Source organism: Schistocerca cancellata, chromosome 2 (assembly GCF_023864275.1).
Source record: "Schistocerca cancellata isolate TAMUIC-IGC-003103 chromosome 2, iqSchCanc2.1, whole genome shotgun sequence".
NCBI classification, from domain to species: domain Eukaryota; kingdom Metazoa; phylum Arthropoda; class Insecta; order Orthoptera; family Acrididae; genus Schistocerca; species Schistocerca cancellata.
Genome location: NC_064627.1, coordinates 726,246,412 through 726,318,500, shown reverse-complemented (window position 1 = coordinate 726,318,500; position 72,089 = coordinate 726,246,412). Strand labels below are relative to the sequence as shown.

At 42.8% G+C, this 72,089-nt stretch overlaps 1 protein-coding gene across 1 annotated transcript; it reads left to right on the top strand.

Moving 5' to 3' along the window:
* The first annotated feature begins 19,024 nt into the window (after positions 1-19,024).
* Positions 19,025-60,762, top strand: LOC126158090 (uncharacterized). The gene is made up of 4 exons (XM_049916419.1): positions 19,025-19,096; positions 26,472-26,645; positions 26,859-26,889; positions 60,587-60,762. Exons 1-4 carry the CDS (start codon positions 19,025-19,027, stop codon positions 60,760-60,762), a joined length of 453 nt encoding a protein of 150 aa, XP_049772376.1.
* Positions 60,763-72,089: the final 11,327 nt, after the last annotated feature.

Sequence of the window (72,089 nt, the reverse complement as noted above, 5' to 3'; positions counted from 1 at the left end):
CCGTTCACGTCTTCCCCAAGTGCCCGGAGAGCTTGAATACGTCGCTAGCATTCAATGAATGTTGAATAAGTTCCTCTGGGGTGGACAGCTGAATTGGTTTTATGGCCTCGAGTTAATCTAAGTGGGCTTGAATTATTCGATCCTTGTTGCCATAACGCGCTCGGAGAATCCTCTTCGTTTCTGCGTACGTCTCGGCCGTCACCGCAATACCGTCCACTAAATGCTTTGGTTCTCCCGAGAGATAGCCGCGAAGAAAGATGTGTTTATTAATTGTAGGTACCGTCGGATCGTTGTCAACCGACTGCTCAAACTGCTCCCAGAATCGCGCCCATGTCTCGATATCGCCTGAAAAAGGCTCAAGCTTGAACGGCGGAAGTTTTACTGAAGCTGTGGGAACACTCATTGTTACAGATTGTACCGGCGGATTATTTGGAATCTTTATGTCTGCTATCGATTTCGCAAGCTGTTTCTCTATTCCGTGAGACAATCGAGAAATTGTGAGTTTCGCGGTGTCTATATAATATTCGCATTTAATAACATCTTCTTCGTATTCGTCATCGTCTAACAACACGATAATATCCTCATCTAATTTAACGAGGCGGTTCAGAACGCATCCCAATCTGTCATTGTAGTATTTATAATCCGCGATTTCCGATGTGTCTGACAACCTTGCAACTTCCGCTACGAGTCGCGTAATGTTTGCTCTTACTCTCATACGTTTTCTCCTTAGAGAGTGTAATTGTGCTTCTGGTTTGTGGTCTGGCATGTCCATTCCGTCCGATTACTCCAAAGTTTAAAGCAGTGTCGGCTAGCGATCAGCTGGTCCTAGTAAGGAGTTATCTTTAGATCGCTAGCCGAAGTAGTTCAATTGATGGTCGCTAGATGGCAGCACTAGTCATAAACAATCTACAGGCGTAGCGTAGGATCTGATAATTCGTTAAAGCGCTAATCGAAAAGCTACAATAGCAGTACACAGCGGCAATAATGTAATCAGTTGCCTTTACAAATGGCACTACAAAACATGTTGTTTGATAATTCAATTGAACTTAGCTGTGTATGCAGGCGGTTGTCGTCGGAGAGCTTGTTGCGTGGTGTGACAAATCGCTGCAGTAAGACCCCTCGTACTATTGCCGCGTGACGTGCGTCCAGAATTCGGGGTTCACAACGGCAATCGTGGAAATTGTCTCGGGCAAAGTCTATCCCGAGTTTCGGCACCAAATTCTTACGTCGTGAATCACAGTAGAGCAGCGATTAGCAGTCTAACAACACTTTATTACATAGTCACAGAACATACAATACAACAGGTCAAAGATACATTGTCCTAAGAGTAAACAAATAGTGTCTCACTTGCCCAAAGTGCATCACTCTGTGACAATAGCTGTATTAACATCATGTAGATTTATTCAATTGAAACGGTAAATGTTAACAGAATTGAGTCGGTTGCTACAATTTAAACATTAAAAATTACCAATACGTTGTGCATTTGGACATCACATTTATCCAGGAAGTGGTGACTCGTAAGGTCACCGATATCGCAAGGAACAATGCAGTTTTAAACACAGGACCAGAAAGTGGCACAGCTGTTTAATTCAAGCGGGGGAAAAGAAAGCAGTTTTTTCCAGAGGAATCTCAGAGGTTCTCTTGGATATTTTATTAATGAACGGCACCAACAGCAAGTAGTGGACGAAGAAAAAACAGAACATTTTTTCGGGACGAAAGTGGTCTGAACGATGGCGAAACTGACGGTTTCGTCGACTTTTGCAGTACTGAGATACAAGTTGCACATTATCTAGAGTAATATACAAATCGAATTAATTTGATTTGAAAATAGTGCACTCCATTATTTTATTTAAGGTTATCCGATAGTGATAGCCAATATATGAAGTTCTTGTAGGCGTTTTGATTCTTGATATTTACGTTTGGCTGGGCTGGCAGTTTCACAGACAGACAGTAGATCAAAGCGGGCTGGTAGGCAACATTAACTTAACGCAGGTTGTAAAGGTGACGTCGACGCCATGTAGGACAGCGTTCGGCGACGGCTGTTGTGTGCACTGGTCATTGCGAGTGGACGCTCCACGCAACCCGACACAGTAGTGATAGCACGTAACGCCGTAATTGGAATTTTGCACAAGAACTCCGCTCCAATTCTGCACGAGACGACGGCCGCTCACACGTTCCTAAGGCGTTTTTCTGCGGTGGTGTCATGTTCTAAAGTACATCGAAGGTCCCGGGAAGCGACAACAATGAGCCTTGTGCGGAGAATGCAGGGCAGACGGCGCCGGTAGGAGAGCAATACACCATGTCTACGCAGCCCCTGTGGAGGCTACAGGTATGTATGGCTCTATGCTCTCAGCAGTGCAGTAAGAGTTATACGTGGTGTGAACTCAAGAACATCCTGCAGAGGCCTGTTTAGGGAACTAGGGATACTAACTACTGCTTCCCAATATATTTATTCTTTAATGAAATTTGTCATTAAAAATATATCACTTTTTCAAATCAACAGCTCAATTCATGGAATCAATACTAGAAATAAGAATAATCTTCACATTATTCAGGGACACACATTTTCAATACCCTGCCAGCAGCCATAAAAGCTTAACAACCAATGAAATTCAGTTTAAGAGAAGCCTAAAGGATTTATTGTTTACTGGTGGCCAACTCCTTCTACTCCATTGATGAATTTCTCAGTAGAGCCAACTGATTTGTGTTTGCATATATATAAGTACAATATAACTTCTGCACAATTTCAATGCAGTAATGTGTTCATTGTAAATAAGTGTGTGTGTATGTGTATGTTTATGTGTGTCTGTGTGTGTGTGTGTGTGTGTGTGTGTGTGTGTGTGTGTGTGTGTGTGTAAGTACAATCTAACGTCTGCACCATTTCAGTGCAGTAATGTGTTCATTGTAAATAAGTATTATAGTAGTTGTATTACACGTTTATTGCCTTATAAATAAATTTTAAAAAAATATTTTAAATCCAGTGCATTAGTATTTGTAAAATGATTCTTTCATATAATGACGATCATTCCACATGGTACCTGCAGAATGGTACATTAGCTTATTTGTTTGAGTTGTAAATATTTGTCATGTATTGTTGTTTTTCTGACATGTTCTACATCCTGGAGGACCTCCTCACTTCGGATCAATTGGAATGAAAGTAAATCTAATCTAATCTAGAACACGGCAAGCAAGGTATGAGCATTCTATAAGTCCCAAAAAATACCTGTATGTGGGTCCCACATGTAGATAGGAATCTTAGAAGGATCGTAGAAAATAACAAGTTCACACGCCCCTTTGAGGCACCGACAAGACAGAGCAAAAACACATTCCTTTCTTTTGCTGTAGCCCTCTGGTTGCCTGGTCCGACATAGTAGTTTTGTCAGATTATTGATAGTTGGGTGACGCTTCCCGAGAATTGAGTCTTATGATTGGATGTCTGCTCGTTTCAGGCTAGGACTGGATCTCGAAGAAGGAGCGCATGTTACGAGGGAACACAGGAGGTCTTGATACGCTACAAGTGAGAGAATCACTTCGCATTCTGCTCGCGGAATTCGGTGTGAGAAGTAGTCATTTCACTTTGCATCTGCGACTGGAGAAGGATGTAAAGTTTGCGGTAGGCAGCTTTTCGGGAGTCACAGGGATCGTCCAACACAGTGGCCGCCGACTGCAGCGCTGGCAGACAACACAACGACGCTGTTTAAATCAAATGGCTCTGAGCACTATGGGACTCAACATCTTAGGTCATAAGTCCCCTAGAACTTAGAACTGCTTAAACCTAACTAACCTAAGGACATCACACACACCCATGCCCGAGGAAGGATTCGAACCTGCGACCGTAGCAGTCCTGCGGTTCCGGACTGCAGCGCCAGAACCGCTAGACCACCGCGGCCGGCTCGCTGTTTAAAAATTGTAAGATCTCTAATCGGCTTCCGCGTGTATAATTCGCGAAGTTCTCAGTAAACGTTAAGAGTGTTAATGAGTATAAGGAAGACGCCCTTCTGTCACGCATAATTCTACAAACTCAAATTTTAGCAATCTCTATCGTCAGATCGCGGAAACGGATCAGTGTGCTAATAATGTACTAAGCTACCTATCGGTGGCTTGTCTTGAATCTCCGCTAACCTTGTGTACTTGTAACTGTTTCATGTTCTTGCGATAATTTGTCAGTGAACAGCATGTTATGAAACATGTTTGTGATATAATTCATTGCAACTACTGCATTCGTTTCATGTGAGGATTTATAATAAACAATAGAACTTCACGTAACTTTGACTTACATAACATACGTATCTCACTTGATCAGAAAAATAAATTACTGTGTCTCTACTGCACCCCCCTTATGAAGACATTAGTACCATAATTTACCGTTGGTAAAAATGCTTGTGCAACAAATGATAGATTAGAGTGTTCATTGGCCATTTACATGCTGACACGTATTAATTACCTAAAGCCCTAGGCTATGGGGTAGTACAGCCCATTTGTTTATTTCACCTTACACTATCATAAAAATTGGGGGTGATTTTGTGTGCTGAATAAACTGGATCAAATACCCAATTTTAATTACCCCCGTGAGTTACAAAAGACTCTTGGACGCACTCCTGTTCAAATACAAACGGTTTTATGTGTGCCAGTAATCTATTCGTAAGCAAACTCAGCAGGTTCCGTGTACATATGGGCTTCAGAAGTGACGTTACCAGATGCGATATACGACAAACCATTCAGATCACAGCGCATAATAATATTTCTGAGGCTCGCACGACGAATATCATTCCTGGGAAGGGCGTGTGGCAAATGAAAATCTCCTTGTTAAAAGCTAATGCACTGGCTCGGGTAGTCGAAGAAACGTGGAATAGCTGTATTAAAGGTTACCAACAAACAGTAATGCGTAAGGACTCTTAAATTATTCTGTTTATTACATTTCCTTTGACAACACTTAATATAAAAAGGTTCAGTTTACAAATTCAAATACTCTTAATATAACGTTTAGGGCTCAGTCTTCCTGCTTCTTTTCTAACACAATGTTTAACATTTTGCCATGCAAGTTACGTTTCGTTCAGTCCTGGGACATATACTAAATATGCTTAAGGTATGATTCGTTGTTGAATCCTGTAGAGATGTATAATGTTTCGAATACTGCTGTTAAAATGTTGAAAACATTTCAAAACTTTAATAATTAATCTCCCTTTTACGAAACAGCTGTCAAGTTTTGACTCTTGTTTTTCACATGATCCTGTGTTATTGAATGGGGAAAATTAGAATTCAAAATTCTCCCAAAGATCGAGATTCTTTCCCTAGAATTTTTTGGCGAGAATCTTTAGGAGTGAAATACGATGGATAGATGCGATTGGTATATGATACTGCGTTGCGCTCATTGGTTCACCAACGTTACTCTACCTTCTCCCACAACTTGTTGTCAGATGTGACAAGAGCGGTGCTAGAGGAGAAATCCTATGCTTTACTATAGTACTCACTGTTCAGGCACCACGTGAGAGTAACCTCAGGCTAAGGCTTTGCCCAGTTACGCGACTTTATCGGGTGACCCGGGAGAAGTGACGCACCTGCAAACAGAAAGGAAATCATTCATTTCACAGTGTCTGCTACATGGAAATTTATATGCGTGAAAATTAAACTTTTATTTTCACACTACATTAAAGTACTCAGGTGCCAAAAATTGTAAGCTTAATTATTTCGGAGCATCGAGAAAAAGCCACACATCGTGCATTCCTGCATCGTCACCATCTTATGATAGCAATATTTTTCGTTTATATTGCCACATTATACACAATTACTATGGATAATTTGACACTTTTTCACAATACTAAATACAAGGCTCAGGAATTACGCAAATCGAAACATTTATAAAACCAAAAGAATGACTTCTCCAATCAAACAAACATCCGATATTCTTGTAATCTCGTGCGCAGCTCCGGGTTAATGGTTAACGTTGTTGTCTCTGGATCATGGTGCTCTGAGTCTGAGTTGTCCCTATCATTTCACCATCATTCGGGAAAATGGCGGGACTGTACTGTGGAAAGAATTCGTAAGGGCTCTGATAATCGGTTAGCTGATGGCCCTGCAAACCAAACAACATCATCATTGAGTCGCATGACAACATATTGCAAGTGCTTTCTATTTTCCTTCTATAGGAATTTCCAAGTCAGTAACTTTTTTTTTCGGTCATCAGTCTACTGACTGGTTTGATGCGGCCCGCCACTAATTCCTTTCCTGTGCTAACCTCTTCATCTCAGAGTAGCACTTGCACCCTACGTCCTCAATTATTTGCTTGACGTATTCCAATCTCTGTCTTCCTCTACAGTTTTTGCCCTCTACAGCTCCCTCTAGTACCATGGAAGTCATTCCCTCATGTCTTAGCAGATGTCCTATCATCCTGTCCATTCTCCTTATCAGTGTTTTCCACATATTCCTGTCCTCTCCGATACTGCGGAGAACCTCCTCATTCCTTACCTTATCAGTCAACCTAATTTTCAACATTCGTCTATAGCATCACATCTGAAATGCTTCGATTCTCTTCTGTTCCGGTTTTCCCACAGTCCATGATTCACTACCATACAATGCTGTACTCCAGACGTACATCCTCAGAAATTTCTTCCTCTAATTAAGGCCGGTATTTGATATTAGTAGACTTCTCTTGGCCAGAAATGCCTTTTTTGCCATAGAGAGTCTGCTTTTGATGTCGTTGCTCCGTCCTTCATTGGTTATTTTACTGCCTAGGTAGCAGAATTCCTTAACTTCATTGACTTCGTGACCATCAATCCAGATGTTAAGTTTCTCGCTGTTCTCATTTCTACTACTTCTCATTACCTTCGTCTTTCTCCGATTTACTCTCAAACCATACTGTGTACTCATTAGACTGTTCATTCCGTTCAGCAGATCATTTAATTCTTCTTCACTTTCACTCAGGATAGCAATATCATCAGCGAATCGTATCATTGATATCCTTTCACCTTGTATTTTAATTCCACTCCTGAACCTTTCTTTTATTTCCATCATTGCTTCCTCGATGTACAGATTGAAGAGTAGGGGCGAAAGGCTACAGCCTTGTCTTACACCCTTCTTAATACGAGCACTTCGTTCTTGATCGTCCACTCTTATTATTCCCTCTTGGTTGTTGTACATATTGTATATGACCCGTCTCTCCCTATAGCTTACCCCTACTTTTTTCAGAATCTCGAACAGCTTGCACCATTTTATATTGTCGAACGCTTTTTCCAGGTCGACAAATCCTATGGAAGTGTCGGTACCTACAACCTTCGTTTTACACATATACCTTGTGTAGTCTACCAAGAAATGATCATAAATGAAAAGTGAAGCCAGACTGTTGTACAAATGTTAACAAGTCATGCTGAAAAAAAGATCTTTATACTTCGATATCAACATTAACTGAAAGAATAAGAGACAATCTGTATTTTTGGTGGAGAGCAATCTATCAGCCTACTATTTTGACAAAATTCTTCTTACGATGAATTCCCTTATTTGCGTATTTCATACCTTAAGAAATACGTTGCTTAGGTACCAGCAGCCGAAATTCCGCATTTACTCACGTGAAAGCGTCAGCGGCTGCGTCACTCCCAAACTGTAACATGCGCCCGTTGTGAAACGGTACCAAGTCAGGAAGGAGAATATAGCCATTATTTCGTAACCATTAAAGTCACTTGCGACCTGCATCCAGACATTTGCGTCTGAAATCGCCCGTTGAAATTCAGCTAGACGCTGTTAACACACTTACAGCAGTAGTTGTGCAATTACAAGAGATGCTGAGTTCGCACTAGGTAAAGATCGTGTGAGCTCCCGCTATCATCAAGTTGTTTAGACAGAAATGAGTGAATTATCTGGTTTATGCACATAGGCACCGCTTATGATGTAGTATACACAGGTCTCGTCCTCGTTGAGCGGCTATTATTATTTCGTTGCGATGAGTAGTTCAACAAAAATTTTTTCATCATTTTTCTCTAATTATTATGATGTTTATGTCAGTATGTGGACATCACTTAACATATGCCACTATTTATCGTAACAGAAAACCACATAAAGGCCGCAAAATTGTAGAAACCGCGAGCACGCGAATAGACGAACATACGCCGACTAAAGTAATCAGATGTTAGCTACGTCTCCATGTGATATGTCCTTTTCCCAATAGACTGACTTACGCAAGAAGCAGAACATAAACTGTAAATGAAATGCAACACACAGAGTGCACTAAATAATTTACTTGTACAACATTTTCAAAGCTTTGGAAAAGGATGATCACAACAGACGAGTTTCAAGCTACGAAATAAATTATAGAACAGAGCAAAGAATATCCCTGTTTCGAGAAAGCTTTTGACTTAGTTTAGAACAAATCCGTACTACGAACCAACGCTTGGGAACTAAGGTACTGGTTCACCTGATGTTAATAAGTCGACGAATATGTTGAACAACGCCACTGATTCAATTAGAATTCGTCAGGATAATAAAAGACGAGAGATAGATCGACGAAAATATTCTCAGCGAAGTTACGTAAAGCTTACGTAAGGTTTTCACGTTCTTAAACTGAGAAACCAAGGAAGAAATACAGGCTAATAAAATGTATGTGATACATATTAGTACTGCTTTTTACGTCGTAAGGTTAAATATTCTCTAAAATAAGAATCAAAGACTTAATAACAGAACGATCGAAAGGTTTTGCATTTAGGACTGTTGAACTGATGAATGGGTCTACAGAAAAAGAAATAAACAGAATCTCGTAAGAAATGGAAAGCACGTAACCAATTTTGACTTGTTGCACTGAGACATGGACGAATAATACGAAAATTTTTCAAGAGCTAACGAGAAGACCGCGCCAACTTGTAATTACTCATTTCGTTCAAATTTATAGTATATGCAGGTCTTTGCCACAAATGAAAGTGAAAGAAACGGGAGTTTCAGACGGACAAGCATTTAGAAGAAACAGCAATTTTGGCTCGCGTCGGTCGAGATAGAAGCCATTTATGTTGGCGAGGCCTCCAGGTACCGGATGGCGCAGTGGAAGAAGTAAAAAAGGCCGGTAATTTTAATGTCGTGTGTTCAAGCTCTACGCGGGAACGTATTTCTCTTTTCAATTTTTACGTTACTTACACTTCAAATAAACCTAAATGTTACTTGTATTTACCAATATTTTAATAAAGGGTAAGATAAGTGAAAGCCAACGAAAATTTGAGACTGCAGATAAATTTCCAGGAAAGGGCTGTAAGGAGTATACGAGAAATTCTAAAATCAAATTTTAGATACTTTTAGCATTTCACAGTCGATGATTTGCAAGTACTAGTGTGACATTCAGCGTAAAAACAGGGTAACCAATAATTGTCTTGGCATCTGTAACACTTTATAAACAACTCATTTTTACAATTACACGGTAGTTTTAAAGTTTGTATGTATAAAGAAAGTTCGTTTACATTCATAACAAATTCCTCTCATCATACAGTGCGGTAGGAAATTACACGTAAAAAATGGTTCAAATGGCTTTGAGCACTATGGGACTCAACTGCTGTGGTCATCAGTCCCCTAGAACTTAGAACGAATTAAACCTAACTAACCTAAGGACATCACACACATCCATGACTGAGGCAGGATTCGAACCTGCGACCGTAGCAGCAGCGCGGCTCCGGACTGGAGCGCCTAGAACAGCACGGCCACCGCGGCCGGCAATTACACGTAACTCATCATCTCACCAAACATTGTCAGCGGGACCCATTTTGATTCAGTCTCTTTGGGATGTGATTCCTTTTCCTCTCTCGTTGAGATACGAGCAGCTTTGAAACCTTTTTTAAAAAATTTCTTTACCTGAAGATTAAAATACACACCGGAGAGTTCCGTTCGAGAGTGCATTTCGGGGTTCGGGTGGGGGTGGGGAATTACTTTAATACTACATGAAGGTAGTCCTTATTCATCCTGAAAAACCTGATCGCATGAGAATGTGAATTTGTCTGTCCTCCGCAAGAGTCATTTAAAAGAAGAAATTTGTTCTGCTCCACGTAAGGCTTGAACACATCGTCAAAAAATATCTGTATAAAGTTGTTGCAAGTTTCCCAGATATTTATTAAGTAATGATGACGTACCTATATTTTGCACGTATTCATCAACCAAATTTCATTTTGCCTTCCCCTTTCATGCCATTTATGAAAATATTAATAAATAATTAATTTCAGTTTATCTGCCGTGTAAGTAACTTAAAAATTGTTGCTAAGAAAAGAAAAGGTTTCCACATAATTACTCGCCCCAACGTTCTGTGGTCTTTTGTTTTCGCTGCCTGGGACCTAACACAATAGGGTAATGCCTAGCCTGACTCGCGCCAAAAAGAGATACGTTTTCTAAACACTTGGACGTCGTGAGTTCCCGATTCCGTCATTTTCATTTGTGGCCAAGTCCTGCATTTGCGCTAAATTTGGACGAAACTGTTGATGACGAGAAGGCCTTGTAATAGACGCTGGAGGTGTATTGGAGGGAAGCAAGTTGGGCTGTTAGCACAGAAAGGAAAAGAAACAAAAGTCCAGCGAACAGACGGGGACGGAAGATGCAATTATGAATCGAATGAAGATGAAGGAAAGCGGACTGCTAGGAGAACAGAAGGAAATTATCTAAGGACATTATCTTCACAGTCGGCATAAAATTAGGATCAAACAAGGGAGTTCTTTGTAGGATTCCAAGAGCTAAGAAAAGACGAGGCTCTAACGGAAGGTTCATAGATGATCTTCAGAGATACAACTGGTCAACATGGGGCATATCGATAAAGAAGACAACGTATGGAAAACTCTAGATAAGGCAGTGGATGTGGAATGCCTTGTTATGATGCATTGTTTCTCTATACAATAAAATTCGATGCACTTGTCGAGAAAACTACATAAGATTGTGTTACGTCTGAGGCAATATTCCTGCATCCGTGGAGAAGCTTATCCAAGTACTCGCTGTGTGTGTGTGCTAGTTCTTCAGACGCCTTAGAACTCTCTCTGCAGACGTTTATTGCACTGGACAGTTTCTTAAATTACGTTAAATTTGACGCACCTAGATGAAACGAAAACTCCCTAAATGGTTCAAATGGCTCTGAGCACTACGGGACTCAACATCTTAGGTCATAAGTCCCCTAGAACTTAGAACTACTTAAACCGAACTAACCTAAGGACATCACACACACCCATGCCCGAGGCAGGATTCGAACCTGCGACCGTAGTAGCCTCGCGGTTCCGGACTGCAGCGCCAGAACCGCACGGCCACCGCGGCCGGCTAACTCCCTAAAATACGTGATGTGAATGTCTGGACGTTCATTAGGTTACGGTGAATCTGCTAGACATACTTTCACTCAATGCTTATACTCCGTCTCTAATGACGTATATGTCGACGCTATGTTAAAAAGTAACCGCGTCTCTCCTTAAAATTTGGCAAATATTCCAAAGAGGTTTTTAAATCTCTGTGAAGGAACGTAATATTCTGTCTGATTTAGACTGTGGCCGTCGTCATTTTTCGCTCAGATCCTGCAGGTGCTATTCGGGAAACCCAGAGAAGACATGTCTTCTCTGGTCATCGGGACTTATTTCGAAGTGGGACATTGAAGACAGTTCTACTTCAGGCAATGATACTGCAAGACGAAGACATGTCTGGAGACGCCACGGACAGCGGTGGAATACCAATATGACAGTGTGCCCCCCATACGGCTCGACAACGAGTGTTGGTCACAGATGCCATTTCTTTTCATAGTAGCACACCTTTGGTCATTAATCGGCGCACCCTTGCAGCAGACGATATTCTACGCATCCTTTTTTTTTTTTTTTTTTGGTCTTTATGGCAAACTATCCTGGGTTTGTATTTCAGCAAGATAATGCCCGTCCACACGCGGCGAGAGTTTCTACTGCTTGTCTTCGTGCTTGCCAAACCCTACTTTGGCCAGCAAGGTCGCCGTATCTCCCCCCATTGGAGAACGTTTGGAGCATTACGGGCAGGGCCCTCCAATCAAATCGGAATCTTACCGATATGACGCACGAAGTGGACGGAATTTGTCACCATGTCTCTCAGAAGGGTATCCAACAACTCTGTCAATCTAAGGCCGAATACCTGCTTGTAAAAGGGGAAAAGGTGGACCGACGTGTTATTCATTTTCTACGTATGCGGAGCTTTTCCTCCTGAATGGGGCACGCCATTTTTCTGAAAAAAAAAGAAAGTGGTTCAAATGGCTCTAAGCACCTTGGGACTTAACACTTGAGGTCATCAGTCCCCTAGACTTAGAACTACTTAAACCTAACTAACCTAAGGATATCACACACATCCATGCCCGAGGCAGGATTCGAACCTACGACCGCAGAAGCAGCGCGGTTCCGGAAAGAAGCGCCTAGAACCGCTCGGCCACAACGACCGGCATTTTTCCGAAACTTTAATCATTTATTTTAATGCACATGAACATCAGATCTACCGATTTCCGTTCCATTCGGGCTATTTCTTCGTGGTGCGTTCACTGAGTGTATGTGTGTGTGTGTGTGTGTGTGTGTGTGTGTGTGTGTGAGCTGCGGGAAAGTAAGTGCAAAATAATGAATGTAACCCAAGTATTTTCTGTCATCTTTTTTGTGTTTTCACTACATGAAGTGCAAACGATAGCTTTATTGTGTTAAAAGTTTCGTCGTCATATATATCTGAAAGTCTCTCCTGTAAGAACATTACTTTCCATTCTCCATCGTACGTGTGTGTGTGTGTGTGTGTGTATGTGAGCTGCGGGAAAGTAAGTGCAAAATAATGAATGTAACCCAAGTATTTTCTGTCATCATTTTTGTGTTTTCACTACATGAAGTGCAAACGATAGCTTTATTGTGTTAAAAGTTTGGTGGGTATATATACACTCCTGGAAATGGAAAAAAGAACACATTGACACCGGTGTGTCAGACCCACCATACTTGCTCCGTACAAGCAATGATCACACGCACGGCACAGCGGACACACCAGGAACCGCGGTGTTGGCCGTCGAATGGCGCTAGCTGCGCACCATTTGTGCACCGCCGCCGTCAGTGTCAGCCAGTTTGCCGTGGCATACGGAGCTCCATCGCAGTCTTTAACACTGGTAGCATGCCGCGACAGCGTGGACGTGAACCGCATGTGCAGTTGACGGACTTTGAGCGAGGGCGTATAGTGGGCATGCGGGAGGCCGGGTGGACGTACCGCCGAATTGCTCAACACGTGGGGCGTGAGGTCTCCACATTACATCGATGTTGTCGCCAGTGGTCGGCGGAAGGTGCACGTGCCCGTCGACCTGGGACCGAACTGCAGCGACGCACGGATGCACGCCAAGACCGTAGGATCCTACGCAGTGCCGTAGGGGACCGCACCGCCACTTCCCAGCAAATTAGGGACACTGTTGCTCCTGGGGTATCGGCGAGGACCATTCGCAACCGTCTCCATGAAGCTACGGTCCCGCACACCGTACTGCTCACGCCCCAACGTCGTGCAGCCCGCCTCCAGTGGTGTCGCGACAGGCGTGAATGGAGGGACGAATGGAGACGTGTCGTCTTCAGCGATGAGAGTCGCTTCTGCCTTGGTGCCAATGATGGTCGTATGCGTGTTTGGCGCCGTGCAGGTGAGCGCCACAATCAGGACTGCATACGACCGAGGCACACAGGGCCAACACCCGGCATCATGGTGTGGGGAGCGATCTCCTACACTGGCCGTACACCAATGGTGATCGTCGAGGGGACACTGAATAGTGCACGGTACATCCAAACCGTCATCGAACCCATCGTTCTACCATTCCTAGACCGGCAAGGGAACTTGCTGTTCCAACAGGACAATGCACGTCCGCATGTATCCCGTGCCACCTAACGTGCTCTAGAAGGTGTAAGTCAACTACCCTGGCCAGCAAGATCTCCGGATCTGTCCCCCATTGAGCATGTTTGGGACTGGATGAAGCGTCGTCTCACGCGGTCTGCACGTCCAGCACGAACGCTGGTCCAACTGAGGCGCCAGGTGGAAATGGCATGGCAAGCCGTTCCACAGGACTACATCCAGCATCTCTACGATCGTCTCCATGGGAGAATAGCAGCCTGCATTGCTGCGAAAGGTGGATATACACTGTACTAGTGCCGACATTGTGCATGCTCTGTTGCCTGTGTCTATGTGCCTGTGGTTCTGTCAGTGTGATCATGTGATGTATCTGACCCCAGGAATGTGTCAATAAAGTTTCCCCTTCCTGGGACAATGAATTCACGGTGTTCTTATTTCAATTTCCAGGAGTGTATATACAAGTGTCGTCATATTGTATCTGAAAGTCTCCTATGTAAGAACATTACTTTCCATTCTCCATCGTACGAGGTACAACATACATTGACGTAAAAAGGAAACACATTCCTGTTGAAAAATAATAGTCACAGAACATCATTCTCTTTTTGAAATTAAGTATAACGTAAATCTCTTGTCATACCTAATCAGTGTAATTACGGGAATAGTAACCTAATAGCCAATTCCAGAATGTAACTGCTGCTAATTCAGAGTGCACGATACCAAGTTCCAGATGTGACTTACACGCATACTTGAATTTAAAATTAGGTTTGACGATCACAATAATCCACTATATTTCTCCTCTTTTACATGACTGCAAATGAATATCCTATCCCAGGTTTTACATATGTGAACCAAAAAGCGATCTCTCCGGAGCACTAAATATAAATTTCTAGCGTTCTTGGTACTTCATGTTCTTATGACTGCTAATAAACAACCGACTCCGACAGTACATTTCTCACCCATCTCCTTCACAAATGACCTGTATGTAGAGTGGTGACGTAGCACGACTGTTAAGCTTTTTGGATGTCTCAGAAACTTGTCAGCATCGGATATAAGGAGGCAGCTTTGGAACTTCACAAGACGATCTCCGAGAAACATGCCATGTGAGGCTACAACACGGGTTACGTCATCGCCATGTCTAATGACCTCTAAATGTAGGTTAATTCTTACAAAGAAGAAGACAGCAACCAACCACTATTGTACATTCTTTGTAGGAATTAACCTACATATATTCTTTGTAAGAATTAACCTACATTAATTGTACATAGCCACGGTCTCACCACGCCAGTTTTAGACAAAATAGCACAAATGACCTCTCATTTGACGGTACGCAGCAGCCGCTTGCCAGGGCTCAAGGACTAAGGGAAGTTACCCAGTTTTATGTGCGGATTTTAAATCTGCCTTTATCGTCGTGTGTCCCGCATAGGAAGTAGATTACAGATGAGCTGAATTTGTATATGATGGGCCAGTAAAGACGATGTTACGGTCGAAGAGCTTATAATGTACAGGATGCGGGAAAGTACTTTGGCCAAAAGTGTAGGGCAGAAAGACAGCATCAAACAAAGGAATTTGAGTACAGGTACTAGGGGTTCAACGCTACAGGAACATAACTGAAATCTGACATATTGATATCTTTACTCGAAATGTAATCCACAGAAAATTTATACCTAAATAAAATGATTGCACTAATGAATCGTCAGGATGAGAACAAGAAAAAATTAAAGCATCACTTACGCCTGTATCATACTTAGCTGAATTACCATAAAGCACTTCTTTAGAAATGAAATCAATAACATGTCGACCTTTCATATTTCAAAACGTCCTATAAAGATCAAAGTAAATCAAAATGCATATAATCTCGTACACAGATTTTCCACAACTTAATTAACATAATCGTGTCGTAGCAAATTTTTCTCGCTGGCATAGCGTCGTAAATATTCATCTGCGACCCCTAGTTCCTATACTCAAATTATTTCGCCCGATATTGTCATGTGGCTTCTAGCGTGAAAAAAATACTGTAACATGAGAAACCTGCACATGGTAACCAGCTTGTAACTACTACGTAATGCATTAGAAGCAAATATATTACAGTCCACTGAAGGTGGTTCATAAATAAAAGATACGAAACACATGGAAAAAAACTGCCTTTCATTTGGTTGTAAAAGTGGGACATACTTCCATGAAATAACAGAGACAGCAACCAGATATTAACATGAGCAGTAATTGTTTTGTGTACTTCGACTTAGAAAATATACTTGTTCTTCCATCTTTCTAAATTGTTGATGTGAGTGGAATTGAGAAATTTGACGTGGTATCCACGCATAGAGAAGTAAACCAGGAATGTTAATAGCATCCAAGAAAGAGTAGGAAATTCTTTTCGAGCACGGGTGGAAATGTATCAAGTGTTATATTGTTATTGCTTGAAGAACTATGGTATGAGTTGTAGAATTCGTGTAGAGTTCAGGTTCCCTTAAGTTTTATATTCTTTTAAGTTGTCATTTTACTAAATCGCTTTTTGTGTTTTTCTGTAATGTCCAGTGTTCAACTGAATTGGTGCCTCTCTATAAGAACCTCTCAGTCTTCTAGATGTCAGTCTCTACCTTTCACTAGAGGCTTTCAATTAAAAGCGCAGTTCTCTGGTATCTGTTGATTACATATCAAATGCCCAAGGACGTTCTTCGGTAGTTCATCATTGTGGAGGGTTACGTTAAACAATGTCACGCGCCCTCTTAAGACTCTCCGCTTCTTTCTTCAGCCGTCTTGAGGTCTGAATCGAGGTGTCTTGTCTTCCTTTTCGCAGCAGCTGCTTTACAGTTTGATAAAACTGGATGTATATAGTTGCCAGCTTTCCTACCGCTGAAGGTTCAAATATGTTTGTGAAACTGAAGTGGCTGATTTCTCCATTGCGTCCTTCATCCACGAAACCGAGGAGTAAATGGCTTAAGAACGAGTTGAACATGATGTTGGCACAAGACGAACTACAGCTGTCGACATCCAGAATACGTTTAGGGCTGTCAAATAATCATAAATTATGTAGAATGAAGAACCTGTTGAGGCAAAAAAAGGGTTTCCTCGTTACCTTCTTATAACACAGGGTAGCAAAGCTCGTACTGTGTTGGATTAGTGATCATCCCACGTAATTTCAGTGCCGGGTGATCATGCCTTTAACAGCTCCCAGAATTTTCCTTTGCATCATTCTGTTTCAAATATCGTCTCTACGAAGTGAATAGCTGCGTTAAACACTGTGGTTACCGTTTCTTTTTAAACCGTGATTAAGCAGCCCACAATCCGGGAATCTGTGATATCAGTAGTAATGGGTACCATTGCTTGATACATGGCATTAAAAAAGAAAAGACGAACACTTTCGAGAGGAGCTCGAGTTGTGAGGGTTCAGTACAAGTTAATTATGCAAGTGAGTTGTCGTGTATAAAAACACGTGACATAAATGGTCGTATCTCTTGATTTCATCGACTTAGATGCTCATATTGTCTACACAGCCAAGGAATCGCAGATATTGGTATTTGATATAAATTTCAACTTAATACCGTTATCTCTTCTTCAGGAAAAGGTGTCACAACAGACGGACAGACAAACGGACAACAAAGTGATTCTCTAACGGATCCAATTTTTCCCGACTGCAGTACGCAATCCTGAAAGGAAAAACATGTCTTCCGAGTCTCTTCACGGTTTCAAATTGTTTTAAGTGTCCCTAAGAATATTCAGATTTGTGTAAATGGGCTCCGTTTGTCAACCCGTATATCTTCTAAGTGAACTATACTGTACACAAACTATGGATGCCATAATGATGCAATTGAGAAGCATGGAACACAGAGCGAAAACGCTTGAGGCAACTGAGTAAATCAACATTTTTAAATTTTTGCTGAATTAAAATGACAACAGTGCCTCGCTCTTCCACAGAACATAGAGCGCTAAATTTTTCTGGGTAAACCAGAATCCTTTTTTTGCCTCTGGAGAAATAATGTTCATTGAAAATAATTAGATTTTAATAAATCTTAGCTAAAATTAACTATTTTATTTTAAAAACCAACGTATGGCCTGAAACCGCGTGACCGTTACGGTCGCAGGTTCGAATCCTGCCTCGGGCATGGATGTGTGTGATGTCCTTGGGTTAGTTAGGTTTAAGTAGTTCTAAGTTCTAGGGGACTGATGACCTCAGATGTTAAGTCCCATAGTGCTCAGAGTCATTTGAACCAACGTATGTGTTCGGGAAAATTTTCCGATTTCAGCCTAGTGTTCCGAAGTTGGTTTCCGATGCCTTTATCTGGTGTCGACAATTTAAACGATAGCAGGCAAACCACTCACTGGTGCTAGTGATTCCACTTATGAAAGAAATCAGTACTATTGCTTTACAGAACTACTGTCATATGAAAGTAACAGTCACTATTGTTCTGCGGTATACTGTGAATTTATCAACAGTAAAATTTAGGGGAGGAAGTTTTGTGTGATTGTTCAGCGGTCGTAGAAGATGTTCAATCCTCATAGGTTGTTCCACCATCAAAGATACAATGGAGTGCAATGCTAGGTCACCTCATTGTGCTACACCTCCGAAACCGCTTTTCGTAAACTAAATGAATCTTCACAATATTGGTGACTATCCATGGATCTCCTGGTCATTACAAATCCAAATGGTTCAAATGGCTCTGGGAACTATGGGACTTAACTTCTGAGGTTATCAGTCCCCTAGAACTTAGAACTACTTAAACCTAACTAACCTAAGGACGTCACACTCATCCATGCCCGAGGCAGGATTCGAATCTGCGACCGTAGCGGTCGCGCGGTGCCAGACTGTAGCACCTAGAACCGCTCGGCCACTCCAGCCGGCCATCGCAAATCACAAAGACTCTCAAAAAATAAATCAAAAGGGACCACATGACTGGAAATCTTGGCTCTGTGATGCGAATTCGCTATTACAGCGTCGAAGGAGTGAGCAAAGAAAAATGCCACATTCTGCAGAGAATTTTAAAATACTATAAAATTGTCGTGATAGTAGACTTCAGAGAATACCAGAGGAAGGTACTACACACGAGGTTACCAGAAGAGTTAGGCATACCTTGATTAATAACGCACATACGCCTCCCAACAAACAAGGTACTAAGCAACAGACACTTAAAAGTCCACCGTAAGTAATAAAAGAAACAACCATATGAAAGTTACCAGTGGGCTCCGTCAAGAATCCGTTCTAGCTCCATTTCTTTCAAGTCGTAATATCACCGACATGTCTGACACAGAGTCCACAGAATTCGAGAATGCCGTTGACTGTCAGAATGCCATGGGAGCAGTAGATGAAGTATTGCCAAGGAATTAAAGGCTCTTAAACCATACTTTTGCCAGTAGTTATCTGAACATGGCCCATCCTAACGAAAGGAAACACGTTTCTACTTATTAGCACGTTTCTACTTAAACAGCTAACTCGCTAACCAGAAATTTACAGGGTTTTTTGCGAGCTTTATTGTCCCGCAAAATGAACCACCATCGTATCTCCTTTGACACTGGACAGAATTTCAGGGTTAGGTAATATCTGACGAAGGCAGTGACGAAACATCGAACTGTCTTCTGCTAGTTGTAATTCCAAATGTGTATCCTTGGCCCCTACTCTCCGAATTGCAGTTCTGAGACTTCCGTATACTGCTAGACACTACAGTGCACCAGTGTAGCTCAATAGTACCCACGCAAAGAAGCGACATTGCGTATAACATACGGAACAGCTTTTTTACCGGCAAACTTCACTCGTTCACTTCATCCGACCCATATAAAACGGGACCATGTTCTCGTCATACATATAACTACGAAGTTATCCTACGCTCCCAAATCTCCATCTGTTTGAAGGTGTGGGAACAGGCAGCGCCCAAGAGCCCCTGCAAACTGAAGATCTAGAAAAATACAACGATGCGCCAAAGAAACTGGTGTAGGCATACAGAGACATGTAAACAGGCAAAATACGGCTCTGCGTTCGGCAACGCCTATCTAAGACAACAAGTGTCTGGCGCCGTTGTTAGATCGGTTACTGTCACTACAATGGCCGGTTATCAACATTTAAGTGAGTTTGTACTTGCAGTTACAGTCGGCGAACGAGCGATGGGACACAGCATCTCCGTGACCTTCTCGCTCGACCATTTCACGAGTGTACCGTCAATATCAGGAATCCGGTAAAACATCGAATCTCGACATTGCTGTGGCTGGAAAAAGAACCTGCAAGACGACTGAAGAGAATCGTTCAGTGTAACAGAGGTGCAATCCTTCCACAAATCGCTGCAGATTTCAATGCTGGGCCATCAACGTCAATGTGGGAACCACTCAACGAAACATCATCGATATGGGCTGTCGGAGTCGAAGTCCACTAATGTACCCTTGATGACTGCACGAGGCAAAGCTTTACGCTTCTCCAGGGCCCATCAATACCGACAATGAACTCTTAATGGCTGGAAACATGTTGCCTAGTCGGGCGAGTCTCGTTTCAAATTGTATCGAGCGGATGGACGTGTACTGGTATGGAGACAACCTCATGAACCCATGGACCCTGCATATCAGGAGAGGACTGTTCAAGCTGGTGGAGGCTCTGTAATGGCGTGGAACGTGTGCAGTTGGAGTGATATGGGACCCCTCATACGTCTAAATACAACTCTGACAGGTGACATGTACGTAAGCATCCTGTTTGATCACCTGCATCCATTCATGTCCGTTGTGCATTCCGACGGACTTGGGCAATTCCAGCAGGACAATGCGACACCACACACTTCCAGAATTACTACAGTGTGGCTCCAGGAACACTCTTTTGCGTTTAAACACTTCCGCTTGCCACCAAACACGCCAGACATGAACAATATTGGGCATATCTGTGATGCCTTGTGAAGTGCTGTCTCTTCCGCGTACTCGCGGAATCCCTACACGATGTTAGGCAAGTTTACCAGTTTCTTTGGCTCTTCAGTGTAATTGGCGACAATTTTACCGCACCACGGAAAAAATATTCGGAAACTGCAGTGCGTCTTTACGGCATTCCTGTATCACAGAAAACACCCAGGCATCTATTTTCCCCAGAAAATAGGGATAATTCACAACAGGATATGAACAGATCATAGAAAATGGGCAAAGGCAACTTCACTAACTTACCAATCCGGTGCCTACCGAGAAACCATCTTCCACATTACAGCAGCATTCCCTTTACGGGCCTACTCTGATCAGCCGTCTTACGTCATCATTGTGACCAAAACGGTGATCAAATACTTTACACGAAGAAATATAACTGTTTGCGACTTCTGTGGTCTATATCCTTTTATTTCTATTATTTCCACTTTTGTACTTAATTTTAATTGTTATATGTGTCTGTATTTGAACGTAAGCATACATAATTTGCTGTGCCAAAGGCTAAAGAAAAGTGAATAAAACTCAGAACGAGATACTGATTTGCGGCCTGCGCTATTTCTTAATTTTTCAGGAAACATTGTTCAAGCGCTAAGAATGCAACCTACTGGCGAAGTCTCGAAGTTTGGTTAACTTACCCCCAACTGTAAGAAAATTCATTTTATGTGTTGCATTCTAATTGCAGTGCCCGCTTGCGCAGTAATCTGTTGGGTAGACAGCAGTGAGTCTGCGTGATATCATTCAGGAGGAAAGCGCTGACGACAAGCCCTAATTGCTGTTTGCTGAAGAGCAGTCCGGACGGACAGATCGTTGACGACAGTTACGAGACGTGCTCAGTGTGCACGCCGGGTGTGTAACGGGAGTCTCCAGGCAGCTGGAATTTCTTCCAAACGTACTATGGGCCTCGCTGCCAAGCAGCATTGACAACGGCACAGCAGCATTAAACTCCAGCGGCGAGCACAATCAAGGTACGTAAGAAACGACGGACCTATGTTTATCGTACTGAAAAGGATTTCACGAGGACAGATACTATGTTTTAGTAATTTAAATAGTTTCTCCCGCGTAGCAAGTATATCGATGGCAGGGAGTAGAACCGGGTCGAAATTATTTTTGAGCCTAGGTTTTCATTGGCTTTCGATGTTCCTTAGATATAATATGTTAAAACCCTGATTTACTGCATGTGGATCTGGCGCATCCGAGTGCTCGAATGCTACCGATGTATTACTACAACAGTTATCTGCGGAATAGGCGTCCAGTTATCGGATACTATGAGAGAGGGCATTAGTATCAACTAACTTCTGAACAGCAGTCCTCTTCGTAGCATGATTCGTTTATGGTAAACAGTCTGAAAGCACGTGCTTATCTCGCGTCTGCTAAACATATCATTTCGATTGTTTTATATACAAAGTACGAGTAAAACGTGAGTAGTTGAAGATTGCAAAGAAACGCATTTATACGGTTATACGGATGGAAATGTTCGAAAAGTAATCCCAATCGTGCAAAAAACGCTTCGATCGGTAAGTGGAAGCCAGTTACGATATAATTTCGTCAGAGTGAGAGTGTTTCGATATCGGCGAAAAAAGAGACAATTTATCAGTGCTGGCATTACCAACTGAATGTTTGTTCAAATTCAACACTGAAAAACAGAAGTTGAAACTTTCAAAGCTTGTTTTCAAAATAACACTTTTAAGTTGGCGGGAGCTATTACTCATGAAATATCCATTCGATTACCTTTTCTAAACTTGTGAGCTGGCATTTATTCCACAGTAGTACGTAGGATTTTCGCGATATATTTCAATTTCGATTGGCGCAGGTTCTTGTAGCAACGTTGTTGTCGAAAATATAGGCTTTTACTAAAAAGTGCCATCATTTTATTAAAAACTACTTTTTTAAAATATCCCTATGAACTACGCTAGACCGAGTGAGGTGGCGCAGTGGTTAGCATACTGGACTCGTATTCTGGAGGACGACGGTTCAATCCCGCGTCCGGCCATCCTGATTTAGGTTTTCCGTGATTTCCCTAAATCTCCCCAGGCAAATGCCGAGATAGTTCCTTTGAAAGGTCACAGCCGATTCCCTTCCCCATCCTTCCCTAATCCGATGAGACCGATACCGATGACATCGCAGTTTGGTCTCTTCCCCCAAACAACCCAACCCAACTTTTTTTTTTTTTTTTTTTTGGTCATCATTCTACTGATGCGGCCCGCCACGAATTCCTTTCCTGTGCTAGCCTTTTCATCTCAGAGTAGCACTTGCAACCTACGTCCTTAATTATTTGCTTCACGTATTCCAATCTCCGTCTTCCTCTACAGTTTTTGCCCTCTACAGCTCCCTCTAGTAACATGGAAGTCATTCCCTCATGTCTTAGCAGATGTCCTATCATCCTGTCCCTTCTCCTTATCAGTGTTTTCCACATATTCCTTTCCTCTCCGATTCTGCGTAGAACCTCCTCATTCCTTACCTTATCAGTCCACCTAATTTTCAACATTCGTCTATAGCACCACATCTCAAATGCTTCGATTCTCTTCTGTTCCGGTTTTCCCACAGTCCATGTTTCACTACCATACAATGCTGTACTCTAGACGTACATCCTCAGAAATTTCTTCCTCAAATTAAGGCCGGTATTTGATATTAGTAGACTTCTCTTGGCCAGAAATGCCTTTTTTGCCATAGCGAGTCTGCTTTTGATGTCCTCCTTGCTCCGTCCGTCATTGGTTATTTTATTGCCTAGGTAGCAGAATTCCTTAAATTCACTGACTTCGTGACCATCAATCCTGATGTTCTCATTTCTACTACTTCTCATTACCTTCGTCTTTCTCCGATTTACTCTCACCATACTGTGTACTCATTAGACTGTTCATTCCGTTCAGCAGATCATTTAATTCTTCATCACTTTCACTCAGGATAGCAGTGTCATCAGCGAATCGTATCATTGATATCCTTTCACCTTGTATTTTAATTCCACTCCTGAACCTTTCTTTTATTTCCATCATTGATTCCTCGATGTACAGATTGAAGAGTAGGGGCGAAAGGTTACAGCCTTGTCTTACACCCTTCTTAATACGAGCACTTCGTTCTTGATCGTCCACTCTTATTATTCCCTCTTGGTTGTTGTACATATTGTATATGACCCGTCTCTCCCTGTAGCTTACCCCTACTTTTTTTTCAGAATCTCGAACAGCTTGCACCATTTTATACTGTCGAACGCTTTTTCCAGGTCGACAAATCCTATGAAAGTGTCTTGATTTTACTTTAGCCTTGCTTCCATTACTAGCCGTAACGTCAGAATTGCCTCTCTCGTCCCTTTACTTTTCCTAAAGCCAAACTGATCGTCACCTAGCGCATTCTCATTTTTCTTTTCCATTCTTCTGTATATTATTTTTGTAAGCAGCTTCGATGCATGAGCTGTTAAGCTGATTGTGCGATAATTCTCGTACTTGTCAGCTCTTGCCGTTTTCGGAATTGTGTGGATGATGCTTTTCCGAAAGTCAGATGGTATATCGCCAGACTCATATATTCTACACACCAACGTGAATAGTTTTGTTGCCACTTCCCCCAATGATTTTAGAAATTATGATGGAATGTTATCTATTCCTTCTGCCTTATTTGACCGTAAGTCGTCCAAAGCTCTTTTAAATTCCGATTCTAATACTGGATCCCCTATCTCTTCTAAATCGACTCCTGTTTCTTCTTCTATCACATCAGACAAATCTTCACCCGCATACAGGCTTTCAGTGTATTCTTTCCACCTATCTGCTCTCTCCTCTGCATTTAACAGTGGAATTCCCGTTGCACTCTTAATGTTACCACCGTTGCTTTTAATGGCACGAAAGGTTGTTTTGAATTTCCTGTATGCTGAGTCTGTCCTTCCGACAATCATATCTTTTTCCATGTCTTCACATTTTTCCTGCAGCCATTTCGTCTTAGCTTCCCTGCACTTCCTATTTATTTCATTCCTCAGCGACTTGTATTTATGTATTCCTGATTTTCCCGGAACATGTTTGTACTTCCTCCTTTCATCAATCAACTGAAGTATTTCTTCTGTTACCCATGGTTTCTTCGCAGCTACCTTCTTTGTACCTATTTTTTCCTTCCCAACTTCTGTGATGGCCCTTTTTAGAGATGTCCATTCCTCTTCAACTGTACTGCCTACTGCGCTGTTCCTTATTGCTGTATCTATAGCGTTAGAGAACTTCAAACGTATCTCATCATTCCTTAGTACTTCCGTATCCCATTTCTTTGCGTATTGATTCTTCCTAACTATTGTGTTGAACTTCAGCCAACCCAACTACGCTAGACAATAACATCAGTTTCAAAGCTGTTTTTGAAATTTTATTTCAGGTTAAAAATCGTGGTATTCAAAGCTCCCACCATCTGCCCTCGCACTCCTTCGATACCTTGTATTGTCCGCTGGGTACAACTTTTTTACTTAAAAAAGTACACAATACTATCTTCAGGATGTACAATATAGCCCATAGTCAGTTTTGTTATTTGTTTTTTCCTTAACTGGAACGGTGGAAGAGGTTCGCTACCTTGATGGCATAGGACGCGTAGAACACACAGTAGCATAATATCCCGATTTCCACGCCTTAGCAGCCATTACCTCTTCACCAACACTACCACAACCACCACCACGACCGCTCTCTCCCGCCGAGTCGTTATCTCCCAGCTATTTGATCCATTAATCAATTATTGTGTACCTCTCGCCTTTACAAGGCAAAGTTAAAGGATGAAATTAGTAATACCCTGAAATAGCAAATCACGTTATTGGTCTCTAAGAAGAGGTTAAATGTCCCACAGGATACAAGTGTGGTACTCAGTATTTATATGCCTCATATTACGCTGTGGCAAGGTTGATAGGTTTCCATGATTCAGTTCACCATTTAATCATATGGAATGAAATATTCGTTTTATACGTTTAAATTAAAATTTATTGCAATCTTTCAGGAACCGTATCACTTCCCCAGCTCTAGTTATGTCGTGAGAGTTCCTGAATTAAGGCAGTTGTTTAACGACGACGTTATTAGCCTTTTTGTCGCTGTTGATCGTCACCGTCGGTTTGCAGTATACAGTATAATGAAGGGTAACACAACAGAGAAAATTTGTTAGACGAAGCACCTCCTTTCCGAAAGGAGTTTGAGGAGCAAACGTGTGATACGTCGGTATTGTTATTAGCTCACAGTCTTTTAGGCGGGTTCTTTCTATGCAACAAAGCTACTTATTGTGCGTTCTATTGGAGACAGCTTGGGATTGCCGAGTTCCTACGTTAAAGAAACGTAGAACTCTTCTCTTTTATCCCGGTCTCCTAACCATTCCCTCATCATCATGTACCCTCACCCTTCCCTTTACTGGAATACCGCTAAAGAGGTAATTTATAGAGCTACAAGTAATCGATGAAGTAGACTGCCACTATGAAAATTCGAAACAGCCACATCATCAATTGTAACTTTACGCTTAAAAGTGTTTCGATTAATCAATTCCTTCCTCACGAAGCAAGTCTATGAGAAAGTACGCCGTTATGTCTATCACCCGCGCAATACATGCAGTAATCATTCCTTTCGTAGATAAATTATGCCGTGATTATAAACAAACAGCTGATATCGGTTAATCGAGAACCATGGTAGATGTAACCAATGACAACCGCCGACTGGTGGAAACGAGAAGAAATTGTGTAACCTTTCTTGTTCATACATGCTTTCGAAAAGTTCGATATAATTTTGCAAATTTTATACCGTAATAGTTACAGTGAATATATGTTTGATAAAGTCTTCTATGAGACTTGCATTATTGTTTCTGCTTCACAGGTTGCAATGTTCGTGGTTTCAATGTCGCCTGGTGGCTCCATGATTGAGCTACTCCTTGTGGTTTTATTGATAGGACTACATACAGTCAGTGGCCAGAGCAGCTTAGTACAGTGTCACTGCAATATCAACAGGCTAAGGGGCTCTGCGATGGACGTAGTCTGTTCAAAGTCCAAGGTGAGTAAGTCGCACCCCACAATTTTTTTTTCATCGACGAAAAAAATGTCTCACCCGTTTCAGACTCTTAACTGTATCTACTTTATAGCGGTACTAGTAGGGACTCTATGACACAGTAAACTCGTTTCAGTTTTGCCTTCTACATACCCTCGCTTTCTTAAAAATAACTTCCTAAGGAACCTTTAACACCAATGTTCATTTATTTCTTTCCAGAATCTTGCCGGGAAACTACAGTGTAGTAAAGGTAAGTTTCTCAAGCTATACTATCATTTGATTTCATTGGTAGATCACCGTAATTCAGTAATAATGTGGAAAATATACTGTAACGGAAAAATGTTCAGCCTGATTAATTGCATTCAACTATGATTCAGTCAATGAATCAGTGAAGGACGTACTGAAGTTCACAAAACTTCCTTTCTACATCGTAGTGCGAGGGTTAGTTTAAGTTGAAAGCTCATAGTTTGTGATAGGGAAGCTATGAATTTGTCATAACAGTAATAAGTTTATGTTTGGCGCATTCCGTAGGAATATTTCTCACAACATTGAAAATTCGTACAGGCCTATTACCATTGAGGTCTGAAATTCTAAAGTCTGTTTCCGCCCATAACCTTCTAGTCTAAATTTTTGTTCAGTCCAAAGGCGTTTATAACGAGATTGTGTCCTCCCACAAAAATAAGAAAAAACTGGAATCCAGGCACTTCGACTGAATATGCATAAATGCATATTGTCAGAGTCACCATAGTGTTCGTAATGTCTACGTGTCATTATCTTGTTCATAGCGCTACTCGTAGAAGAAAACGGATTGCATTGTATTCTGCACTATTTCCACTGCTGATGATAAAGCGTATGTCTAGAACCGTATCTTCCATTAACTATACGCCGCGGGGTGTTGAAAAAGTCTCTCCGCAGTGCCGCATGATTGCTAGCCGCGCGTGACGTATGCCGCAATGAATACACTGAAAAGAAACTCAGTGAAATACAAGTTATTAATTTATTGAATATTCATTTTTACTTGCAAATTTTCACATTAAATGTTGGAAGTGTCCCCTCTGTTGTTGAATACACAATTCAATTCGTCTGATCATGTTTCCAAACACAGGCTGTAACATTTCTTCTGTAACAGAAGTAGTGAAAGTGGATATTGCAGTTTTCAGTTCATCGATGGATTATGGACGGTTTTTATAGACAGTTGCTTTCGCTGCACTTCAGAAGAAAAATTCAGGTGGTGTCAGGTCAGGCAATCGTAGACGCCAAAGTTCCTGTGAAATTATGCGATCACCAAAAACATCAGCAAGCAGTGACATTGAAACGCGAGCTGTATGCGCGGTTACACCATCTTGTTGAAAATAACCGTTCAGTATTTCACTTAACGCAAGTTCTCCTATGAATGGGTACAGTATATCTTAGGCAGATTTAATATAATTGCTTTTAATTAATAAACTAAAAATGCGGGAAAAGTACCTCGTGACCAACTGCCTTTCTTCAACAACAATGAAGATTTATTGATTATTTTTCGGCTGTTCAATATATTGCTTATTACTGGCTTTACATTATTCATAAAGTGGCCGAGCGGTTCTAGGCGCTTCAGTGTGGAACCGCGCGACCGCTACGATCGCAGGTTCGAATCCTGCCTCGGGCATGGGTGTATGTGATGTCCTTAGGTTAGTTCTACCTTCTTGGGGACTGATGACCTCCGATGTTAAGTCCCATAGTGGTCAGAGCCATTTGAACTATTTTATAATAAAGTTAGGTCTCTACCAACCAGACACCAAAGTGCCGTTACAGTCATAGAAGGTAAAATAAGTTGAAAAATGTTCTACGTTTCATTTAGATAAAATAAAGGTGCAGCGCCGAACATAGTAGTAGAAAACGTGTAAACTCAGGAAGTAATGTCTACCTTTAAGTTCCAGAAATCATAGACAAAGGGAAATTATTCCTGGCTAAACTGATCGAAAATGTAGTCCTTAAACTATTTCAGCAACTTGTACAGGATGTCCCACGCCTTCAGAGACTAAATTATACAGATGCTACAGGGTACTTGCTTGAATGTTTCGAAGAAAGGAACCAAAGTTAAGGAATAAATATTCCAGGTGATGGCAGGTATCAGTGGTAGAAAGTGACTATCAGCCGATACTGTTTATGTTCTGGGATCCTAATCCTGGTGCACTCTTCCAGTACGATACACGGTAGCTTCGAACGTATCGATAGCGAATATTTACCTGTGAGCCTATATGAAGTAGCCGTAGCACAATTTTACTCTAGAAGCTGAATCGGATAAAATTAATGCACTGTATTATAAGGCATGCATTGAGAATGGTCGTCGTCACTTCGAATTTTTTGTGTCAGTTTAAGTTGTTACGAAGCGTTTATGTTGTTTCTAAAAAAACAGACATGTATTCCCAGGTATTAGTTCGTTATTTCACAGTACTTTTAATCAAAACGTTCTGAAATTGTTAACATTGTATTATGTTAAGAATTTCATTAGAATTTGAAAAATTGGACTATCATCTAAACCGGAACTTCCGAATCGTGGATTAGACTTAAGCACCCGCCACTGAAATCTAGACTTACGTACTTGGGTGATTTTATGAAATTAATACCTAAGAAACTACTCTATCCACGTAGTTAAAAAGTAAATATTAGTGTTTTCTTCATGTTGGTATCGTAACCATATATTTATTAAAGGACATTTTGAAGTTTTTCACCTTGGCTGTTTTTCACAAGTATTCAGTTTATTTTATCTTGCACGATCGGCCAATTTCGACCATTTTCAAGAGTGGTCTATCAAAAAAGATAGAAGTACACATTTGGCGTATTGACGAACAGAAATAGTCGATCAGAAAGCGAGCATATAACGGCTGGCGTCAGAGGACAACCAGAAAGCGTGCTGTGTGCAGTAATAACCGTCGTCATAGCGAATAATACCCTCGCTGTCATTAGTGGATGCCAGCTGTAAGCCGGCCGCTGTGACCGAGCAGCTCCAGTCGCTTCAGTCCGGAACCGCGTGCTGCTAAGGTTTCAGGTTCGAATCCTGCCTCGGGCATGGATATGTGTGGTATTCTTAAGTTAGTCATGTTTACGTAGTTCTAAGTTCTAGGGAACTGATCACCTCAAATGTGAAGTCCCGTACTGCTCAGAGCCATTTGAATGCCAGCTGTTACTTCCGTCCACGCATAAAACAGTAACAACTAACATACAGCACTTTCAATCACTATGTCCACAGATCGACACGTGAGACGTAACGTGCTAAGAAAAGAACAATGTGCCAAGAAATCAATGATCCTGCAGAATGCGGCGAAATTCAGGAAATTGGGGGAAGGATGTATGTCACCTTATGGGCGTAAAATAACTAAAAATACAACTGAGCCACACGATTAGAAACGCAGCCCGTGACTACATAACTACATATACGTGATAAATAATGTTTATTTTATATATAAAGCGACATTCATCAGTCAGAATAGCTATTGTAATACTTGGCTCGCCGGATGACACATGAAAATTTTCAAGTAACAAAACACCAACGTAAAGATATATTAAGAAAGTGACAAAAGTTATTTGTTACAGCGAAAGAAGTGTGAAAAAATATAAAATAATCATTTTGAAATTTAGCATCATGGATCTAATGGCTATGTTACTTTAAAGACGAGAGTGGAGTGGGGTGTCGAGAGGGGAATGGGGGGGGGGGTGACTAGTAGCCGCTAATATCGCATATCATATATTATACACTAGTGTCCAAAATTAAAGCAGCAAACCACTGTTTCCCCGTCCTGTGCCTAAGCCACGATATAATCATACTGACTGTCAATCAGATGTCCGTACGGTCGTGTTCTGCATTTCGATCAACGGATAACTATGCCAACGATGACGTCAGGGAAACTATGAAGTGAGGTAGTGTTTGGCGGGTAGCCCCAAGATCGCTATGCGCGCAGTCACAGGCGGTGCAGTATGGCACAGGGAAGATAGCTACCAGACTCTATACGGTGGAGAGCCATAGAAAGAAGGAAAGCAGGACAATCGCAAACTAATTTGGCCCGCTGGCTTGATGTGAATCACTCTGTTGTTTTTCGCATGTGGCGAAAGTTTATAGATACCGAAACTGCATCCCGAAGAACAGGGTAGGGCCGACCACGTGTAACTTCAAAAGAGAAGACCATTACTTGGCTATAAGGGCACATCACCGCCTTAGTATTGCATGGAAACTGGCATGTGAGCTCGCAGCATCCACTGGACGTGTTGTATCGAGACAAAACCGTGTGCAGAAGGCTTCGGCGCGGTGATCCTTACTGTGAGAGAGGCCTCCTGTATGTGTACCTTTGACACGTCTTGACAGCAGGGAACGTGTAGAGTGGAGTCATCAGCATGCCACCCCTGACGCTCGAACACTGAGCCAATGTTGTTTTCACGGATGAGTCCCGATTTATTCTGGAGAGTGATCCTCGATGAATTCGTATCTAGAGGGATCTTGGAACACAGGCAAACTTTGTGGAAAGAGACCGAGATCTAGGAGGATCCCTAATGGTGTGGGAAGGGATTATGTTTACCACACGAACCCGTCTTCATGACTCGGCAAGGTTTAACTGCTGTTAGGTATCGTCACGAGATTTTTGGACCTCATTTACCGTTGTTACGAGGTGCTGTGGGCCCAGACGTCGTACTAATGGCCGATTATGCTCGACCTCATAGAGCACGGGTGGTTGATGTTTTCTTGGAAGATATTGCACTCATGGCATGGCCTGTTCGCTCTCCCGATTTGAACCTCATAGAGCACGTCTGGGATGTACTAGGGAGAGGGGTTGCATCACGTCAACATCCACCACCATTCTCAAAGCCTGCGAGCATCTCTGCAGGAATAATGCGCGTTACTGCCTCAACATGAGTTTGATGACATCATTCACAGCATGCTCCGTCATTGTCAGGCCTGTATTGGTCCCAGAGGTGGTCACACCCCATAGTGAACCCAATAATCAGTTGTCGGAATGAATGTGCAAATCCGCTAAGTAGGAAAAAACGAAGAACAATTTTGTCTATCGTTACGTGTGTTGCATCTGTTTGCGTTCCGTATTCATTAGATTGTTTTTGCTTTACTATCATCGGTTTATACCTTTTTGTGACAAAATAAAGGCAATCTTGCAGAATTTCTATTTTTTGCTTTACTTTTGGACACCAATGTATAACGACCTAAAATATATTGTTGTCAATATTTAAAATATGAACAGAGGCAGCTTAATACAGAAAAAAATGACTGGGTATAGACACAACAGTAAAATGTATATTGTATAAAAATTCTCGTAGCATGGTCTGGGAACGTATGAAAAAGAACCACACATTTTGGGCTGATTCGTATACTCTTTACTTGATGCAGCATTAGCAATATTAGCTGCTAGTAGCTGATCATCTGTACGTAAGATGATGTTTGATCCATGATCCGAAAATTGTAAACTGATTATATTTTGCTTTTCCACATGTCTTTATTTTAATATAGAAAACAACTTTTACCACTCTCTTAATATATTTTTACTTTTGTATTTTTGCACCACTTTTACAGTAACTATTCTGATTCTGAATGTAAGCTATCTTCAGTGGCATATATAGTTATGTATCCACATATATATCTATAATGATGTAATAAAGCCTCGCCTCCTCTTCCTGCATTTCACGACACTCTCCAGACGCATTTGAACCTTGGCATACTGTTCACTGTAGAATTTTTTTCATCTTCGACCTTTTAATATTCGCTACTACATTACGTCTCTGACTCACTGTCTCATGCATCAACCTATGGAGACACTGATTCAGATTGCTGTATCTTAGCTATGACTGTTTCGGCGTGAAGAATTGGTAACCAACAAACTATAGTGTCCTATAACGTGGCATTAGTTACTACTACACACAGCATGCTTATGGTTTTAATTCTGACACCCGCACGTTTCAACACATCCCGCCCCACCAACGTTCTTTCAAATCCCAGAACGCCATGCACACCATCTCGCTTTCCACATACGCTTATCCTTCCTCACATGGAAGCTCTACCACTTCATCACATCCTCACCCCTCCTCACGCACATCGAAACCCTTTTCATTTCCTATACTATCCGCAATCTAGTTTCCTATAACGCCATTGTGTCTCCTCTGATCACCAACCCCACTATGCTTCCGCGCCTTTGCATACAGGTCCCACGGGCTCTTCAGCTACACGCATTCCACATCCTGTCCCATCGCACATTCAGCCAACTCCCAATTCCAGACAATGAGATCCTCCCCGATACTTATCCATCTTACCAAGTTTAAATCTTCCCCCCTTTCCCACGCCACAGCAGTAGCTCCTCTCTCCATATCCCTCTCCACCCATCCCCATCCCTTTCCTCTTCTTACCACTATCCTACCCGTAAAGAAACCCCTGCCCCCCCCCCCCCCCCCCACTATCCACCAAAACGCCTATCCTCATTTTCAGTAATTTTCCCTACTCCTCAGGCCTACAGAACTTATTACCGCCCCCTCTCTCCTGAAATACTTTTCTCACAATGCAAGTCCATCAAGATTTCAGTGAAAGCGCAGCGCTTCTGCTCTTTTCCCTTGAAGAATTTTACCATTCTGTAGTATTTTTTTTAAATGTATGTATTTTCGTTTCTTTCGATGTCCGTTTTTGATTTTTCAATTTAAAAAAGCAAAGAAGTCCTGATCATCTTTACCTCGTCCTTGCTAAATTTTTAAAGAAGCTCTTGGCTGTAGAGTGGAATATTACACCGCTGACTGCCTTCCACCCACATGGGAGAACAGTAACAATAAAGGGGAAAAACACATCTAGGCTTGCAACTACAATTTTATTTTTCTATGTCAGTAAGTCACACTTTGTGTTTGATCTGTTTCTTCGTGGGTTTTACTTAAAAATAACATGTGGGGCACAAATTGGCCAATCGCGCAAGATAGAATAAACTGAATACTTGTGAAAAACAGCTGAGGTGGAGAACTTCAACATGTCCTTTAATAAATATTGATAGTTAAATTGATTCAATGACACCAATATAATGCCAAGTACACGGTAGGATAGATTTCTAAAATAAATTATTGTGTACTGAGCACATTTCTCTTACAAATTGGCTCTCACTTGAAACAAGTTCATAATGAAATGCAGTAGCCTGTAGCACGCCTGTTGAAGTGCAGTTATTGAAAAATGACATATCACACTAGTATTAGAATATCAACATTTCCGCTCTACAGTACGAGTACAGTGATTGAAGCTCCTATGTCATGGTCTTGAGGACAGAACTGCTTCTGGATTTCGTCTGGAGATGACACACTGTACAACGTACGTCGTAACCGTATATCTCCAGCTGTATGATCTTCTGTGTTTATCTCTCTGCACCCAATTTCTCAGTTTTATAGTACTGACTTTTCTTTGAATATACTACATCCTTTCATGAACTGCACGATTTTTTTTTTCAACTTTTCTTCTTTGTGTGTAACGGATGTTCACAATTGTGAGAGTGTATCATCCACAGTTCAGATAAACATGCCGACGTCGCAGGCTGAAGATGAAGAGATAGAGAAAGTATACGAGGATAATGAAAGGGTAATACAGTACGTAAAGGGAGATGAAAATCTAATAGTCATTGGGGTCTGGAATGCAATTATGGGGGAAGGAGCAGAAGAAAATAAACCGAATACTTGTGAAAAACAGCCAAGGTGAAAAACTTCAAAATGTCCTTTGATAATATATGGTTACGATACCAACATGAAGAAAACACTAATATTTACTTTTTAACTACGTGGATAGAGTAGTTTCTTAGGTATTAATTTCATAAAATCACCCAAGTACGTAAGTCTAGATTTCAGTGGCGGGTGCATTAAGTCTAATCCACGATTCGGAAGTTCCGGTTTAGATGATAGTCCAATTTTTCAAATTCTAATGAAATTCTTAACATGATACAATGTTTACAATTTCAGAACGTTTTTATTAAAAGTACTGTGAAATAACGAACTAATACCTGGGAATTCATGTCTGTTTGTTTAGAAACAACATAAACGCTTGTAAGTAGGCTGTTTCTTTTTTCTTATTGGTAACGCCACGTAGCGCTAAACTGTGCGTCTTGTAGGATAATCTCTGTGGAAGTGTCGTTACAGTAGAATGTGTCACTCTTGCGTAATTTGTGGGGGCGGGGGGGGGGGGGGCAGGGCCGTTGACGTATGGAATCACGCCGTGTCATGAAACGTGAGTTCTGTAACCCGATGTTGAATACACGTCGAACGTACATGACTCTCTTGGCCGCAACCAGGACAAATACGAGTCGGCCTATAGTACATCACGATTGCTCTTCATCCATTTATGATTAGGTAGAACGGCACCTGTTTTGTTAGTTCAGTTTTAACTTGTCGCACGCCGTTGAGGACCAAGGACGTCTCGAAGGTCTTCAGTTTTTCTGCCATGTGACTAATTACTGTCCCATACGGTGGGAAAGCCACGGTGGCTACGTCCTGCGGCACTTCGAACGGGAGTTCGAAGACTCGTAGTGTGAGTAATCCTAGACCTGCGTGGTCAACGGTAACCGACCTGACGTGGCCATCAGAGTGTTTAAACTTGAGAATGTTCGCACATCTGCTCAGAAAAACGTGAGATAACACGTCGTCGACCTTCCTGACGTAGACGACGGTACTTGTGATGGGTAGGTGGATACCGCCGATGTGCTGTGGTGCTTCGTCACGCATGGAGCATTCGATTTCATTGGCTCTTGTTCCTGCGTCGGGCCGGAAGCTGATCTTGATAATAGCTTTTCCGTAGAAGTGAGCAGTAGCGGCTCAGTGTCTACGGACGCGAGTACTAGTTGCGGCGACTAAGTAAACAAACTACGCGCTCTGGTAACTGCAGACTGGAAGTAAACAAGACGCCGCCGCTGACACGCCGAAAGCAGACTTCGTACAATTCGACGGTCTGCCACTCTAACAACTGAGCTAACGAATAATTTGGAGTAGGTGGATTAAACGACAATTTCCTCAAGGACTTTAATTTCGTTGAATGACGCTATTCTTCGTTGTAGCAGTGGGGAAGCACATCTCGGAGATAAGTTATGTTAACTTCACACCGCAACGTACTTTTGATGAAGTTAGTGAACTTGTGTGTCGACGTGGTGGGAACTTTCCGGTCCAGTGCAACCACATTTTACGCATCTTCTCAATCTGTGGATAATTCAAAAACAATTTTTCAGGAGTTTTTATTGGTGTATTTGTACAGTATGGTGCTACACACAATTTCCAACACATATCCTTCAGTAACGGGCGCCAAACGCTTGTATAGAAATACTGACGCTTTTTCACCGTGTTCTAAATTTTTATGCCCTCATTTTTGCAAGATGATGAAATCCGTGGTTATCCTGACTCCTCAAGTTTGTGGTAAAATTTGCTATCTTACATCTGCACCAAGGTTCGTTCTTATTAGCGGATACCAACAACTGATTCCGGGATGGGGTTTCAAACTAAAGATCAAGTGACGCACAAAGATCAAAGTGTGGATGACGTGATTTTGAATCATCAGTCTTCTAACTGGTTTGATGCGGCCCCCCCCCCCCCCCCCCACGAATTCCTTTCCTGTGCCAACCTCTTCATCTCAGTGTAGCACTTGCAACCTACGTAGTCAATTACTTGCTGCATGTTTCCTATCTCTGTTTTCCTCTACAGTTTTTGTCCTCTACGGCTCCCTCTAGTACCATGGAAGTCATTCCCTGATGTCTTAACAGATGGCCTATCATCCTGTCCCTTCTCCTTGTCAATACTTTCTATATATTCATTTTCTCTCCGATTTTGCGCAGAACATCCTCATTCCTTACGTTATTAGTCCACCTAATTTTCAAAATGCATCTGTAGTACCACATCTCAAATGCTTCGATTTTCTTCTGTTCTGGTTTTCCCATAGGCCATATTTAACTACCATTGAATGCTGTTCTCCAAACGTACGTTCTCAGAAATTTCTTCCTCAAATCAAGGCTTGTGTTTGATATTAGTAGAGTCCTCTTCGTCAGGAATGCCCTTGTTACCCTGCTCCGACCGTCATTGGTCATTTTACTGCCTACATAGTGGAATTCCTTAACCTCATCTACTTTGTGGCCACCAATCTTGATGTTGAGATTCTCGCTGATTTCAGTTCTGCCACTTCTCATTATTTTGGCCTTTCTTCGATTTACTTTCAAGCGATATTCTGTACTCATTAGAACGTTCATTCCATTCAGGAGAACATGTAATTTTCACTTTCACTTACGATAGCAACGTCATAAGCGAATTTTATGATATCCTTTCACTTTGAATTTTAAGTCCACTTCTGACACTTCCTTTTCTTTCCATCAGTGCTTCTACTATGCACAAATTGAACACTAGGGGCGAAGTATTACATCCCTGTCTTACACCCGTTTCAATCTGACCACTTCGTTCTTGGTCGTCCACTCTTACTTTTCTCTCTTGGCAGATGGAAGACCACTTGGAAGACATGGAACATTAGAATGCACACTTGTAGCACGACCAGAATTGTCTGACATCATTAAAAAGTCAACAGACATGGAAGGAGGTCGCTCATCGACTCCACAGGAAACTCGGTACTCGGGTTGTACCGACCCCTGCTTTTCATCCTGACAAGGACACGATGCAGTTACCGCACACTCCCTCGGACACGGAAACCCACGTTCGGAAACAGACATCACCGAGGAAACATAAAAAGCGAAGTCCTACATCCTCAGACGACTGCGTCCTGCGGGCGTCTTCTCAGGTTGACAACCGGACGGCTTACGAGACGGAAAACATGGATGACAAAAGGTTACCCTAACCTATAGCTTTCTCTGATTTCGACATAACCATTTCCGCTCTCTCGGGCAAACAGATCACAAGAACAGCATCCGCCACCGGTACAGCCGGACGCAACGGATTCAGCCTTGGTCGCTGAGCTACCGCAGTCACGTTTAACTCACGGACCTTGGGCCGGTGACACAGGAGATGATTCTACTCCCGCTGTGGCGGATGAGAAGTGTCTCCTCACACACCTCGGCCCCTCCCGAGCTGCAGATGACGGCACAGACGCGGCCTGCCAGAAGGCAGGCCCCAGCATTCACGGCAATGCTGATAGCGACCCCCATCGCAGGAGACGATCTACAGACCTATCGCTTAGCGACCATCAACGTTAACATCATTCGGACATGTATGAAGTTGTCGCTGCTCCAAGACATACTCACTGTAACAGAAATTGACGTTGTCTTTCTCCATGAGGCTTTTGTCGCCGATATCTCGACTATGTATGGTTATATGGCCCATGTGTCCCAAGTCTCGCCATATAACAACGATGTCGCAGTTCTCCTCAGGGCGTTTTTCGAGGCAGAAGCAGTACGATATCTCCCCGACGCTAGAGGAATGGCCGTAACGGTGCTAGGCGTCCAGTTTATCAATGTGTACTCCTCTTCCGGAACGAATAGCCATCGCGACCGTTCGTTTTTCTTCGCAGAAGGAGTAGCACCGCTTTTTCAGGGCAGGGTTTTAGGGTGCCATTTTAATAGCTGCCAAGCACCTAAATATCAGCAGCTACGTCATTCACAGTGCCCCGGACAAGGCACACTCAACAATGGTCTCCAGCTGGTAGATACATGGGAACATGTCCAAGGAAATGCACCGGCATTCATTCCTTTCACAAATCACTCGTCTGGTTGCAGTGATAGGATTTACGTCTTACGTTCTCTCGCGGCAACAGTGAGCGACGTGATGGTGTGGCCAGTAGTCTTTTCTGGTCACGAGGCCTATATATATGACCCGTCACCCTTCTTCGCCAATGGGTATGGCGAAGCCGACGTTCCTGGAAGTTAAATCTCGCTCATCTTCCTTCTCCACTCATCATGCTTGTCGGCGCTCCATTGAGGACCTTGATTACGTTTGGTCGTAAGACCGCTGCCCTTTGCGAATGTGGTTCTTTGCCACCCATACGGAAACGATAGATGATAGTAAAGCGTGCGAATACATAGATTGTAGCCCATATGCACCGACATCTCGAAGGGATGATCGTCCGAGAGCGAACACATAAGAGACTAGCAACGGAACGACCCACCATGTTCCACGTCATTCGAGAACATAACTGTGAAGACCGTTGAAGTACGCCATCGGTGATCGCTGTCACCTCACCACGCAACACGGTAATGGTGCAATCTTCTTCGACCATTATCCACGACTTTTTTCTGCTCAATGTTCCGAACCGACGACGGTGATAAGAGTCTCACGACTGAGTAATGGCACTCTTCCACAGGACTTTCAAACTGAATTATTTAGCGAAATTACGAAAGACGGCGTTATGGACGCCATAGGTAAAGGAGCGTCGAACGATTCTCCTGGCCCCGACGGGCTCCCTGCGGCGTTTTATACAACTTCCCAGTATTTACCGGACCCTAGGTTGACGGACATCTGACGGGAACTTACGTCCACCGCGGTGCTGCTCCACGCAGCCTTCGTAGAAGGAATGATTATATCTGATCACGAACAGAGGGGTGGTGCTCGAATACATGATTATCACCCTCTGACACTCGTCAACTGTGGCGTGAAGATGGTAACCACGTTATTAGCAAGCTGTATACAACTGACCCTGCCTCACGTCATCTCACCAGATCAAGCTTCCCTAGGATGTATCAATAGCATCTACGCAGCACCGTGTCGATATCGTGACATAAAAACCATAGCGAGGGCATGCCGCATCCCGGGAGCGCTGGCATCACTAGATTTTAACCAAGCTCTCGACAGAGTGGTTCACGTGTTCCTGATGTCCGTTCTCCAACACATGTGGTACCCACAGCAATTCAAAGACGGCGTGATTCACCTTCTCTGGGCCTGGGGCGACCTCTAAGGTGCTCATTGACGGGCGTCTCATGCAGTCCCTCCCGATTTCCAGATCGGTGCGTCAAGGCTGCCCCCTATCGATCTTACTCTACTCTCTGGCACTGGAACCACTCGTCTGTGGCACCGTCAACGTCTCACGGAACTCGTCATACGTGGTATCACATTTCGCTGTACAGCATATGCAGAGGACCTGGTTCCAGTCGTCCGTACCCGCGACGATATAACCAGCGCACTAGAATGGATTGCCACATACGGTGTGGCTTGCTGTCTCAACGTCACCAGATTGGTCGCTATGAACATAGGAGGCGGGTTGACCCCAGCGTCTGTTGACCCCCTCAGCTGATACTATCAAATGTCTCGGAGTAGAATTTCACGCCAACATTTGGCGCACTATGGTGCCTAAATATCGCCGCTTTTTACGACAAATTCGGGTCCATATCTCCGTTCTACGTCTGCCGACCCTCGACATTCTTCAAAGGACACACTTCGTTAGTATTTACCAAGAATCGTGCCTTCCTGACATAGCACGTGTAGTTCTAATACCATTACTGATGGCTCCACGTATATTAGCGGTATTTGGAGCCTACGTCAGTACGGGCATGCTCTTCACAGTTAGTTGTGAATTGCTGACCATTCCCCCAGACGTGGCAGAGTCATGCCCACGAAAGAGCGGTGGCCCAATCTGCCAGCTCGCACATCAAGTTGTGGCGCCGCCGTTCGGAAAGTTTGACGGGTTTACTGCTGAAGTCCTCAGCTCCGTGCCCCCTTACGCCACCAATGACGACACAAGACAACCCCGACCTTTCTTTTACTTAGGTTACTTTTACATTGAGCACAGTTATGTTCATATCGGAATACCACTGACGAAACAGGTGACGGCGCGGAAGATATATCACGTCCTCCAGCAGTGGCGTCCACCAAACGTAATGGTGGCCAAAAACCCTTGTTAGTTGGTGGGGGCTGTGGTGGATGGTACACTCTGTTACATTAGATACAGAAGTCCAATCTACATGCTACATTACAGCGAACAGCAAATATATCACCCGATCGCTCCTCCACAAGAGAAATATGACGGTCTCACCTCTATGCGCGGACTGCTGAGCACCAGAGATGGACGACCATCGTTGCAGATGTTGCGCCGCAGAAGACGTATGGCGTTTGGAGGGACAAATTTTATCGTGTTTCTACCGGCGATGGTGCAACATATCGCACCTCGTGTTTTACTTTCTTCCGATGAACTGTACTTCCGACGCACCAAAACCGACGCAGTCACGTTAGTCCGTGAGCACGCAGTACAATATGTATTTCACGACGGACCTAAAGATGTATCGGACTTTGGGAATTATCTACAAGAACGTCACTGTAAGACTGTACGGAATGCAAAATGTAGGCAGTATTGTTTTAATTACTTATGGAGTGCCATATGCGACCCTCCACGCAACTGGATAATCAGCAGGTGGGAGAAGATACGTACTGACAGAGCTGACAAGAACACGAACGATTATCGGTGGAGTTACATAATATATGCGCGAAGATATTCCTGGGTGACGAAGCGTAAGGAGAGTACGAAGCACATTTTCCGTTTCCCCACTTACACACATCAAAAAGGGATTTGAATCACCTCGGTTCCGAGAGTTCTGAACCTGTACAGAAAACTGGAATAGAGATCAGCGTAAACATCATTTCCGCCCTTTTTATTGCTTATGAAAACCACACGTTGCACGTTGTACCACCATACAGCGAAACCTTCAGATGTGGTGGTCCACACCGTTGTGCACACCGGTACCTCTAATACCCAGTAGCACGTCCCCTTGCATTGACGCATGCCTCTATTCGTCCTGACATACTATCCACAAGTTCATCAAGGATTCATGTCTGAAGAACATTCTGGGCACTCTAATCGAGAAATGTCGTTATCCTGATGGAAGTCATTCATTCACTAGATATGCACGATGGGGGTGCGAATTGTCGTCCATGAAGACGAATGCCTCACCAATATTCCGCCGATATGGTTGCACTATCGGACGGATAATGAATTCGCCTATCGTACAGCCGTTACGGCGCCTTCCATGACCACCAGCGGCGTACGTTAACCCCACATAATGCCACACTAAAACAGCAAGGAACCTCCACTTTGCTGCAGTCGCTGGACATTGTGTCTAACGCCTAACCGGGTGGTCTCCAAACACGTCTCTGACGACTGTCTCGTTAATGGCACATGCGACACTCATCGGTGAAGAGAAAGTGATGCCAGATGCCAGTCCTGAGCAGTAGATTCGGCATGTTGTTGGGCCCGTCTGTACGGCGCTGCATATTGTCGTGGTTGCAAAGATGGACCTCGCCATGGACGTCGGGAGTGAAGTTGCGCATCGTGCAGCCTATTGTGCACAGTTCGAGTCGTAACACGACGTCCTGTGGCAGCATGAAAAGCATTTTTCAACATGGTGGCGTTGCTGTCAGGGTTCCTCCGAGCCCTAATCCCGTAGGTAGCGGTCATCCACTGCAGTAGCAGCCCTTGGGCGGCCTGAACAAGGCATGTCATGGACAGTTCATGTCTCTCCTGTATCTCCTCCACGTCCGAACAACATCGTTTTGGTTCACTCCGTGACGCCTGAACCCTTCCCTTGTTGAGAGCTCTTCCTGGCACAATGTAACAATGCGGACGCGATGGAACCGCAGAATTGACAGTTTAGGCATGGTTGAACTACAGACAACATGAGCCGTGTACCTCCTTCCTGGTGGAATGACTGGAACTGATCGGCTGTCTTACCCCCCCCCCCCCCCCCCCCCCGTCTAATAGGCGCTGCTCATGCATGGCTGTTTACGTCTTTGGGCGGGTTTAGTGACATCTCTGAACAGTCAAAGGGACTGTGTCTGTGATACAATATTCACAGGCAACGTCTATCTTTAGGTGTTCTGGGAACCGGGATGACGCAAACCTTTTCTTGATGTGTGTATATTATCTCGCTGTAGGAAATTCTCGAGATTATTTGCTTTGTTTACTTAGAACACGATGCAGTGCTAGTTAAAAGTATTTTAGGTGTGGTGTAAAGGAAATACAAATAAAAATATAAATAAATAACAAATTAAAAAATAAAAATCCTTAAAAACATACTTTGCCGCTATTGATTTCCCCTAACCTTTCCCAATACCTGGACGGCGTGGGGGACACAGTGCCCAGCCCTCAGGCTACGACCACTGTCCACAATGCCCTCTCCGACCTCCCATCAAAAAAGTATAAATGTATAAGATGATGTCCATATCGCTGGTTTGAACCCAAACCAAAAGAACATTTAACTTATTTGCAAAACGACTCGACAGTCCCTTCTTACGAACACCAAATCGCAATTACGAAACTTCTCTATACCTATGAGAAACAGAATATTATTATGTTTTCCTTGTTGTTTACATGCACTTACATTCGCAATCGCTGTTCATACACGCCACATTCAAGTAGATATTTTCTAGTTAACGTGACCACACACTTTTTGCTTTATTAGAAGCAATATTTTCATCTTCATACTGTCCAACTAGGATCCATTGCCTTTAAATTTTTGCAGTTTCATCATTTTACATGAAGCTGAAGTAAGTCAGGTTCAGTCGGTAACGTTAGTTTACTGTCACAAACGTTACAGCCCTTATGCCTAAGTCACCTGCATGTTGTACACGCTTCATATCTCTCCGCATAACCTCATCATCCTAACCTCGTTCTAATGTTGGCGTATGGTGATATCTTCACTACCAACAATGCTTTCCAAAAAAGTGAATTGGTCTTTTCACAAAGTAAATGCAATTGTCCTCTGTTGTCCATTTCTCAGACTAACACTAATGTGAAGCTATATATATAATACATCTCACAACAGTAAAACTTTTAAAAGTACATGTCATTTCGAGGATTCGATAGCGTGTGCAGTCGGATGCTCTATCCGTTGTGCCACCAAACGCCTGCTGCATGCAGTATCTTTGCTATGTATTTCCTAGATTGGAAATCTGCACTAAGTTTTGCCAAGAATAGTTTTATTGTGTTTTGGGTCGCAGCTCATGACTGGTAGTCGACAATCTAATTATAATATACAGACCTATTTTCAAATGTTCTGAAGTTAATTAGTTTTGAGCGAGTTTAATGATGTTAGAGGGAGCAGGGGTAAAATGTTCTTAGTTGCAAATGTCGCAGTTCTAAATGGGTGGAGCATTAGACGCATAATTTATCGCAATGCTTTCACTATCATGGTTCACCAAATTCTTTTCTATTGCTACTAAAAGTTATAATTGCATTTTCCATCACTAAATAGCGAAGCTGTTTGCAGAAAAAGTACATAAAAACCTCGCAACTTCGGCTAACTCTCCTATAACACACATATAGCTTCGTCTTACTTCTAGTTTGTGACGTCACCACAGTATCAGCTAATAACAGAGTACTTTCCATTACGTGATCAGATCTTGATATTTAATTATTCCTAACCCTTAATTTCATAAAAATAACAGGTATTTTGTGAGAATATTGAGCGCAAATGCTATCTAAATGTTGTAGTCAATCAGCATAAAAACAATCCGAACCATATTTTTAACACAGGAAAATAGCCTATGGTTAAAGTTTTTACTATCATAACATTTATATTTATCTTTGTATATTAAATCACAAAACTAGATTATTGTTTTCTAAATATCCTTAGCTCTCCGATCTCCTTTTATAGTGGCCTGCGATGTTTAATTTCACAATACTTTCGAACTATTATTGTTTCGCTCTTTTCTCTCTTTTCAATTTCCATATACTACCATTAATGTCTTAATTAAGCTGAACTCGGATGATTTTTTCTGTAATGCGTCAGAATGACTAATGTCGAAGCAACTACGGAGTCACATAACTAAATTAATTATCTTCAGTGAAACTTGTGTGGGTCACTGTACCACTTTATACTTCCAATTTCACAATAGTCTTACTGCTTTTAAGAAATTTAATTGATAGCAGACTGCCATTATGTTACGAACATTACGAACTCTACTTGTCTCGGTAAATCTATTTAGAATCTGCGTATCGAACACGCCTAAATACTATTAGGACACGATCCAACGAAGTTCTGCCAGCACAACACTACAGCAAAACATTAATTTGCAATGTCATTCTGCCAACCTCTACATTAATTCTTTTGCTCTTATATATATAAACAAGCATCCATTAACTGCAGGCAATAATGATTGCATCGTTAACTTGGATATTTTCTCGTTCGTCTCGAAATGGAAGGTTAGGATGTTTCTGTGTGCTGGCGTGCGGAGCTTTTTCATGAGCAATAACAAATAGATCGGAAGAGTCAATGATTTGCTCATACACTACTTTACTATAATTGATCAATTTTAATAAAGCAGCATGTGGCCAAGACATTGCATTCTATAATCTTAGACGATACAGACGGTGTCGCCTCTTCCGATCGTCTAAACGAGCTAATTTTGCCGTGCTTTCTTTTGGTTAAGCAGTTCGATATGCTGACACATACCGAAGGTTACAGGTATTATACATTGTCTAATGCTCGGCTGCTACATTTCAAATGTTTTTTTTTCCTTCCTTTACATCCGCGCGGCAGTCTTCTCGTTGAATACAACTAACTTGATACTGTAAAGTGATATAAGATACATAATTCCTCTACTCATCGCAGAAACGATGGAGACAGAAATGAGAACAGCTTCCAATCGTAGATTACATAGACTTGAACAAAAAAGTTACATCTTGTGTCATCCTCCGCGTATAGTGGCGTAATACTATAAGATTTTGAATAAACTTGCAATTAAAAAAATGACACTTCGTTGAAAAGAACGGAATACTTCCTTGTCATTAAAACTAGACGGATCCTGGAAATAACAAAATTTTGGTCGTGCTGGAGATATCAAGGAAAACAACATTTGACAGAACAGTGTAGTTTCTCAGTGGTTGGAGTGAACTCTTGCATCCGACTTAAGATCTGGAATTGCTGAGGCCGGCCGTAACCTGTAATTTCTGGAAACTGCTTGCGTCTGTGCGTGAAAACAAACTATTTTCAAAGGAAGTTAGCGGATGAAAATACACGAAAGGGCGAAGCGCCTTTGACGACTTAGTTCAGTGAAGTGTGCGTGTTCTGTATTATAATTAAAGCAATTCAGTGATTTTGTTATAGCATTATTTCGGGGTAAACAAGATATACCCCGATAAAATTTTCTCGTGTGATTGAACAGCTTTAGGCTGAGTGCTCCTCGGGCAATGTTAACGGCAGTCCGTCGTATAGCTGTCCGCCTACAACCGCGCTGCTTTGTGTGACGTCACTGGCCCTAACTCCAGCACCATATATGGCCCTCTGGCATTCCCCAATAGCTGATGGAGTCACTGGGAATGGACCGAAGTAGACACAGTAGCACAACAGATATCATCACAGAAGAAAATCACGGAGAAGTAGACATGGAATTTCAGTTTTCACAACATCAGGCAGAACTTGGAACAAGAGGACGTACCGTCAACAATACGAGGACAAGAATCTTGGACATGGGTGTCACATCGGGACTTCAGAAGCAACTTTGCGCGACGGCCGCAGATTACCCCTTTTGCAGACGTAATCAGTCGTTATTGAAAAAACAACTTGCAATATTCCCGGTGAAACTGAAGAACAAAATCCCCGAGAAGTGGCTCCCCATCCCGAACTTGCCAATAACTAAGCGCAATTGCCTTCACGTGCACCGCAATGACCCTCTCCTTGAAGTCCTCCAGTTGTCAACGGCAATTCAGTAGCCATAATGGAACAAGCCGATTATGACGAGAATATCTCGTTGATGCTGGAAGAAAGAACATACCAAAAATTGTGACGGGACCTAACATCAACATGAGAAGGTTCTCGGAGCTTCTCAAGCGGTCTTCATTGGAAGAGTTTGTCGTAAGAAACCGCCTTCCCCAGGTACCTTGACATTTCTTCAAAAGTTCAGAAGAAATAAACTCCCCTACGACCCATCGTGAGCACCACTGAATTCCTACTTAGAGACTCGCCAATCATCGTGGCAGCCTCCTTTCTCCGCACATTGGTCACTGTCTGCACCATACCTAGAAAACAATTTACTTCGCCACCCAAAGTAAACGTCTGCGCCTTGGAGAGAGCGATGATATGATGTGGTCTCATTATTCACACGGGTTCCCATTAAGTACTCTGTAAATATGCTCTCCCATTTGTTTGACAACACTGTTGTAGATTTATTTAAGTACTCTTTTACCTCATCGTATTTTTTTATGGTGGAAAAGGTTTGAATCAAACGAATGGCGTCAAGATGGCAAGCTGATTGGCTCCAGTTATAGCCACTTTTTATATGGAGTACATAAGAGGACATCGTATTTGACACAGCTCTTGCAAAGCGTATTTGCTTTTATCGTCACATTGACGACACGTTGTTTATCTGTCCTCATGGACGTGAAAAGCGAAAGAACGTTTTAAATGTTGACTATAGCCAACTGGAAGTATGCGACCTTTGTAATGTTTGTATAATAATTTATTACGTCAATGATAGCTTAGAATTATCAAAAACATTCACATTACTGGTTTCGGCAAAGAACTGCCGTCTTGAGATGTGCTTAATGCAAAAGAAACATCGTACACACATAGTTAGGAACTTTGAACATCATAAACTTGTTTAACATTTAAATGAATCTACATATCGTCACAAGATACGAGTTTTGTCGAAACCGGTAATGTGAATATCTTTTATAGAGCTGGGAGAATTCTTGAAGCACATCAGCAACATCCATAACATCTGGGTCATGATGGAGGTAGAGACAGATAATGCCCTGCCGTTTCGTTGACACGAAGAATCTTGCATTTTTCCCGTTCAGTGGCTCCGAAACAAGAAATATTAGCTGGATCCTACAGAGGCGTAAAACCAATTCGCTTTTAAGGCTTCCAGTGAAAGTACGACATTAGGCCTGTAAAGGATGATGTAGGCCTTATAATTCTAGAAGTGTACAAAATACTGCATGGGTGTGTGCAGATTCGTCAGGCAAACTGTGTGTACTATTGAACAGTGCCGCGTAGAAAACTAGCGGTGTGTTCGCCAGCGTTATCCTGAGAAATCAGCCGTAACATAACATGCTTTGGAAAACGGACATCAAATTGCAGTCGACGTGACGTCGGTTATTAAACGAATAGCTTCTGGGATAGCGTCACAAATGAAGCAATGGAGATAAAAATTCCCAACAATACCCTCAATAAAAACAGCAGATTGTAGCTAAGTACAGCTTGGGATCCGAACCTCGAAAGATTTGTGAACGGTTCTACCCAAGTAAAACATTACACAATGACATTGAAGGGAGCACCAGTGACTTCATAGAAGGCAGTGCGGCTATATAAGGATAGCAGCAGGAATCAATATGGTCAGCATTTGATAAAGGCAGAGCAGCACTCGGTCGAAATGTTGTGGACATTTAATCGTCTGACACAGCTGATCGTGTATCAGTATAAATCGCCGTAAGCCACGCATTTGTTCAAGGCACTCGTATATTCCGTATTTTTAAAAAAAATGTATGTTCTTTATTGTTCTATCTGTTAAATCAATTTCCTTCCTCAGTTTTGACCATATCCCAGTGTGACAATTTTTGTTGCGGACAAGTTCTGAACAGGCCTCAGACAGTTGCGTGTCAGTGTTATATACGATTGTTGCAATTGCTAAATACCCTATCCTAATGGATTCAGAGTACACGTAACCCAAACCGGACTTCATCAGGTAAAGCAGACACAGCTATCGGTGTTATTTATCAGAGAATTTCATAGTCTTTATCACACTACACAAAGGTGCAAAAACAAGAAACAGCAGTGCATTGGTGGTGACAGTAAAAATTACACAGTGCAAGTTTTCACAGTGGAGATAAGGGGGAAACTAGAAAAAGTAAGTGAAAAATTGAAACATATTGCAAATACAAACACACACACACACACACACAAACTTCCACACAAATTTAGTCAATGTTAGGTATTACCATAACATTCCCAGTCGTAAAACTTCGAAGTAAATAACTTTTTTACATTTAGTTCTATATGGTTAAAGTCGGCAAACTTTAAAAGTAAAGCATGCAGTAAAAAACATAAAAAACCAGGAAAACAACAGCATTTGTTTGCAAGGTATACATACAAAAATTTGCCTGTTTTTCAGCCTTGTAAACAGAGTCCTAAAAACTCAAATTTATATGCGTACAAGTAGTCATTCTTCCTCTTAGAAGAAGATAAAGAAAAGCCCACAAATGGTATTGTAACTTCAGCTGAACATACCTGAGATATAGAAGAAAAGATAAACTTGTGCTCTGCTCAAGGCGGATTCCCTCCAAAAACTAATGTATTTGTAAGAAAACGCAGACGGAAGCCCTTCAATCTCAAGATGGTTATAGGTACTGTTTTTGAAACTTTCTAACCTGTATTGCCCAGACTGTATAATAGTAAAGATCGAATTACAGTACTGTAGGCATGATACTCTGATCACAGTTGCACTACTATGACACACATAAAAAACAGCCATTTTCAAACAGCAATTGGGACAATCATATTTTTCCCTGCTCACCCAGAAGTCATGCACGTGTTAGGAGCTGTTCAGAATATCTCATGAAGTTCAACAAGCGTAGTTACCAGGCACATACCTTTTCAACCACTAACAACTTCAAATTTAGAAGAGTAGTATTTTCGCCTAACACTGCTCTGCGCTCCGTTGATGCTAACAAGGCTTTCCGATTACAGCTCATAATAGGTTTCAGAAAACTCATACGTTGTAGTTGGTGGTCGTTTTAGTGTATTATTGATATACTGGCGAAAATACGTTTTCAAAGCCGTGTCATAAAACATCGTTAGAAATTGTACCAATGATTTCTTAGAAATTTTTCAGCAATTAGTACAGGAGCCAACTCAAGGTGTAAATGTTGCGAAAATATCTTTAGCCTCTTAGGGACAAATAACTCTGAGCAAACATGGAACACTATCACGGGTACAGGGATTAGTGACCAAAATTTCGTTGTAGCGAGGCTGAAGACCATCACATCTAAACCTACAAGAAATAACGTAAAATATATCTATTAAAGAAAGTAAATAGAAATCCGCTTCACGCCTTTCTGAGGCTGCGTCTTCATTATTTCCTAAATATGTAAGTGTAGACCAGAAGTGGCTTAAATTCGAAGACAAAGCATCGACAGCAACTTAAAGATTTATACGAAATAAATTAATAAGAGATGGAGCAAATCCACTATGGTGCACAAAACCTACCAGAACGTTGTTGCAGAAGCAACGAAAAAGCATGCAAGGTTCAAAATAACACAAAATCCCCAAGACCGCCAAAGGTTTACAGAAGCCCGAAATTTAGCGCAGATTTCAATGGGAATTTGTTTGGATAGTTTCCACGACGAAACTCTGTCTCTGTCTGAAAGAAATCCGAAGACATTTTGCTCATATGTAAAGTACACCAGCAGCGAGACAATCATTATCTTCACTGCACCATAGCAACGGTACGAGTAGTTACCGATGACAGTGCCACTAAAGCAGAGTTACTAAGTACGGGTTTTTCGCATCCCATCACCAAAGATGTAAGTATTCAAGAATTCCAATCAAAAACCACAGCAAACATAACTATGTATATATCCGCGTTGTAACGAAGCAACTTAAATCCTTACGTATTACAAAAGTGGAAGAACTTGTGTGTCTTTGTTCCGTTCCGCATTTCCTCCTTAAACGCCGGATCGATTTCAACCAAACTTGGTACACATATCACTTACTGTCTGTAAAGGAACACTGTGGGGGTAAAAATCATTGTGGGTGTAAGAACCACTTCCCTCTCGAAGTGTAGGGAGTGAAAAAGAGTATAGCTCACGACACGCTAGTAGCCAAACCCTATTCATCCAGTATTTGAGAATGTGAGCACTTAAAGACTTGCAATCACCACGTAATTTAAAACCCTTACAAGACATTTTCTCGTTGACAACCCTCATAAAACGATGAAAGGAAAAACGTTAATGACATAGTAGATTTTTCACTGTTGATGAAGTGTAGCACCGCATCGGGCACGACCTTTCCATTTACTTTTTCTCTACCTCTATTCACAACAAATTCTGCAGATAATATTCGTATGTATCATTTCATGTACCTGCTAAATTATATCAGCGTAGCCGGCCGCGGTGGTCTAGCGGTTCAGGCGCTCAGTCCGGAACCGCGCGACTACCACGGTCGCAGGTTCGAATCCTGCCTCGGGCATGGCTGTGTGTAATGCCCTTAGGTTAGTTAGGTTTAAGTAGTTCTAAGTTCTAGGGGACTGATGACCACAGATGTTAAGTCCCATAGTGCTCAGAGCCATATCAGCGTACGACACATACTGCAGTACATAAGACATTAATATTGAGCTGCATAAAAACGAAACTGCAGAGCGAAATTCGCTAGAGCTGCAGGGCAAATATGTGTACAAATGGATATGAAGTAAGAAAAAATATGTGAAATATATGTGACAAGTGCACAGCGGAAAAGTCATGGGTAAAAAGCTCCTCCTACATCCTTGGATCGCTTTTATCCAAACTTCTATAGTTTACTGTCTGAAAAGAAGTTCTTTGGAAGTAATAACCAGCATATTCCGATTGGGGTGAGGGTGGTAAATTAGATAGAGAATGGGAGGAGGAGGAGATGGATATAGAGGGGGAAGGAGGGGACGGACGATGACAGGGGGCAGCAGGAGGCTGCCAGAGGAGGGGAAGGGTGAAATGGTCATAACGGGGAGAGGATGAACAGGGAGGGGTGGAAGAGCAGATGGACGGAAAAGGGGGGAGTTGCAGATGGAAAGAGAGAGGGGAAGAAGGAGATGGACTGGGGTGGAGGAGTTGCACAGAGAGAAGAGGGGGGTGGAGGAGAGGATGGACGGAAAGAGGGGGAGGATCAGATGGAAAGAGAGAGGGGAAGAAGGATTTGGACTGGGGTGGATGAGGTGCACAGAGAGAGGAGAGAAGAAAAGGAGGAAAGAGAGAGGGGAGGTGATGTACAGAGAGAAAGAGGGAAGAGGAGGTGGACTACGAGAAGACTGAAGAATATATATAGCACACTCTGAAAAAAGGAAAAAACGGCGTTTCCCGATAGACACGGGAGACGCCGGATATACAGGTAGTCACTTAATGAAGCCAAATCTTCCGGTCCAGACTACATACCAGATACGTTGTTTCCTTTTTTTCAGAGTGTGCTGATGAAATAGCTCCATATTTAGCAGCCATATACAACCGCTCTCTCAATGAAAGATCTGTAGCTAAAGACTGGAAAGTTGCACGAGTCACAACAATATTTAAAAAAGGAAATGGGAGAAATCCGCTGAATTACGTACCCATGTCAATGACATCGATTTTCGGTAGGATTTTGGATCAAGTGCTGCCACACATTGTGTTCAACTTTTAGAACTTCACGAATTACCCAGAAAAAAACGATCTACTGACACACAATCAGCACAATTTCATAAAATAGTGTTCTTGTGCTACACAGCTAACTCTTAATTCTCTTGAAGTAAAGAGTGCTGTCGACAGTGGACGTCAAATTGATTCCAAATTCCTAGATTTCCGGAAAGCTTTTGATGACGTTCCTACCAAGCGCCTTCTAATAATATTGTATGGCTACGGTGTATCGTCTCACTTGTGGTACTGAACTCGTGGTTTCCTGTCACAAGAGTCACAGTTCGTAGTAACTAGCAGAGAGTGAACGAGAATATCAGCAGTGATATCTGCCATCCACCAAGGAAGTGCTACAGGCCCTCTGCAGTTCCTAGTGTATATAAATGATTTAAGAGACTGTCTGAGCAGCAATCTAAGATTGTTTACAGATGATGCTGTCATTCAACATCTAGTAAAGTCACCAGAAGATCAAAACGTAAAATGATTTACAGGTCTGTATGGTGCGAGACGCGGCATTTGACATTAAACAATGAATATACGAGGTCCCCCGTGTCAGTACTAAAAGGTAGCGCCAAGTCCGCCCCAATAGCTGAACGGTCAGCGCGTTAGAATGCCACGCTCGGGGGCCAGGGTTTGATTCCCGGCAGGGGTGGGACATTTTCTCACCTCAGGGACTGTGTGTTGTGCTATCCTCATCATAATTTCATCCCCATTGTCGACGCGCAAGTCGCCCAATGTGGCGGCGCTCATTAAGTCTTGCTCTTGGTGGCTTCCCGTCTGGGAACTCCCCGCCACTGATGCCATACGATCATTTCCATTTGGTATCGCCAACTTAGAGTCACACGAGAAATCACAAATCTAAAGTCTGCCAGTCCAAGTAAGTACATGGGGATACAATTATGAACAACTTAAATTGGAAACGTCACGTAGACAAAATTGTTAGGAAAGCGAACAAAAGATAGCATTTTATTGGGAGAACAGTTAGAAGATGCAACGTATCCATTAAAGAGACTGCTTCAACTACGCTTGTCCATCCTCTTGGCGCGTGGTGTGGAATTCTCACCCGGTAGGATTGACGGAGGACATGGAAAAAGTTCAAAGAAAGCCAGCTCGCTCTCTATTATTGCCAAGTAGAACAGATGGTGTCATGGATTTGATAAGAGATTAGGTGTGGCTTTCATTAAACCCTAGGCGTTCATAATTTCAGCGAGATTTTTACACGAAATTTCAATCTCGAACTTTCTTCCTCGAATGTGAAAGTATTTTCCTGACGCGCTGCTATACAGAGCGAAATGATCATCGTAACAAAACAAGAGAAATCAGAGTTCGCACGGAAAGATATAAGTTGTGGTTTTCCCTCGCGTTGTTCGAGAGTGGGGCGGTAGAAAAATACTGTGAAAGTGGTTCGATGAACCCTCTGCCAGGCAATCAACCGTGTGCTTGTAAAAGTAGGTAGGTGAAAGGCCACTGAGCGACTCACGTCGGATAATTGCATGGAGCAGTCGAAAAATAAAATACACTCCTGGAAATTGAAATAAGAACACCGTGAATTCATTGTCCCAGGAAGGGGAAACTTTATTGACACATTCCTGGGGTCAGATACATCACATGATCACACTGACAGAACCACAGGCACATAGACACAGGCAACAGAGCATGCACAATGTCGGCACTAGTACAGTGTATATCCACCTTTCGCAGCAATGCAGGCTGCTATTCTCCCATGGATACGATCGTAGAGATGCTGGATGTAGTCCTGTGGAACGGCTTGCCATGCCATTTCCACCTGGCGCCTCAGTTGGACCAGCGTTCGTGCTGGACGTGCAGACCGCGTGAGACGACGCTTCATCCAGTCCCAAACATGCTCAATGGGGGACAGATCCGGAGATCTTGCTGGCCAGGGTAGTTGACTTACACCTTCTAGAGCACGTTGGGTGGCACGGGATACATGCGGACGTGCATTGTCCTGTTGGAACAGCATGTTCCCTTGCCGGTCTAGGAATGGTAGAACGATGGGTTCGATGACGGTTTGGATGTACCGTGCACTAGTCAGTGTCCCCTCGACGATCACCAGTGGTGTACGGCCGGTGTAGGAGATCGCTCCCCACACCATGATGCCGGGTGTTGGCCCTGTGTGCCTCGGTCGTATGCAGTCCTGATTGTGGCGCTCACCTGCACGGCGCCAAACACGCATACGACCATCATTGGCACCAAGGCAGAAGCGACTCTCATCGTTGAAGACGACACGTCTCCATTCGTCCCTACATTCACGTCTGTCGCGACACCACTGGAGGCGGGCTGCACGATGTTGGGGCGTGAGCGGAAGACGGCCTAACGGTGTCCGGGACCGTAGCCCAGCTTCATGGAGACGGTTGCGAATGGTCCTCGCCGATACCCCAGGAGCAACAGTGTCCCTAATTTGCTGGGAAGTGGCGGTGCGGTCCCCTACGGCACTGCGTAGGATCCTACGGTCTTGGCGTGCATCCGTGCGTCGCTGCGGTCCGGTCCCAGGTCGACGGGCACTTGCACCTTCCGCCGACCACTGGCGACAACATCGATGTACTGTGGAGACCTCTCGCCCCACGTGTTGAGCAATTCGGCGGTACGTCCACCCGGCCTCCCGCATGCCCACTATACGCTCTCGCTCAATGTCCGTCAAATGCACATACGGTTCACGTCCACGCTGTCGCGGCATGCTACCAGTGTTAAAGACTGCGATGGAGCTCCGTATGCCACGGCAAACTGGCTGACACTGACGGCGGCGGTGCACAAATGCTGCGCAGCTAGCGCCATTCGACGGCCAATACCGCGGTTCCTGGTGTGTCCGTTGTGCCGTGCGTGTGATCATTGCTTGTACAGCCCTCTCGCAGTGTCCGGAACAATGTGTCCGGTGTCAATGTGTTCTTTTTTCCATTTCCAGGAGTGTAGAAACTAACTTAATATGTATTTACAGTTGTGTCGCTACAAGATTTACAAGAATAGTTGATAAAAATGTCCTCTTGAACAACATTCTCCATCCAATGGATGAGAAATAGTCCAAGTGGTTTTTCTCATCAGTGATTCCTAAAGTAAACTGGTGGTATTGGTGGTTGATGGGCTCAATGGAGGGAAGTTCCACCTACAGTGGACGCACACCTTAAAAAGAAACTTTACATGCATCGAAACGCGGTTTTCGTGTAGTCATAGAATGTGAGGGATTTTTTACACAGTTCACGCTACCTTTTTTGTCGAGATAAAAAAGTATATTTTTTAAAGGGAATTATGTATTTATTTTAAATGGGAATTAGAACCTGTGAGAGGAGTAAAGTGATGTTTGAGTAATGTATGTTAATTTTCGTAGCGAAATATTTCCTAAAAGAAAACTGTAATATAAGGAAACCTAACAGAACTGAACTATCTCGGCTTCACGTCTTGTACAGTTTTCATCTTCTTTGCCGGAACTTTTTCACTGTCAACGGTGGCCTCTTTGAAGTGCGTTATACCCCTGTACTTCTCTATCCATGAGGTAATGAATGTCATTAGTGAAGTACACAACTTCATTTAATAATTTAGGGTTGCTTTTACGCCTCGAAGAACAAAAATGTATTAACCGTGCAGCAAAATAAGGGACTCCTTAAGGACTATCATTTGTCGAAAAGACATTTCGACATGTGAAACTGTGCCCGAAACTTGAGCCTATCCAAGTAAGGTAGGCCACTGTTTTATGATGAATTACATTTTTATGTATGATTCATGGAAATATAAGCTTTATTCTTGAATTGAAAACAATGGTACTATTAATTTACTAGAAGCGAACATTAGAAAAGAAAACATCAAACATAATTTCTATGTCCATTCTGAAATGAAAACTAAGTCAATAAACACTAAATAACTACTTCGTTTGCGATGTGCCTTGATGTTTACCTTCTGCCATGATGCCTGTAGAAAAAGTCTATAGTCTTTTAGTACGTATTACCTGAGCTGTTGAAGACACTTTGTCACATAAATAGCTGTGTCAAAGCTTGAAGTGACTGCGTTGTGTAGGACGAATTTCCACTCTGCAGCGGAATGTTTGCTCTTATGAAACTACCTGGCAGATTAAAGCTCCTGTGTTCGAATTCCAGGCCTGCGCACAGTTTAAATCTGGTAGGAATTTTCACGATAGCGCTTCTTCTTGTGTGCTAGATAAAGACATAAGTAAAAATATCAATGACACTTTTGAAATTCAGAGTGTTCGGAAATTCCCGTAACAAAGTACTAGGACCTTTAGAGGGGACTGAGTACACAATATTTTGAATAGAAACACATGTCCGGTAACGTACCGTTTCCATTCTACGACGTTTTCAAAGTCAGATATTTAACATTGCCACTTGTGCGTGACGCGTGACGCAGTACAATTATTCGAAAGGTGCATAACGAAAAATCAGTTTATCGTTTAGGCACATTTGTTTGTACCAACACTTAAATATTGCGTGTTTACATTACTACAAAACAAAAAGGAAGCCAGCATACTGTACGTACAGAACAGAACTGACTCTTTACAACATGTGTCGACCACCAACGTTGCTAGAAACGAAGCACTTCTGGTGCACACTCTCCATCCGACCTGGTGTCTCTTCAATTCCTAGCGCAGCGGCCAGAACTTGTGCCAGCATATTTTCCTCTTTCTCTGCGTGAGTCTCGTAAATTAAACTTTGCACACGACCCCAAAAGAAGTAAGCCATAGGAGTTAAATCCGGCTATCTCGGTTGCGACGATGTTGAATCACCTCGGCCTATCCATCTTCCACTAAACTGTCTGTTGAGATGTCTCCGATCCGCAAGTGAGAAATAAGCTGGTTCACCAGCATTCTGAAACCGTATTTGCTGACAGACATTCAGTGGCACAGCTTCCAAGAACGGGTACAATACGTTTTACAGGAGGATCAAGTATACAGACCATGAGGTATGACCCAGTCACATGACCACCCAGGATAGTTTAAATACAGGGTAAATTGTGCACATTTTCGAAATCGCCTATGTTAATTGCCATGGCGCGCTTTTGGTAATTTTTTTTTTTGTACAGTTCAACGCACTAGTTGTCTGTGAGATACAATTTCTTATGTGTCCAGTGTAACATTTAAACATAGCACTTCACCATGAAAGAATCTTTATTTTGCGGCGTCTATCCCCTGTTCTATGGGTGATACGCCGCATGCTAAAAACCGCTAACCTACCATGTTTTTTGAGTCCAATTCTGTATATATACGTAGTCATATATACATTCTTGGTTATAAATGTGTTGTGAGGTAAAGAAAAACTCCTAAGTGCTAACAATAGCTTTTTAACAAAACAGTAATACTTCTCAGTAGTTCACTGGTTTAGATGACTACTTCACTTACTGACTGTTGGGAACATTAATAGTAGGATATATAATAATTTATCTTTAGTTAATTTGCTCAATAGATCCTCATGAAATATTAAATCAAAAACAACTCCGCAGTCTTTACACGTATCTAGACATACTCTTTCTGTTTTTGTTTTTTTTCGTCGTGGTAATCGTCGGGTTATGAAACTTCGTGCATGGTAAGCCATTTGAACGAAAGTACAAACAAAGCAGAAATGTTTTCACTTATTTATTTGATTTATGCGAGAAGCATCCCTAACGAAAGTGTGTGCGGCATATGTACCATATTTTATTCTGCCACATATCCCGATCCGTAGGGGAGAGATGCCGCACCTCATAAATTCAAGATATTGATAGCCAAGATGGTTGCATTAGAATAAAAACACGCCCAACAGGACTTACTGTTAATGCAACTACTCAAACATTAGGAAATACTGTTTACTATACACTAAGAACTAATCGTGGCGCTGAAATAGTTTTTGAAGAGAAATTTATAGACTAACCTCAGTTGTTCCCTCAAGAGCTTATGTAAAACTTCCTCGATAGTAACGTAAACACTTTCATTACAGCCTGGCGTCGAATGATCGACTAAAGTGCCGATACGCACACACTCAGTCGGTGTTTGCCGAAACTACGAGGGATGGCGCAGTCTATATAGCAAGCGGCGCCTCTCCCACATTACCCTACCTGCCTACACGCTAATACCAAACCGGTGCTGAACTCCCTGAACATGTGTGGCACGCAATTTTACGTCTAACTAGACATGGCTGTTTTGTGAATTCAGAACACAGTCCCTTATATTACTTTGTGAACAGAACTTGACATGGAGACAGTGATATGTCGATGATGCAGCGGTGCAGAAACCACGTGCAGTAGGCTATGCGCTGTGGAAAATCGGCTGATCCCAAAGCGTATACCCTTTGTAAGCGGTATGCATGTAACTGCTGGTCAAGCAGAACGTCCCAGACGATACTGTGACTAACACCTACTGCACGCACAATTGTACGAGAACTCGTTGACGGGCTCTCTTCAACGCAATGCAGTAAATCTTCTCCTAATTGGTGGTTTCGGCGTTGCCGTGGAGCATCACAGTCCTGCCTTCTCACGGTGAAGTTACCTCTTTTTCAGAGCTGATGCGTAACTTGGGCAAAACGTTTCTGCGACGTCGTGTTACGTCGCAGAAAACGTTTGTGATACAGTCGTCTAGCAGCAGTTACGTCGAGCTTCGCTACACACTAGGAGCATGTCTGAGTATTCCGGAACCATGTTTACTGTATCGGAGACGCACAGGCATTGAATAGTCTGGCACGGAGGCAGGCGTTGAGTGACATCAGGAGGTCGTCTGACGTTGTACACGTCATCCTGTCTACCGCATTGCATACCAGGAAAAGAAACTGTGAGACTCTTCTCTTTCCATCAGCACAGATGGACGCGCTACAGATCTGAATTGAAACCGTCGTAGAACGGAAACGGTACCTTACACTCAAAAGTGTACACACTTACTCTTCTTTCTGGGGAGAGGAACTTTTTGTAACTACGCTCACTGGTATACACTTCACACGAATCTTTAATTAACAGTTGATGTATAGGGTCTAGTTAGGCTCCTGGTCTCAGCAGCATGCAGTCCAAAGGTGTCGTACAATAAACACTGAAAAATAAACAAGAGTGGCATGATCAGCAAGGAGTGCCCTGAGAAGAATGTTCGACCTCTTGTTGCAAGTCTTTCAATTGGACGCCACTTCGGTGGCTTGCGTGCCCCTAACCAGCCTTAGCAACCCTATCGGCGTGAGGAACCTACAGTTGAACATGATTTTTTATTTCGACGTAACTGTCATATAGTAGTATGACTAAAGGAAATTTCAAATGTTTATTTGAGGCCAAAGATGGTCGTCAAGCCACAGTCACTCAGACAATGAAATTGTTAAAAGGTTACGTCAGTAGTTGCGACAGACTGAGGCGTCATTTTGAAATGTTGTCACAAACCTGGAAAACTGCATTAATAATTGCAAACAAACTTCTTTCAAACATGACGAAAATGATACTGAAACCAGAAATTGAAGTAAAGGCAGCAGAAACGGGCCACAAGAAATCAAACCAACGTAAAATTGTCATGACGTCTTGTGACCGGTTTCTGCTGTCTTTGCTTCAGTTTACTGGTTTCAATATGTTTTTCGTAATATCTGGAAGACGTGTGGTTGCTGTTATTAATGCAGTTTTCCAGGTTTTTGATTACACTAGCAAATGACGACTCAGAGCGTCGAAACTAGTTATGTAACCGCTTAAAAATTTCATTATTTTAGCTGCTGTGGGTTGACGGCCGTTTGTGGTGTGAAATAAACATTTTAAAGTTCAACATGAAACTGGGAAAGTGTTTGTTTTGTAAGTGAATTACCTGAGAAACCCGCCATTGCCCGTTGTTTATTTCTCCCTCCTCTCTCGGGGCATCTCCTCCTCCCCTCTCCGTCTCTGCAACTCCTCCTTCTCCCTCTCTCTATCCTTCGCCTTCTTCCCCTTCTCTCCACCCATCTCCTCCACTTTATCCACTTCTACTCCCTCCTCTTTCTATCTATCCCCTTTATCCCTGTCCCTCATTTCCAACCTTCCTTCTCTCTGTCCACCACCACATATCTCTGTCACATCCACTACCCCCCATTCTCTGTTCAGCGCCTCCCGCCCCTTCTCCCCTCTCTGTCAATCTACTCGTCCCACTCTAGCTATTTATTCCCTCCGTCGCTGTCTCCTCCTTCCCTGTAATTCCATATCATCATGTCTCTCTCTCTCTCTCTCTCATAATCTCCTCCTTCCCCACTCCCTGTCCACCTCCGCCTTCCACTCTGTCCATCTCCTCCTCTCACCTCTCTCTGTCCCACTTTCATCTCTTCTCTTTCCTTTCTATATCCATCTCTTCTCCCCTCTTTCTGGCCATCTCTTCCTCTTATCTTTCTCGGTCCATTTCGTCTGCACCCTCTGTTCACCTCTTCCCCCATCTCTTTGCCTATTTCTTCCGTCTCCTCTCACCACTACTCTCCTCTCCTTTCTGCCTCCATCTTCTCCTTCCCCTCTCTCTGTCCATTTCACTCTTCCCTATTTCCACCCATTTCCTCCTTCTCCTACATGTGCCTTTTTTCTCCTGCCCCGTCGCTGTCTGTCCATCTCTCTCCACCTCCCCACTCCACATTAGGAAGCTGGTGTTTCTTACTCCAACAGTATTTCATTCCATTTTGTGACTGATATGTGTACAGAGTTTGGTTGAATTCGGTCCAGTGGCCGAGGGAACATACATACATAAGCACATTCATTTTTAGAATTTGTATGGATAATTACGACCGTGCTGCAGCCGTCGTCCAGGACGTGCCGGCGGGCTACGAGTACGTGGAGCCGTGGGGGCTGTTCAAGCTGTACCGGCCGCACCTGGCGCGCGACGCGGCCTTCGCCACCTGCCAGCGCCACGGCGGCAGACTCGCCATCCCCAGGGACAAGGTGGCGGCCGCCGCGCTGGGCAACATCGTGTGACGCGAGCCCGGCATCGGCTCCGCCTTCGTCGGCATACACGACATCATGACCGAGGGCATCTTCTACGGCGATGACGGCAAGTACCGCCCCAGTGCGGGCTTCACACAACCAGTTTATATTTATTCAGGAGTAGTTTTCAACTGTCTGTGGAAATACAACTATAGGGTTTTTCTTAAGCGGCTGCGGGTTTCAGAAGTAGACTGCGTGAAAATTAGAAAAGGTTAGGTAGGTTGGGATACAGAGAGAGTACTCATAAGAACCATCAGCTACGCGTCTGCTTTTACATGTACACTCTGCAAGTCACTGTACACTACATGGTGCTCGGTATATTGTACCAATAATGTCGATTTACTTTCCTGTTAAACCTTGGATCCATAACAGGGGTCTTTTAGACCCGAAAACCTTTAATTTTCTCAATAACTTGCATTAACATTACTTTATCGCGGTTGAAGCTCTTTGTAATCCTTAGAAATACAATTGATACTCTTCGGGAGAAGACATTATTCTTTCCGAGGCGTATTAACTATTCTATATTATGAATTTTGTAATCCTATACGTCTAACGAATGGCAGAGCTTAGACCTCTTAGCGAATCAGCCATCTTTCCAATAGTTATCTTTTAGCTAATGTTGCATTAAAGTAGCTAAATTACTGATAACAATTAACAGTTTGACACAGATATGCTCTTTATTGACAGCTCAAAGCACTGTAAAATCTATAACCGAGTACTCGTTTGAATGTAAGTGAATTTTTCAATGCCGAAACAGTTTCAGATGACACCAGTTTCGTTCCATAAACAGAATAAGTATGTAACTTACCTTTATTCGTTACTAACAACATGGATATCGTACTACCTGTAAGCGATAAAAGAATATTATTTGAAGACAGCACGAGTTCTTGAAGTTTTGGATCAACTATTACTGAATGGTTTGAAGATGAAGCATTCTTTGATCGTAGAGACAGTAGTGTTTCAGAAGCTGATGGTAGCCAGAATAAGGAACGTAAGTCTTCTAACGTACCAAGGAAAGCAACAAAGAAGAGTTAGATGATACAGAATTGTCGATTTCATTATCGGTCATGATGGGACTCAATATTGCAAATCACTGCCACAAACGAGCCTGTTGCAGGGCACCTATTTCACAAGGAATTATAAAACTAAACTACTAAACTCCGCCCGAACAGGCCGTGAAGGTACCGACCGACCACCGTGTCATCCTCAACCCACAGGCGTCACTGGATGCGGATGCTTAGGGGCTTGTTGTCAGCACACCGCTCTCCCGGCCGCATGTCAGTTTACGAGCTGCTACTTCTCAATCAAGTAGCTCCTCAGGTTGCCTCACAAGGGCTGAGTGCACGACGTTTTGCCAACAGTAGCTCAAGTAGGTCATTCTCTCATGTCGTAACAGATACAGATATCGTATCGTCCTGACCGAACAGACACGCCTACCCTTGTCTGACTGATGGCTTGCTCTCAGCCCCCCCCCCCCCCCCGTTTCAACATCTCTGAACTGACGGAGTCCTCGTGGTGACACCGAATATGAATAAATTTTCATTGTGGTTTAACCCAAATTATTTTGCTTCAGAACGAAGGGACATCCCAACCTGGCCTATTCGTTCCTGACTTTCCTGAACATCCAATATCATAAAAATTCTACCTGGTCCAATAAGAGGTGGTGTAACAACACAAATAGAAAACTCTATTGTAAATGAAGGTGTCCACGTCCAGAGAAGTTTTATAATCACCATCATAAACGAACAAGCGTGTGATATTGCTAAGTGCTCTGCATTTCTGCAGAATCTAATTCTCTTAAGCGGAAGGCACGAAAATACATATGAAAGGGACAGGCAAGAATATGATACTTTGATTTATAGACAAACGTCGTGGGTGAAGTAGCTATAAATTTCATGTGGTTATTTTCACAGCAACATCCCAATTACGTGGAAGGCAGATGGGATAAGACGAAATTTTTTTCTTTAGTCGAGATGAGAATCAAGAATAAAAGTTATTTCTCAACAGAAGAAGCTTTCGGAGATGTAGGATCACCAACACGAAGATGCTTCATGTGCCCGCACTTATTAGACACAAAAGTGATAAACTAATCTGTAAACGCACAACAAATGTAAGCGTCGGACAGTTTTATATACTGACAACGTGCTCGACAGTCCTGAAGAATTTTATTGACTGCACAACAAATATTTGCAAAGAACGTATTGAAATTATCTGTGAGAGGCATTATTTTTATAGAGTTGATCTTTTGGTGAGGATCAGTAGAACTGAAAGTTGTCCTATTCAGGGAAATATAACACAACTTATAATATTGTATGTAAATACATAAAACTGTAACCATTCACTTTTTGAATAGTTATTTATTATTCCATGAACCGGTTTTCGAACCTTTTTAGGTTCATGTTCATATGATTTCCTGGAAGTTACATCACTAGCATTATGCTAGAAATAGTAATGTTACCGGTTTTCGATCCTTTTTGATGTTCATCTTCGGATGGTTTTCTGGAACTTACATCACTAGCATTATGCTGGAAATAGTTATGTAACTTCCATAAAACCATCTGAAGATGAACCTAAAAAGGTTCGTGGAATAATAAATAAACATTGAAAAAGTAACTCGTTTCAGTTTTATGTTTTTACATTCGTTTAAGAGTCACGAGTTCTAAAATATCCGTAATGGACAAGCTTAATCTTATAATATTGTATTTCATATTAAACTAAAATAAACATCACAATATCTTCTGTCACACATTATGTGTCACCAACTCCTTAAAAATTTGATATTATTTCTTTTAATAGCAACATTTAGAGCTTGCTTCAAGGTGGGGGTCTTACAGACGTCTCGCATACGTTTTAGTGAGACTAGCCACTCATGCATCCAGGGGTTCAATTCTTGTATATTTATTTCGTGATCCCTGTGCGAGATGTAGGTAGGTGAGAGCATAGCGTTGGCGCAGTCGTCTCCCAGTACCAATACAGGTTCTCTGAATCTGTCGTACACGGTTTCGCGAGAACTACCTCGTAATTTTTCCAAGATTTCTTCCGTGTGGACTAAATGTTGCTGATGATATCCTAGAACCGGGTCTCTATACAAAAACAATGTTACTTTTCTTTTTCTGGAACATTCACTGTCCAGCATAACGTCGTCGGCTCTACTAGACGAATCACATATTTACAAAGACATTACGTATGACCGTGTCTCAATTAGTAGTCAGTGATGCGGCACGCCGTAGAAAGCATTTCAGAAGTCTACCGTTTCAAGATATCGTGCACAGATAAAGCAAACAATGCTTCACGCCAGGGAGTTTTCCTGAAAAGAGCTGAGATTCTGATAGAAGCTTGTTTTCATAGTGTTTGAGCTTATAATATATTCTATCATTCTGCAGCAATTGTGAGAGATTGATCTACTGCCTTTTTTTGTGAACAGTTGATTCCGCTCTTTCCAAGGGACACGGAAGATGATTTTCTCCTCTGTCTACGAGGAGCGTGTAATATACAATGCAAGAGATTGAAAAAATGTGGAATTTGAAGTAGGACATAATGGGAATAACCCCACTTCAGCCCCTACAGTTTCATGAAGATATCATATGTGATGGCGCTACACGCAGCCTTCAAAACGTCATCTGTAACGTAGGTGCCTTCCAAGCAGAGAGCTGTCATTGAGCTTATTTTGGTGGAAATCCATAAAATCTCAGATATTCATAGGCGCTTTCAGAGTGTCTACGGAGATCTGCCAGCGAACAAGAGCACGGTGAGTCGTTGGGCTAGGCGCATGTCATCATCGCAGCTAGAGTCGCGCAAACGCGTCCGATTTCTCGCTTGCTGACCGGGCGCACACACATGTGACTCCTGCGGAGTTGCAACGTGCTATAATCTCATTCCATCACAATCAAACACCTCGCTGCAGGACTGGACCATCAAGAAAAAGAAACTGCTTGCACGTTACGAGGCTGATCGTGTCAAGTTTTTGTCGATCATCGTCACAGGGAATGAAACATGGATTCATCACTTTGAACCGCAGTCCACCATACATCCACCGAAGAGGTAGTTACAGACCGTACCCCGACCCGGTAAAGTCACGGTGACGGTCGTCTGGGACTATGAAGGTGTTATTCTGTTCCATGCGCTCCCTCATGTTGCAACGATCACCTCTTAACTGCGTAACTTCAGCGTGCTCGTCGCCACAAATATGCAAACGAACTTCTCCTTCTGCATGCGAAAGTAAGGCCTCTCAGAAGTCTGCGCATCTGATGGAGCTCACAAAACTTCATCGGTCTTTTCTGGGTCACCCACGGTACACCCAGGATCTCGCACGTTCCTACTTCCATCTGTTCGGCCCAATTAAGGAAGCACTCTATTGGAAGCAGTATGTGCGTGGTGTGGAGGTTATTCATGCAGCAATACGTTGGCTCTGACGTCGGCCGGTAGTGTGGCGCCATGCGGGCACACAGGTCCTACCGGTAAGACGGCGTAAGGCCGTCGCATTGAAAGGACGTTATGTAGCAAAGAGTGGGGAATTGAACAGCCCTCGTATTTGGCGAACAGTTTAAAACATGGACAGGTGTCCGGTCACAGTTGTGCTTGTTGCAGGACAAATAGCGACGTACCAGGAGTGGCGCTACGGGGAGCCGGGCCACGGCAGCGACGACGACACGTGCGTCGTGATGACGGACGACGGCCGGCTGGACGGGCTCAAGTGCGAGGTGCCGGCGCCCTTCCTCTGCGAGCGGCCGCAGGCCGGCCCTCTCCCCGCCGGCTACCGATTCGTGGACGGCGCCTCGGCTTTCCTCAAGTATGAAACGAGTCTGTAATTATTTTTTGAATTTATTACTAGTTCTTTTGAAAGACGTACGGAAATACGTGTCGTTGGATCTCTGACAGAATTAGAATTCTAGCTTGCAACAGAAAAAAAAACAGAAATTAATTTCTCTTCCTACAAATCATAAGACAATCTTTTCTCAAGTATCTGACAAACAACTGTTCTGCAACGCTCCTGTATGCAACAGACAACTTATCCTGTATTTCCGCTGCATCTGCATCATCACGCTAAAATATTTCGAAAGTAATACAGCGTTCCATGCAGGATACAACGCATGGTCATAATAATTACAATAACTAGTGCCATATTTTTATATGTAAAGAAATTGAATGATCAGGAGGGGTTTGGTCAACTAGCCTTAAACGGTAAAAAAAATGAAAGAAACCAATAAAACTATTTTTGCAATATATATTTATTTAAACGCTGACACACTTCACACAGACTTTTAATTATTACACAATGTCTATACTCAATAAACACGTTTCTGGCCACAATGAAGATACGAATATTACTCCCAATGAACGCATACACAGATGTGACAAAATCCCTCCAGCGCGCAATCAACCAACAACAACGAAGGCAAATTACCAAAAAAAGAAAATCCTCAGTTAATACCAAAGTCTCCTCCGACGCTACTAACACGATCACGGCAGGCTGCGACGTCTCATGTCGCGCGGCTTCTCTCCACTGCAAGCTGCGACCGACCACTTAAATTCCTCTCAATAACTGCCGTTCACTCTGAACTACTCGCGATAATAATATCTCAGACTCAGAGTTTGTGTATGCACACCACAACAGAATCATTGGCCACCTTTGCAAAGGAGTATTAACGTCCAACTTCAAGTACGGCTCCCTACATCCTTTCTTTCAGTATCTCTGTGCATACAATGACCGCCCGTCTACACATGTCTCTTAAGTCCACAATTCAGAGCTACTTCTGTTTAAAGCAAGTCCATTGATGCAGTCATTATCACATATCGTAATGCTCTAATCAGAGTTTATACGAGCAGATAACAGCAATAACAACTTGTATATTTAAAGAAACTCGATATCCTAGTCACATCGATAATCAGTTACCTCGTTCTGATACGATATCAGACGTTACATACAAACTAGCACTTACAAGACAACAACATTTGAGAGTAATTCCTAATACAATGAGCTTGTATCGAATCTCTATCTTCTCTTGGTCATTTTTATGACATGTGTACTAAATTTCCTGAGAGACCTATAGAAATTCAGAACGATAAGATTAAAATGCTGTCTCACGAGACTAATTGGGCAATCTACATAGCTGAATATACTATGTAGAAACATGAGATACCAGACGGCCTATTGACACTTGAGGAAATGCGACTATTACACGACCCACGGGATAACAAACTGAAAAAGTTTCCAACAAGTCCAACTAAAACGTGCGTGGATACCTTCAATACATGGAAGAGATAAAGTGGTAATGGCAATGTTATTTCTAGCGAAAAATCATCAAAATAATTATAATCGCGTGGCTCTAACAATCTTGATAAGATGTACATCTTGGAAGCATCTGAATCAGGTGTGATGCAAAAATCACTCGCAAGGAACCTGCCAATGTGGAGCAGGTTGGTATCCATAAAACATTGTTTTCGAATCCTGTTCGCTCATTGCAGATGCATCGTGCAATCGTCTAGTTTTTCCACCTCAATTAAATTTGACTCGACGAAGATAATTGTAAGCTGTATACACCTACACGAATAGTGACCCGAATCTCATGACCCATAGGTCAACGGATTTTCTCATGTTCTTTAATCAAATAAATGTATAAGAACTTTTTCATTCAATTTATAATATTTCGTGGAAGATCTCTTTGGCTTCAGCAAAGATAAAAACACCACAGAGACAGTTTTGGTAGATAATGGAACATTAACAGGATTTGTCGACGTAGAAAAAGCGTTCGACAATGTAAAATGGTGCACGATGTTCGAAATTCTGTCAAAAATAGCGATAAGCTACATGGAAAGACGGGTAATATACAGTATGTATAAGAAACAGGAGGGAAAAATAGAACTGGAAGACCAAGAACGAAGTGCTCAGATTAAAAAGAGTATAATATAGGGATAAAGTCTTTCGCCTCACCTATTCAGTGTACACATCTAAGAAGCAATGATGTAAATAAAATAAGTTTCAGAAGTTTATTTAAAATTCGCAGTGAAAGGACATCAATGATATTCGGTGATGACACAGCTATCCCGAGTGAAAAAGAGGAGGAATTACAAGGTCTGCTGAATAGAATGAATATTATAATGGGTACCGAATATAGATTAACAGTAAATCGATGAAAGAGGAAAGTAATGAGGAGTAGCAGAAACGAGAACAGAGAGAAAACATCAGAATTTGGGATCACGAAGTAGACGAAGTTAACGAATTCTGCTACCTAGGCAACATAATAACTCATAACAGACGGAGCAAGTAGGAAATAAAAACCTGACTAGCACTGGCAAAGAGGGCATTCCTGGCCAAAAGAAGTCAACTAATATCAAACATAAGTGTTAATTTGGGGGAAAAATTTCTGAGAATGTACTTTCGGAGCACAGCATTTTACGGTAGTGAGACATGAACTGTGGGAAATCCGTAACAAAAGAGACTCGAAGTTTTTGAGATGTGTGCTCCCTGCCGCCGTTGGATAAGCAGCTGCAGCAGCAAGTCGTATACTCCTAGCTCACACATTTGTTACATAGTTTAATTCTTAATTTCTTTGCGTGTTTTTGGTACTTGCATTGTTTAATTCATAAATTTCGGGCGTATTATAGTATCTGAGAGTTGTAGCATCGCGTTTTAGTACCTGAATAGTGTAAATTCGCGTAGTCGTCTGTCATCTGTTTTCGTTTTGAACGGCCAGTGTCGGTTGGTCACAGTCAGTGTGCTCCCTGCCGCCGTTGGATAAGCAGCTGCAGCAGCAAGTCGTATACTCCTAGCTCACTCATTTGTTACATAGTTTAATTCTTAATTTCTTGCGTGTTTTGGTACTTGCATTGTTTAATTCATAAATTTCGGGCGTATTATAGTATCTGAGAGTTGTAGCATCGCGTTTTAGTACCTGAATAGTGTAAATTCGCGTAGTCGTCTGTCATCTGTTTTCGTTTTGAACGGCCAGTGTCGGTTGGTCAGTCAGTGTGCTCCCTGCCGCCGTTGGATAAGCAGCTGCAGCAGCAAGTCGTATACTCCTAGCTCTACCACATAAATTTCGGGCGTATTATAGTATTTGAGAGTTGTAGCATCACGTTTTAGTACTCGAATAGTGTTAAATCGCGTAGTCTCCTTCCGCCGCCGAGCAGTGTGTCAGCAGTGCACAAGTGGCAGCATTACTGCATTTACTAGGCAATCTTGTATTTTAATAACCGCTTCAATTTTGTCGTTTTGTTTGAGCTCTCTGTAGATTAGTTCAGACGTTCTTTGCACAAGTTTTTAGCATGGATAGGGACTGCAACTGCTGTGTTCGGATGCAGGCTGAGTTGGCATCCCTTCGCTCCCAGCTTCAGGCAGTGTTGGCTTCGGTCACACAGCTTGAGGCTGTTGCCAATGGGCATCACTGTGGGGGTCCGGATGGGGGTTTGTCGGGGACGGCCAGCTCGTCCCACACATCCCCCGATCGGACTACGACTGTGGTTGCCCGGGATACTGCCCGCATTGAGGCTGATCCCTCACCTGTGGTAGAGTGGGAGGTCGTCTCAAGGTGTGGCAGGGGGCGAAAGACATTCCAGAGGGCTGAACGGAAGGCCTCTCCAGTTTGTCTGACGAACCGGTTTCAGGCTCTGTCTCAGGCTGATACTGATCTTCAGCCTGACATGGCTGCTTGTCCTGTTCCAGAGGTTGCCCCTCAGTCTGCAAGATCCGGGCAGTCGCAGAGGGTGGGCTTACTGGTAGTTGGGAGCTCCAACGTGAGGCGCGTAATGGGGCCCCTTAGGGATATGGCAGCAAGGGAGGGGAAGAAAACCAAAGTGCACTCCGTGTGCATACCGGGGGGAGTCATTCCAGATGTGGAAAGGGTCCTTCCGGATGCCATGAAGGGTACAGGGTGCACCCATCTGCAGGTGGTCGCTCATGTCGGCACCAATGATGTGTGTCGCTATGGATCGGAGGAAATCCTCTCTGGCTTCCGGCGGCTATCTGATTTGGTGAAGACTGCCAGTCTCGCTAGCGGGATGAAAGCAGAGCTCACCATCTGCAGCATCGTCGACAGGACTGACTGCGGACCTTTGGTACAGAGCCGAGTGGAGGGTCTGAATCAGAGGCTGAGACGGTTCTGCGACAATGTGGGCTGCAGATTCCTCGACTTGCGCCATAGGGTGGTGGGGTTTCGGGTTCCGCTGGATAGGTCAGGAGTCCACTACACGCAACAAGCGGCTACACGGGTAGCAGGGGTTGTGTGGCGTGGGCTGGGCGGTTTTTTAGGTTAGATGGCCTCGGGCAAGTGCAGAAAGGGCAACAGCCTCAACGGGTGCGGGGCAAAGTCAGGACATGCGGGGACCAAGCAGCAATCGGTATTGTAATTGTAAACTGTCGAAGCTGCGTTGGTAAAGTACCGGAACTTCAAGCGCTGATAGAAAGCACCGAAGCTGAAATCGTTATAGGTACAGAAAGCTGGCTGAAGCCAGAGATAAATTCTGCCGAAATTTTTACAAAGGCACAGACGGTGTTTAGAAAGGATAGATTGCATGCAACCGGTGGTGGAGTGTTCGTCGCTGTTAGTAGTAGTTTATCCTGTAGTGAAGTAGAAGTGGATAGTTCCTGTGAATTATTATGGGTGGAGGTTACACTCAACAACCGAGCTAGGTTAATAATTGGCTCCTTTTACCGACCCCCCGACTCAGCAGCATTAGTGGCAGAACAACTGAGAGAAAATTTGGAATACATTTCACATAAATTTTCTCAGCATGTTATGGTCTTAGGTGGAGATTTCAATTTACCAGATATAGACTGGGACACTCAGATGTTTAGGACGGGTGGTAGGGACAGGGCATCGAGTGACATTATACTGAGTGCACTATCCGAAAATTACCTCGAGCAATTAAACAGAGAACCGACTCGTGGAGATAACATCTTGGACCTACTGATAACAAACAGACCCGAACTTTTCGACTCTGTAAGAGCAGAACAGGGAATCAGTGATCATAAGGCCGTTGCAGCATCCCTGAATATGGAAGTTAATAGGAATATAAAAAAAGGGAGGAAGGTTTATCTGTTTAGCAAGAGTAATAGAAGGCAGATTTCAGACTACCTAACAGATCAAAACGAAAATTTCTGTTCAGACACTGACAATGTTGAGTGTTTATGGAAAAAGTTCAAGGCAATCGTAAAATGCGTTTTAGACAGGTACGTGCCGAGCAAAACTGTGAGGGACGGGAAAAACCCTCCGTGGTACAACAACAAAGTTAGGAAACTACTGCGAAAGCAAAGAGAGCTTCACTCCAAGTTTAAACGCAGCCAAAACCTCTCAGACAAACAGAAGCTAAACGATGTCAAAGTTAGCGTAAGGAGGGCTATGCGTGAAGCGTTCAGTAAATTCGAAAGTAAAATACTAGGTACCGACTTGACAGAAAATCCTAGGAAGTTCTGGTCTTACGTTAAATCAGTAAGTGGCTCGAAACATCATGTCCAGACACTCCGGGATGATGATGGCATTGAAACAGAGGATGACAAGCGTAAAGCTGAAATACTAAACACCTTTTTCCAAAGCTGTTTTACAGAGGAAGACCGCACTGCAGTTCCTTCTCTAAATCCTCGCACCAACGAAAAAATGGCTGACATTGAAATAAGTGTCCAAGGAATAGAAAAGCAACTGGAATCACTCAACAGAGGAAAGTCCACTGGACCTGACGGGATACCAATTCGATTCTACACAGAGTACGCGAAAGAACTTGCCCCCCTTCTAACAGCCGTGTACCGCAAGTCTCTAGAGGAACGGAAGGTTCCAAATGATTGGAAAAGAGCACAGGTAGTCCCAGTCTTCAAGAAGGGTCGTCGAGCAGATGCGCAAAACTATAGACCTATCTCTCTGACGTCGATCTGTTGTAGAATTTTAGAACATGTCTTTTGCTCGAGTATCATGTCGTTTTTGGAAACTCAGAATCTACTATGTAGGAATCAACATGGATTCCGGAAACAGCGATCGTGTGAAACCCAACTCGCTTTATTTGTTCATGAGACCCAGAAAATATTAGATACAGGCTCCCAGGTAGATGCCATTTTCCTTGACTTCCGGAAGGCGTTCGATACAGTTCCGCACTGTCGCCTGATAAACAAAGTAAGAGCCTACGGAATATCAGACCAGCTGTGTGGCTGGATTGAAGAGTTTTTAGCAAACAGAACACAGCATGTTGTTCTCAATGGAGAGACATCTACAGACGTTAAAGTAACCTCTGGCGTGCCACAGGGGAGTGTTATGGGACCATTGCTTTTCACAATATATATAAATGACCTAGTAGATAGTGTCGGAAGTTCCATGCGGCTTTTCGCGGATGAT

What these genes read in the sequence shown, in the direction of transcription:
- LOC126158090 (XM_049916419.1), top strand. Translation starts at nt 19,025, where the DNA reads ATGTCTGACACAGAGTCCACAGAATTCGAGAATGCCGTTGACTGTCAG. An exon ending in TAGTCTGTTCAAAGTCCAAG is followed by an intron (nt 26,646 to 26,858) that starts GTGAGTAAGTCG and finishes ATTTCTTTCCAG; the next exon opens with AATCTTGCCGGGAAACTACA. An exon ending in GAAACTACAGTGTAGTAAAG is followed by an intron (nt 26,890 to 60,586) that starts GTAAGTTTCTCA and finishes ACCGTGCTGCAG; the next exon opens with CCGTCGTCCAGGACGTGCCG.